This window comes from Indicator indicator, chromosome Z (genome assembly GCF_027791375.1).
Source record: "Indicator indicator isolate 239-I01 chromosome Z, UM_Iind_1.1, whole genome shotgun sequence".
NCBI lineage: Eukaryota > Metazoa > Chordata > Aves > Piciformes > Indicatoridae > Indicator > Indicator indicator.
Genome location: NC_072053.1, coordinates 22,104,615 through 22,161,690, shown reverse-complemented (window position 1 = coordinate 22,161,690; position 57,076 = coordinate 22,104,615). Strand labels below are relative to the sequence as shown.

General features: G+C 40.7%; 1 protein-coding gene across 1 annotated transcript; it reads left to right on the top strand.

The window, feature by feature from the left end:
- The first annotated feature begins 476 nt into the window (after positions 1-476).
- FYB1 (FYN binding protein 1) lies at positions 477-47,162 on the top strand. Its single transcript, XM_054397534.1, is given in 21 exon segments — positions 477-502; positions 2,374-2,437; positions 2,904-3,005; positions 3,909-4,281; positions 4,284-4,637; positions 14,803-14,983; positions 16,135-16,184; positions 17,200-17,219; positions 18,683-18,729; positions 20,316-20,433; positions 22,046-22,202; positions 24,047-24,188; positions 30,276-30,304; positions 31,439-31,508; positions 32,834-32,865; positions 33,886-33,955; positions 40,746-40,833; positions 41,140-41,302; positions 45,910-45,943; positions 46,996-47,027; positions 47,140-47,162. Coding segments are annotated over 21 exon segments (2,175 nt in total).
- Positions 47,163-57,076: the final 9,914 nt, after the last annotated feature.

Here is a 57,076-nt window from a genome sequence, read left to right as displayed (position 1 = left end):
GCCCAGAACTGGGCACAGTACTCAAAAGTTGTAGCCTAACCAGTGCTGAGTCCAGGTGCAGAATGACTTCCCTAGTCTTGCTGGCCACACTATTCCTGATGCAGACCAGGATGCCATTGGCCTTCTTGGCCACCTGGGCACACTATTGGCTCATGTTCAGCCTACTGTCAACCAGTACCCCCAGGTCCCTTTCTGACTGGCTGCTCTCCAGCCACTCTGACCCCAGCCTGTAGTGCTTCATGGGGTTGTTGTTGTCAAATCTATAACGGGAGAGTGTTAGACACACAGAAGTCAGTTACTGGGACAGCCTAGAGAGGCTGCAGATTGCCCATCCTTGCGTATAGTAAAAATCCAGTTAAAGAATGTCCTAAGCAATCTGAGGGACGTTGGCCTTGTGCTGAGCTGATAATCGAACGACTCCGGGAGGTTGGTCCTTTACCTACATTACGCTGAGGGTATGACTTGCAAGGGGCGCGATGCGTCCACTAGATGTCGCTGTTGCGTAAGCATCCGCCAACGACGCCACAGTATTTGTGAGGGGAAAGTGCTGCGTTAGGAGTTCTCCTCGGGTTGGTAGCTGAAAGGCGAGATTCGTCGGGAAGAAGGAACACACGGCCCACTTGTCTCTCAAAGCTTCCGAAATAGCACATTCCAAATATGGGATAAAAGGGGGAAAATGGAAGTTAGCAGCAGAGACAGGAGTTCCATAAGAAGACAGGAGAGCAGGAAGAAAGAAGTTTTCTTTTTGAAAGAACGAATTCTATGAGTGCAAGGCTTCAGAATGTGGAGTTTGTGTGCACTAAGCTGGCTTCACCAAGAAGTGATCCTGCCTTTCTGCTGTCATGGTCAAAGGCACACAGGAATTCATTTTTATTTAACCTAACTTTAAATTTATTTTGTTTATGGGTCTATATCGTAAGTTAAGCAGTCACTTTAAAGCCAGCAGGCTTTGTGACCAACCTGCTGTCACCTGTTGAGGATCAGGGATCAAAATTTATTGATCATCAAAATAAACCTCTCTAAAAAATGACCATGCCATAGAAAGGATGTTAGGTTACAAATCCCAGGCAGAAGGTCTTAGGAAAAATTTTGTTGAAAAAGTTATAAATATGCTCAAATTAAACTGATTTTTTATTTTTAAATTTCATTGTCCTTGAATGGGAACATTTCTGAAGTTTCTGTTTTGAAATATTTATGCTGTGGGAGCATGCTTGAGGTCCCTTCCAACCTCTGATATACTGTGATACTGTGATGCTTTTTATGGTTATTTAGGCCACATCATTGTCTTTGTTACTGATGTCAGGGTTTCTAGTGAACTTAAGAAATCATATAAAGGGCTGCATTTATTTTTAATTAAACATTAACATTCTGGACTGGATGTCTAGATTCCTGATTTCCTGCTTGAGAATCCTTTAAAATGTGTTGCTCACAGAAGAAAATTCACACTAGAGAATTTGAGACTGCCTGCTTGAAAGTGATTCTAAGGTTTGACAATTTCTGCAATTGGTCAGATGATCTAGGAAGAAAGTGTAAAAAAAGAACAAAAGGGAAAGTTAAGTTGCGGAAGTCACAGGTAAAACTACTCCAAAGTAACAAGCAGTACAAGTAATGTGATGCAATCAAATGGAAGGCAAAAGAAGGAAACTCCCGATTTAGAAGCTGTTGTTAACAAAGTAAAAAATTAATGAATGCTCACTGTAGTGCACTGAGTGAAGAAAGAGTCCATTCTTCAACCTCTACATTTTTTTTCAGTCTCCTATTTATTATGCTTTGTAGTGATACTCTCCTTTGTTTCCAAACAAATCAGTCAGAGCGATTGCTAGTTATTGCAGCTCTGCTTTATGCCATGTGCCTGACATTTTAATTTCCACATATGAAACATGTGGTGCTTGGGGATATGCTTTAGGGGTTATTGGTTGGACTTGCTGATCCTGAGGGTCTTTTCCAACCTGAATATTTCTGTGATTCTGTGATTCTGTTCTCACTTTAACAAACTGAGAATGTGAGCAGCTTGTGCAGCCTGCCCTAGGTGATCTTGCTTTGGCAGGGGGGTTAGCCTTAATGATCTTTGGAGGTCCCTTCCAACCTCTGACATTCTGTGATTCTCTGAATCAAACATGCCAGTGTATCTGCTGTAGCTGCACCCTAGCAGCCAGTGATGGCTGGAAAGGACTCTCTGCTGCAGAGGGCTCCTGGGACCCAAAGGTGTCCCTAGCCCAGTGCTGTGGAAGCAATTCTCTCCCCTTTGACCCCATCCTTCACCGTGCTGTGTTTTAACTGTAATTAATTCAAATGTCTTTGGCAGCATATTGATTGCAATTTTTTTTTCTATTTTGCTCCACATATTTTCATTTTCCATCCGTCCATGCACAGGTTTTTCAGATTAAAAAATGTGAAAGAGAAAAAAGAACAAAGAAAAGGCACAGGGAGCATAAAGGTATAAAATTACTGAGAACAGGAAAAAAACCCTGACATGCACACACTAAATCAGACATTTTTATTTTCACGAAGAAACTTACTGTTCTTCATGCAGTTGGCAGGAAGAATGCTGGCCTGGTCCATCATACAGGATCTAGTACAGCCTACACTTCTCACTACAGGACACATATTTTTTAGGGATACACTTTAAAGTCTGAAGTAATAAATAGAAACTATGTATACCCAAAAGGAGCTTCATGACCACTCTCTACAGGCAGTATCTGCACTGAAAATTTTAGTGTAAAAACTACAGCAAAGATGTAACAAACAGCTCAGCTTCATCTAACCCTACAGGAAGATGCACTACAGTATCACCACAGTCAATCAGCAGTACTACAAGCCTCAGACCAGGAAACTCTTTAAAGTACAGTATGTGTGAACATTGAAATAGGAACTTTCTCATTGCTCCCTTCTTTTGCTTATAGGATGACCAGCCACCTGCAAAGGATCTTGTGAAGATATTTGAAAAGGGTAACAGCTCCTTCAGAAACACAGGGGATGTTTCTGATAACAGTCACAGTATCACAGTATATTAGAGGTTGAAAGGGACCTCAAGAAATCATTGGGTCCAGCCACCCCTGCCAAAGCAGGATCACTTAGGGTAGTCTACACAGGAATGCATCCAGGTGGGTTTTGAAAGTCTCCAGAGAAGAAGAATCCACAACCTCCCTGGGCAGCCTGTTCCAGTGCTCTGTCACCCCCTCTGTAAAGAAGTTTCTCCTCTATGTCCAAGTTTTAACCTATTATTACTTGTCTTATTACTGTGCAGCTTGGGCCCCTCTACTTGACACCTACCCGACAGGTATTTATACACATTGATGAGATCCCCTCTCAGTCTTCTCAAGAATAAACAGCCCCAGGGATCTCAAGTCTCTCTCCACAGGAGAGATGCTCAAGTCCCCTAATCATCCTCATGGCTCTTCCTTGGATTCTCTCCAGCAGTTCATTGTCGTTCTTGAACTAGGGAGCCCAAAACTGGATGCAGTATTCCAGGTGTGGTCTCACCAGGGCAGAGTAGAGAGTTAGAAGAACCTCCCTAGACCTGCTGGACACACCTTTCTTGATGCATCCCAGGATACCATTGGCTTTCTTGGCCACAAGAGCACATTGTTGTTCCATGGAGAACTTGACTTGTTTAAGTCAAGCCTTCAAAGTCCCAGGGCAACCTAACTGTACAGAAGGAAAAAGCAGCACCTGGGAAATTGGCAAATCACGGAACTGCAACTCTTTCTTCAGTACCCAGTACCTGTCATAAATCATTTCTTTCTAAACCTCCTCTCAATGACAAGCTTTCAGATGATGCTGAAGCAAAAACTTAAATGAAACCCTTATTTTTGTAATTAGTAGCAGAAAAGTTTGGGGTTGTACTTCAGTCAACTACAACAGAAAAGCTGGATACAGTAATCTCTCTATTACATCCAGTGAATTAGTTGATAAAAGAAGATCAAAAGACTCTGAATGTGAAACTGACAGGGAGCAAGTTCCTTAGCTCTGCTCCTCAACAGAAAGAAAAAAATACTCTAAAAACAAATTTAGATTTTGTACTGCAGGAGAGTAAGGCAAAACCAGGTAAGGAAGTTCACATCTGCAGTGCAAACATAAGCTCAAGCCTCCTATCATTAAACTACCTCTTGCAAAGAAGTTCTCTAAGTCGTGAGACCAACAGCAACAATGACACTTCAAATAAAAATGTTTTTCTGAAAAGAAGACTACCAGACTCTAGACCAAACCCACAGTTATTTAAAGTGGCAGAGGAAACGGATGAAGATGCTGAGTGTGCTGCAGAAGGTTCAGGCAGTCATTTTTTAACAACACTCTGAAGCCTACTGGCCATTGTTCCAGCTCATCTCAGTCACCTCCAAAAAGCTGAAGAAAAAGACTGAAAGAAGAAATGAGTACTACTAAGAACATCTTTCTCAAAAAAAACACTCAGGAAGAATTAGGTTCTTACTCTGGTATGTTCCATCAGATTAATGCAGAGCTTGCTGCAGGAAGATCATCAGCTAGATCACAAAAGAAAGAGGATGGAGGCAACAGCTCAATAATCATCAAGCGTAAAGTCTTGGCCCCACTGTGCAGGCTGGGCCAGCCTCCACAAAAGCCCAGAAGACCCTCCAACATATCGCTGGCAAAGTTCCAGAAGAGAAGCCCAACAGACTGTGAGTCCTGTCTGTTCTTTCTTTCTTGAGTATTGACTTTTTAATGTATTTACTATTTGATTCATAACTTGTGACAGCGAGTTTAAGTGTTTTTGTCAACAGGTGTTAAAGTTCTGGCATCCTATAAATGAGATGTGGATGTTGTGTGTTCTGTTCTTCACAACAGCTTCCTGAGCACAGCCTGAAGACCACCAAAATGATATACTACAACCTGTAGTAACCTTGGGTTTTGCTGTTGGTTGGAATTTTTTACAGCATTGCTGTATTTTAAAGTTTGTTTAGAACAATGAAGTCTATCCAAAATTACAGAATCAATTGTTCCCTTATGGAGCTGTGTCGATTTTATACCCAGATGTGAATCTAGACTCCAAAAGCATCTCTTGGATTTAGTGTTTTCTGTTAGGTTTACAAGACTTTAGAAGTGTGTTGGTTAGTAGCATCTGAGACTCTGCCTCACTATTTTTGTGAAGAATCAAGCCTCTGAACTTTCTGGTGGTCTTAATGCAAGCATGAATATTAAGGATTGTCAATAGGTTTCTGTAAAATTTGAGATCAACATGCGTGTGATGAGAGTTTCTGTAAATATGTTTTAAGTATCTGGAAGGACACAAATGCCTAAGAAAAAAAGAGATTGCTCTGATTGCACTCCAGCAAAGTTCTGCTTTAACAGGTTTCTTTCACCACATAAGACAAGTTGCACAAGTTTCTGAGGCACTCAAACTATGCCCTTAAAAATCTCATGTAAAAACATAGTTTCCTAAAGTTAGACCCACAGTAAGCTCTTTGAAGGAGAGATCAGTCTTTCAAATGTTATGAGTGTCCTTAATTCTACCTTAAATCACTGGTATTTCAACTTTTGAGTTAAGGGTTTTTTCCAAGGCTTTTAGGCACTCTTTGCCAGTTCTAAAATGTTAAAATCAGACAGTTCAGTCGGAATGAGTGATGCCAATTAACATATTTCTGCAATAAGATTTATAGTAGTTGAAGGAGGCTTTCTCTTTTTGTCTTACAGCACCAGGTTCTAGGAACTACAATTACATAAGAAATTCTTATCACATTTTAAAAATGTGTCCAGAGGAAAGCTGCTCTTGATCTTAGTGCATGAGAGAAACAAGGGCAGAAATAGGAATGTATCACTGTGCTTAATTTTTGTGTTTGTGGTTTGCATTTTGGTTTGGTTTGGTTTTGTTTATTTCTTTTTTTCAATTGCTTTTCTCAGTGCTCATTTTGCTCAGGAAGCAAAAACTGTATTCAATCTTCATACGTATTTTTTGGCTTAAGAAATTTCAAATCATTGTATCCTGCAACTAATTGTGCCAGGTGATACAGCTAAGCAAGTTCTGATAATGAGGGGCATTTAATCTACACCAGTTTGCCTTACACATCTCTCTTAGATTTGATTAAATAGATCAGACTGAGGACTCTTAAATATTCAGAGAACTCAGTGGGAAAGGGAGATGTCCAATGGTGTGATTCAGAGTGTTAGATGCCAAACGTAGCTGACAACATATGCTCTGAATCACAGAATCATAGAAATTTGGGGTTTGGAAAAGACCTTTAAAATCATCAATTACAATTAGGAATCTTTTAAACACCTCCAGGGATGGCATGTGCAGTACCTCAGGTACATTCACTTAATTTAATCGATACAGGATTTGTCCTTGTGCCTTCCATACTTAGAATACCGTATGACTTGAGCTTTGGTGGGTGCAACTATATATCCTGTTATTATTAATTCTGCTAAAAAATAAAGAGCATATTTGTAACACAAAATGTACTTTCTTGCCAGCTGCTATATTCTGATTTTCCTGTGTTACCCTACAGTTATGGAAATATTCTCAAAAATCCATGGTCAAGACCATATCCTTAAAAGGTGCAAATTTATGTATCACTTTCATAGAAATATGAACAGTCAGACAACAGTCTGAGCAGCTGCCCCTTCTCTATAAAGCACTGTTCAGCATGACTGGCTTTGCTTGAGTGCCCAGCACAGTCTCAAAATGGAAAGGCAGCGTTTTCAGCAAACACCACCAGCAAATGTTTTGATTAAACAAAATAAGAGCTTTGCTAGCTAGAGTTTTGAGAAGTCCTGACAAAGGCTGGAAATACCCCAACTGCAAGTTGTTGGGTTGTTCGTTGTTGTTTGTCTGGGGTTCTTTAAGTTTATTTTCAAGTAATTAGTAGAGGAATGGTTTTATTTGCTTGTTGATTGTTTCTTCAATTATTTTTTCCTGGTTCCTGTGCAGTTATAGACACAAAATATTATCTCGTCCTCTTTTTAAAATTGAAGGTTAGAAGTATTTATCCTATGCATTTAAAATCAATACTGCAAATAAGGCTGCAATGATAATTCCAGAACTTTTGCTGGAAAGCAAGTCTCCAGTTGTCACTAACCAGCACCAGTGCAGCCACTGGCCTGGATAAGGCACACTCAAAATATGAGTTCAGGATGGAACTATCTAATGTGGTGCCACAGGCTATTCCCCAAACATACTGCAAAATACGCACTCACCTAAGCAGAACTGAAGTGTCAGACATGCTCTTCTCTGATTAACAGTCTTTGGGTCAGGGCAAGACTGAAAGATTTAGAAACCACATCAATACAAAGCTTTTCATAGAGGCCCTGAACTTCATCCCTCCTCTCTAGGGCTGGTCTGTAGACATTGATGTCCTGTTTGGCTTTAATTAATGTAGCTCATTTCCTTGTGGCCAGAACTCTCCATAGATTAGTTCTGGTGGCCAGAGTGAATCCTCAACTAACTCATTTTTAGCTCAACAAAGTTATTTGTTGATGCTGAGTTTCTTGGAACATTAAATGTGAATGAAAAAACCTACATGATTCAGAAAGGCACTTAAACTGAATTGTTTTCTTACTCTCTAAACTCATATCAAGAATCAAAGTCATTTCAGGAAGATGCCACCCCCACAGCATGAATTCTTCTTGCTTATTACTTTGTCCTGATGAAGAGCAGCTTGCATAGTTGCTTAATTTGCTGTTGTGATTCAAGGGCTGAAAAAAGAAGAATGAGCAAATGGAAATGGTTTTCCTGTCCAACAAAGCCTTCTGAGATGAAACCTTTGGGGATTTTTATCTGTGCTAGGGCAAAAGTTAGGCTTTGTGTTGTCCTTTGAGAAGAGAAAAGCTCCATCCATAAAAGCTGTTACAGCTGCAACAGGGCACATGCCTGGGTTGCAGAAAAACTTGTGTTGCCCAATTTAAATGAATCAGCTTTCTCAGGAATATCAGTTCACCTCTTTTTTGTTTGGCTGATATCCTTTCCCATGAAAGCTGCTCTACTGTTTTTTCATAAATATTCACTGGGCATGGAATAACTTTAACCTTTAGAGGTTGAAGGGCTTTCCTCAGATGCAGCTTAGTCTTACGTGGGAGAAAGATTAAGTGTATACCATGCCTGTGTGCATACTGAGAGGTGCTGGTTTGGTGCTGGCCTTGCTTTGGATTACAGGTTTTCACCTGATCCTGAAAAACCTTTCTTTGTAGAAGTCCTGCAGATAACAAATGTCTTGCTGAGGAAACTCTGACTATTGATGCATTAGTATTCTCCACTGAAGGCAGGCTTTAACAAACTCCTGTCTGGTCCTCTGAATCCATGGCAGTCTGGTAAATTCCTGTGCTACATCCCATTATAGCAGTTTGCCCTGAGAGTAAATCAAGATTACGCCAGCTCAGAATCAGTGAGATGCATATGTTTTCTAGATTCAGAAAATAATACTAATGATACTCTTTTATCATAAACACCCAAAGTGCAAACAGGGCTCTGTTAGAAAAAAAGGACAGAGGTAAAATCATTTTGCTGACAGCTTTCCATGAGGCCACAATCATAGCATTGCTTTCAGAGAACTGCACCTGGGCTGACCGCACTGTGATCGTGTATGTACAGAAGGGCACCCACAAAAAGTCATTTGAAGGTTCAGAGGCCCTAGCACTCCAAACACCTCTGAGCACCTTGTGAATGATCAGTACTGGGTGTGATGGTTTGAAACTGTCTTTTTAATTTTTCCTTGCAAAGTTCAGAACAGAGAAAGTGAAAGAGTATAAGTAAGTCACTATTGGGTGTAAGAACGCAAAATACTGATTGTTCTAAACACTTCCATTGGATAGATAGAAATGTTTAAGAACTATTACCCAAAACAAAGTGGGCACTCTGCACATTCTGCGTTCGGCAGTGGGGGCAGTTGCTGGGCTGTCTGGCTGCTGTTTCTTCTTCTCTTCTGGCTGAAGATAACACACACTGACCTTGGCAGCTAAGTTAACAACTTTCTGCTTAACTAACTCTGCTTCTCTGTCCAGGGGGGTCTGGGGGGGAAGCTCCTGGGAAAGGGAGGCCCCCTTTGGGAGGGTCCCCTTGGGGGGAAGCAAAGGGAGATGGGTTGTGCTTTTCTGTTGATTGTATATATTTGTGAATGTTGTGAATTTTGTATATTTGTACATATTCATTGCATTTCATTGTAGATTTTAGACTCTGCTTGTAAATACAGCCTTCATTTGCTTCCAGACTGAGCTAGCCTGGTTATTGTCGGTGGGGGGGGAATTTCAGCTCACACCGACACACTGGGGTGCAGCTAGGGAGAATGTTTTGAACTGTTTTGGGAGAAGCAAAAAGTAACTGCTGAATCTAGGAGAAAATAAGAAATATAAGAAAACTCTCACCATTTCTACTTTGGCTTATGGTTGTTTCTGCAGTCCTTGTGAGGTTGTATTCCATGGCAGATTTTGTACCCACAGTGACACAGCTATTTGTTAAAGAGAAAGGAGAAATTTAAAATTGCGGGTACATTGCCAAAGTTACCACAACATTCAGTGAGTAAAGCAGTTAACAGTCAAGCACCACTCCCAGTGACAGTAGATGTCTTAACTATCTTTGTAAAGCCCCTTAGAACTAGTCAGTTGTTGCTCTTAGTTTATGGCAAGATGAAACAGCAGCCTTCAAAGTTATGAAGAACAGGATATTTCTTTTTATCACAGGATGTCACAGCTGTTTACTGCAAAATCTAGACTTCAGAGGTCAATGTAGATTTTCTTATTTTTTCCTCAGTGCTAGATTGGATAACATTGTGCAACAGCTCAGTATTAAGGTGTAAGGGGATAAAATGGATTGTAACTAAAGCCAAATAACCTGTTTCTAAAACAGAGGATACTGAAAGATGATGATAACAGGTTCAGGGTGGAATGGGGGTAGCTGTATGTAAGGATATGATACCTCAGTTTGCACTGGTGAACTATAGCACACTATAAAACCCTATACAGGTTGAAGAAGGGTCAAGATTGTAATTTCAGAACAATACGATAATAATGTGCAACATAATGCCAGAACTTTGATATACATAGCTAAAATGCTGAATTTTGAACAACAGCAAAAATGTGTTAAAGTGAGACTATTTGTGGGACTTTGAAGACCTTCAAGGCTTTTTACTCAGTCTTTTACTAGCTTTTGTCATATTGAAGTCTGTTATTATTGATCCCTCATATATTTTCCTAAAAATTGAAATTATGATCACACATATTTGTCAAGAACTTAGTTTCGTGGGATCTGCTTGAAAGCAACTACAAAATATGGACAGGTATGTCTATAGTGGTTTTAGTGGAAACAAATGTAAAAGATCTTCACCCTTCTTCTAAGGACATTCCTCTTTCTCCTTCCCTCTTCCTATGTATTAGAAACCATTGTCCACTCTTCAGCAGTGTCAGCGCTCAATGGATTTAAAAGAATGTCTTTAGGATTACAGCACATACATGAAAGGAGTCTTTCTGAAGGAGTGCCAACAACAAAAGAGAAGAGGGAGGAAATGTTTCCTTTTTTTTAGTTTTTGACATATTTTTATTTCCTACATTATTTTGATTAACATAAAGAAATATTTTTGATGAACCTTTATCATTTGCTTGCATTAGGTGTGTCACAGTTCACAGTAGCTCTGTTATACCTAAGATGCAGTTATTGTGAAACTTGTCTATATCTCCCAAAATAATATGAATACAAATTACATTGATAATTTTATCTTAGAGCTCGATCAGAATGATACAAACTGGCTGAAAGTTTCCAATTCTCTAAGTTAATATATATTACGAAAAATCTACTGTGCAACTAATTGTAACTGTAAGTAGTAACAGGACAGATAAGGAGAATAAAAGAAAACACAAGGAAGAAAAGTTTGTAATAATCAAAGTAATTTAAAAATTAATAATAATTCTGTGGTCTTTGTTTTAAAGGTGTGAGCAGTGCCTCCAGTAATCTTTGTGTGTCTGCTGTCTAACAGCAATCACTGTTCAAAAGCACTGAGCTTCATTAATGTTAGGATGATAGGTTGGACTTGATCTCTGAGGTCTTTTCCAACCTGGTTGATTCTGTGATTCTCTTATGTTTACCTGCTTACTTTGACCACTACAAAGAAACAATTCTGAAACTTGAAACAGTAGCCTGCATCTAAATAAACATGCAGGTTAGGGAAGTGGAGCAAAACAAAAAAGCTCTCTGCAGATCATGAATAAAGTAGGAAGTGGATGATCAGCTGCTGCAGATGTTTCTCATGCTTGCCTGTGACAAACATTGGGGCAGCTCACCAGAGGCAGAGGGATGGAGTGCTAGCAAGGGCTCTCAACTTGTTGCCCTGAGGCAAGCCAAGGATGCAGCACTGGGACACCCCAAGGGAATCAAGGGGGATTCACCTAAGAGGGTGACACAGCCAGCCCAGCTGAAGTGCCTGTAGGCAAATTGCTTGGGCAATAGAGAGGATGAATTAAAGGCCACTGTGCTGCTGGAATGCCATGACATCGTGGCTACTCCTGAAACTTGGTGGGATGATTCCCATGACTGGAATGCAGGGATAGATGGGTACAAGCTCTTTAGGAAGGACAGGCAGGGTAGGAGGGGGAAGGTGTTGCTCTCTGTATCAGTGAGCAGCTGGAATCAGTGGAGTTCCATTTGGGGAAGGATGGTGAGCTGGTTGAGAGCATATGTGTGAAGATTAAAGGGAAGACAGGGGAAGGTGATGTTACTGTAGGGGTCTGCTACAGGCCACCTGACCAGCAGAACCGAGCAGATGAGGCCCTCCACAGGCAAACAGAAGTGGCTTCATGTGCACAAGCCCTGATCCTCATAGGGGATTTCAACCACCCTGACATCTGCTGGAGGGACAACACAGCTAGGTACCAGCATTCCAAGATGTTCCTGGAATGCATAGATGACAACTTCCTCCTCCAAATGGTATAGGAACCAATGAGAAAAGGTGCTGTGCTGGACCTTGTTCTCACCAATAGGGAAGGGCTGATGACCAATGTGAGGCTCAGGGATAACCCTAGCTGCAGTGACCATGAAGCAATAGAATTTAAGACCCTCAGGGCAACCAGGAGGACATATCCCAAGCTTACAACCCTGGACTTTAGGCATGCAGACTTCGATTGCTTCAGGGCTCTGCTGGCCAAGGTATCATGGGACAAAGCCCTAGAGGGAAGAGGAGGACACAGGACAGCTGGTCAGTGTTCAAAGATCACCTTCTCCAGGTCCAGGAGCAAAGTATACCCACAAAGCAGAAAGCAGGAAAGAATGCTAGGAGGCCTGCCTGGATGAACAAGGAGCTCCTGGACACACTGTCACACAAAAAGAAACTCTATAAGAAGTGGAAGAAAGGACAGCTAGAATGGGGGACAATTAAGGAAGCTGCCCAAGCAGCAAGAGACCTGGTTAGGAAAGATAAAGCTCAGTTAGAATTAAATCTAGCCAGGGAGATCAAGGGGAGCAGTAAAAATTTCTATAGGTATATTAATGGTAAAAAGAAGGCTAGGAAAGGTGTGGATCCCCTCAGAAAGGAAACAGGGGAGCTGGTGACAAGTGACATGGAGAAGGCTGAGGTTCTCAATGACTTCTTTACCTCAGTCTTCACTGGCAAGGGCTCCAGCCACACCCCCAGGATCACAGGAGATAATGGCAAGGACTGGAAGAAGGAACTGCCCATTGTGAGTGAAGATCAGATTTGTGATCATCTGAGGAACCTGAAAGTGTTCAAGTCCATGGGACCTGATGAGATACACCCACAGGTGCTGAGGGAACTGGTGGATGAGGTTGCTAAACCACTCTCTATTATATTCCAAAAGTCATGGCAGTCAGGGGAGGTCCCCACTGACTGGAAAAGGGGAAACATAACTCCCATTTTCAAAAAGGGAAAGAAGGATGACCCAGGGAGCTATAGACCAGTCAGTCTCACCTCTGTGCCCAGTAAGATCATGGAGCAGATCCTCCTGGAGGCACTGACGAGACAGAAGAATAATGAAGAGGTGATTTGGTACAATCAGCATGGGTTCACCAAGGGCAAATCCTGCCTGACAAACCTGGTGGCCTTCTATGACAAGGTCACAACATTAATAGATGAAGGCTGAGCAACTGGACCTGAGCAAAGCCTTTGACACTGTCCCACACCACATTCTGGTCTCCAAGTTGATGCAGTCTGGGTTTGATAGATGGACCATTCAGTGGAGAAAGAACTGGTTTGATGGCTGCACCCAAAGAGTGGCTGTCAATGGGTCCATATCCCAGTGGAGGCCAGTGACAAGTGGAGTCCCTCAGGGATCAGTGCTGGCACCAGTCTTGTTCAGCATCTTTGTTGGTGACATGGACAGTGGCACTGAGCGCACCCTCAGCAAGTTTGCTGATGACACCAAGCTGTGTGGTGCAGCAGACATGCTGGAGGGAAGGGATGGCATCCAGAGGCACCTTGACAGGCTGGAGAGGTGGGCACAAGCCAACCTCATGATGTTCAACAAGACCAAGTGCAGGGTCCTGCATCTGGGTCAAGGCAATCCCAAGCACAAATCCAGGCTGGGCAGTGACTGGCTGGAGAGCAGCCCTGAGGAGAGGGACTTGGGGGTGCTGGTAGACAAGAAGTTCAACATGTGTAACTGCCTGAAAAATCCTAAAGTCCCTTTTTATAAAAACTGAATAAATCAATCAGAACAAACCTAGAATGGAAGGTAATGTGGTATTGGCTGGTCCCTTTTCCTTTGGGTTTGTATCACATTATCCAAAGATCGGATTACAAAACCTGCAGTTCTGGAGCCTGCTGCCAAAGAGAGACCTAGGGACCATCTCCAAATTCCTGCTCTGTCCTCATGAGTAAAAGTGACATTCTCAGCTTTCCCTAGGGTCCTGGCTTGCCTCTGGTTTTATAAGTGGGGTGAAGCTATTTTGTGGCTTAGCCTTTTCCATTTTCTGAATTCTCTAAATTGTACTAAAGATGCCCATAAGCATCCTGGTAGAATTTGTGACCGAATAGATCCGGTAGATAAGTTTAATCAGTTTTTCACATAATTTTGGGGTGGGTTTTTGGGGAAAAATGAAGATAACTATATTTTTATAATTCCCGCCTCATTAATTTAATCCCAATCAAAACAGGTATGCATTGTTGTTCAGGTCCAGTTTCTTTTAGCATGCAACCTTGGACTAGAAATTTCTGGGCTGACACAGTGGATGGCCTAGATGCCACAGCCCGATAGCTAAAACATAATTGAGAGTTAAATCTTTTCTGTTAAGTCTAGACTGTATAAAGACTGCAGCCCAGGCTAATGCATTTGCAAGACAGCTGATAAGATGCAATACAGCTGTTCTGAGTTAACTGGAATTTTGAAAGCAGATGTACATTGCTTCTGCAGTCCAGCCAAGGTGTGAGATAATTACGAATAGCTGAAGCTGGATCACCCTCTGCCTTTTTACGTCTTATGTTACAAACATATTTGAACCCATACAGAGGCCTGCCCACCTTGTAATCAGTGCCAAAACACCTTTTCATCTCTCATCCCTTCCCTTTCACTGCATCATGTGAAACTCTGCAGATGGTCTTTTCAAATTGTAGAAGTCAACGATAACTTAGTTTTAATGCACAAGACCTTATATACTCGGTGAGCTGATTTTTGTGTGTGTGTGTCTTGGCAAAGATATTTTTTAAGGCCTTCTGTAGACAGTACATTCTTCTATGCAGAGCCTCTCTAATCTTGTAAGGTAAGACACCAAATGTATCTAAAAAGCAGGTTCAATACTACATATTTGCTCTATGGTATGTTCAGTACTGATACTTTATCCTAATACTTCATGTAAACAGTGAGGTTCCTTCCTCAGCTGCTTGCTTGATACATTCAGTTTGTTCCACTTTTTTTCAGGTGACAAAATTAAAGGTTTGAAAAATACATCACTTTCCTCAGCAGCACTCACCCAAGCTATGCCTGCATCACTCTCTGCTAGAGAGCTGCAACCTGCTTCCTCAGCCTCTCACCTCTCCCTGCCGTCCCTAGAAGCTCCTAGCCTGCCTCTCAGAAACATCAAGCCCAGCTCTGAAACAATGTAAGTGAACATAACCCCCAGGTTCTTTATTTTCTTATCCTTTTTCTGTCTATTGCTTTGCTCATGCAGCAGCAGATTAAAGCTCTAGGTGTCCTAGGTTTTTCGGGGAGTGAGGTCTCACACCACTTTCCTTGTCCTCCCATGTCCCATGCTTGTTTGGAATTAGCACAAAAGAGGAATTTCCCAGTGACAAAGAGTTAAAGCAGTTTGGTCAGCTGTCAAAACTGAACCTGAAAAAAGGGCTGCTCTCTGGCCAGCAACTACCACAAAGAGCAGCAAATGGGAAAATATTCTTGGCATTAGAGAGGTGTGTGTCAGCACTCATAGTGCATTTCACTACACATGGTGTCGTATCAATACAGCGCTGTTCCTCCTATGCTCAGGGATGTGGGAAATGCCTGCCTAGCCCTGCTGGGCTAGCCTCAGGAGCTGCAATCACCACTCAATCCGGTGGCAGGGATCTGAGAAATTTACCTCTACATTGTCCTTCTGATGTCCCATTCCTGCATGCTCTCTGGGCTCCAGCCTCTGCTGAAAATGTGTGTCTCAGTGCTGACACCGTTTCTTTCATCCTGTTTTGGGACTTTCATCATCAAGCCGATTTTAATACTTCACATTTTACTTTCAAATCCTTTCTTTAACTATGCTTCTTAGATGGTGACTGTCAGCCCTAGCTTTCTGTTGTCAGAGACCCTTTACCTGGCCTAACCTTCCACTACTGTTTCTCACCTGTTGCTTGGACTTTAAGCCTCCTAAGTGAATGAGCAAGTCTTAGAGTTACATTTAACATTGGGCAGAAGTCTGGTTTTCTGCTTGTGCATTGTGTAAGAAGCACACACGTGGAAAGATGGTTAAAAATTCCAACAGATTCTTTTTGTTTAATCATCCCATATACCTATTATATTTTTCATACTATATGCATGTCCATAGTATCTCAGTACCTTTGGTTTATTTTCTGTGGAAAACCAAGTCGTAGTCAGGAACAACATAGAAATTCTTGTGGGTACTTAAGCAGCATATAGGACTCCATAGACTGTACAGCCATTGTATGAAATAGCTGGTAAAACCACCAGAACAATGATGACCACCAGAAAATGCAATCATAAAACTATCTTCATAGGTTTCACATGTCCACTTTTTCATATTTACAGAACTTCAGACAACCAAGAAAATTATGATGATGTTGAATTTGTTTCACTGGGTAAGATGCATACATTTTAATCAATGGCAGCCATGAGACACAGTAAGAATATTGTATTTATAACGATAAGCAAAAGCACATTGTATTCAATGGTAACTTGTGTAACTTATTATACTACTTCTGCAGTATTATGGGTGAGGATGTTTGTCTTGTAACACTAACTGCTTTGTGATTAATATGACAGACTCAGTAACAGCTTTAAATATCTCCCCTCTGTTCCCCTTCTTTTGGTTAGAAATATGTTGGGACCATAAATCACCATAATTTCAGATCTGAACCAACATCAAAGCTGCTCTTTCTGAGTTGAAATTTTGTGCTCTAGTGAAGCGAGCATTGTTTTATACTTGATTAAATAAAGTAATTGTTGACTGTGCTTTTAATGTCACTTTGTGGTCTGACTTCAATACGAGGCAGTGTGCCACTGTATTGTACCAGGAGCAGCTAGAGAAGCAGATTGTGGCAGGAAGAATTTCAATCTGTCTTCATATCTCTCCCTGGGAGGACTTGACCTGTACCAGGCACAATATGCATTGTATAGAGTGCTAGCCATCCATGCCATACAGCAACCTGGACTATGTAGCTGAATCTGAATTTTTCTCCTGCAGCCCAAGGTAGAGGCTTAGCAAAAGAGCCTTTGGCCTCCATATTCAGCTGTTGGACTAGTGCAAGCAAGTTCTCTGAGGTCTGTTTAGATTTGTAACCTCTTTAATTATTATTTATTTTGAACAAATAGCATAGGTAAGTTCATCAATGTCACCAAAGAAACTTTAAAATTAATTTTCTACTTTTAACAATGCATACTGAAATATGCTGGTTGTACATGCTTCTGATTTACAGGGTAGTACAGTAATGTGGAAAAACTCTGGGTGTTGCATTCATACTCTCATTAAAAACCTGAAGCCTGCACATATTTCCAGTTAATATCACTGATATTATTAGCAGTTTGTAAGTATTTCATGCTAGAATGTTTCTGTACAGAAAAAAAAAATACTCTGTTTTCTGTTTTGTCATATAGGTCATGGAGATACAGAGAGGGTAAGTGTTATCTTCCATAATCCCAGAATGGTAGGGGTTGGAAGGGACCTCTAGAGATCGTGTAGTCCAACTCCTCTCCTAAAGCAGGTTCACCCAGAGCAGATTGCACAGGATTGTGTCTGGATGGGTTTTGAAAGTCTCTAGAGACAAAAACAACACGACTTATCTGAGCAGCCTGTTCCAGGGATCTGTCACCCTCAAAGTAAAGCAATTTTCCTTATGTTAAGTAGAACTTCCCGTGTTCTCTTGCCCCTTGTCTGGGTACCACTGAAAAGAGTCTGGTCCCATCCTCATGACACATGCCCTTTAGATATTGCTAAGCATTAATAAGATCCACTCTCAGTCATATCTTCTCCAGATTAAACAGCCCCAGGTGTCTCAGCCTCTCCTCATAATAGAGATGCTCCAGTTCCGTCAGTGTCTTTGTAGCCCTCCATTGGACTCTCCAGTAGATTCTTGTTATTCCTGAACTGGGGAGCCAGAACTGGACATAGTACTCCAGATGTGGCCCCACTAGGGCAAAGTAGAGGCGGGGGGGAACCTCCTTAAACCTGCTGGCCACACTTTTTATAATGCACCCCAGGATATTATGATTTCCAGATTTCATTCCAAGAGTGCTTTCATCTTTGCATCACTACATAACTCTGGCAGTGTTCCTATATTCCTTCCAAGTGGTCAATCGCTTTTTCCACATACATTTCCTTTTCCATTTTTTCCAGAAGCTCCTTTCTTATCAATGCAGTCTGCTTTTTCCTTTGCTTACAAATGTAGTAAAATCTCTTCAACACATTGGAAAAGTAATTGCAGAATGAATACAGTACATTGACAGTAAATTGTAGAAGCACTTACTCATTGTGAAGGACAGAAACAACTCAAAGTCAGCAGAGCAAACTGGAAATAACTATCCAAGATGGATGAACACCAAAAATTGATTTAAAAAAAAAACAAGCTCACCTCTTCTATTTAACTGACATTTCACTGAAATTTTCCAGAAAAAAGGAGTTTTTTTCTATTCTAGTAATAAAGCACTTGTTTCAGTTAAGCACAGGTTTATATCAATGTCTTTAGATACACAGCTGTGTTGTAACTAAAACAGTCTGTCTCTAAGTCCCATTTAGATCCCTAGCATTCCAGATTAACCCTGGAACCTTCAGCATGGCAGTGCAATGATCCATACAGATGAAGACTTTTCAGAATTAAAATTGCAATTAAAACATCTACTTTGGATTAATCAAGTGTGTTACTGTGACTATAACAATTCAGGACTTTGTAACTGTGGTATTGTGAAAACAAATTCTGGGGGAAAAGTAAATAGCAGGTTTGATTAATGTGGTAACTTGGCTTAGGAAAATGAAATTAATTTGTATTCACATTTTGCTGTAAATGTTTTTAGATACCTGGTCCAGTTTCTTCATGTCTTTCAAAATGTATCTAGGCCATTAAAAACTGATTTTTTTCTACAGAACCAAGAAAGTGATGTGGAGATGTATGAAGACATCAGTGCAATCAGGTAGTAACCTATATCGTCTTTAATACTGCAATTGAGATAACAGAAACCTGATTTCTGATCTAAGCAACATGTCTGAATCACTGTTTGGAATTACGACCTAAAAAGAAAAGTAAACTCAGTCCCTAGGCTATCATCCTTTTTATTGTAGCTATAGAACCATAGAATTATCAGGGTTGGAAGGGACCTCAAAGATCATCTAGTTCCAACCCCCCTGCCATAGGCAGGGACACCTCACACTAGAGCAGGTTGCTTAGAGCCACATTCAGCCTTGCCTTAAAAATCTCCAGGGATGGGGCTTCTGCCACCTCCCTGGGCAACCTCTTCCAGTGTCTCACTAGCCTCATGGTGAAGAACTTCTTCCTTATATCCAGTCTGAATCTACCCACTTCCAATTTTGCTCCATTCCTCCTAGTCCTATCACTACCTGACATCCTAAAAAGTCCCTCCCCAGCTTTCTTGTAGGCCCCCTTCAGATATTGGAAGGCCACAATAAAGTCTCCTTGGAGCCTTCTCCTCTCCAAACTGAATATCCCCAGCTCTTTCAGTCTGTATCCATAGAAGAGGTGCTCCAGCCCTCTGATCATCCTTGTAGCTCTTCTTTGGACACATTCCAGCACATTGTGTTTCTTGCTTTCCAGATAAATGTACTTAGAACTCCTGTGAGAAACTAGGTTTACAGTTCTTATTGCCTGAGTCCCCTAGCACAGCTACAGCGACAACATAAGAACTCTGCTTATTCTTCTGCCATTTAGCCATTTAAGGAGAGTCTTGCCCGGCTCATGTCTAGATTTATGAGATTTGCTGTATGACGATAGCCAAAGAAAAGTACTAGTTCCCTCAAAATAAGTAACAGTCTAATGCTACTACATAAAAATACTTTGTTTCAGATGCAGAATGACTAAATGATCTTCAGCCTTTTTTCCCCCAATATTATTTGAGCATATCAGCTTATCAAATGTACCCAAAAAGAAGGAAGAGGGAGCCTCAATCAATCTGTTCCACAGAGTTTGTAATGCATAGCTCTTCTAGCTAAACTGTTGGCAGCAAATGGCAGAGCTTTGGTTATAGTTTTAATTGCATCCCAGGGCCCAGATCTCTTTATGATGCAATGTTGAAGACTGACTGTCATCTGCATAGACTGCAGGAATAGGTTGCAATTAGGCTTAAAACTACAGTCCAGTGGTAGCTCAGGCTTCCTTTCAGGCTGCATTAACCACCAATGGCTAGGTAAATATTTAACAGCTGCAGCCAGTGCCATAACACTTAGACTACTACCAGTTTCCAAACTTGTTTGCTGCATTAGCTGTGATGTTTGGCCTCGCACATGTAAAGTCAGTCTCTTACCTCCAGATAACATTTTCTGGCATACTGTTCAGTTGAGGAGAGCCACAAATTAAATATGTAATATAAGAGCTAGGGTTGCTAACTCTATCTGTTGCAGCCATAATAGAGTATAGAATCTGCATCTTTGATTTCACTGGGAGAAGCCTTTTTCCTCCACATGTAGTTCTTTATTAACATTGGGTAGGTAAGCTCTGATGAGATTTGCTTCACTGCTACATTCAGACCTGGCAATGCACTTTCAGATCACCAAGGGAAAAAGTGAAAAAGAGAGAGGAGAAACAAAAGCGAAGAATGGACCAAGAGAAGAAACAACAAAAGGAAAAAGAAAAGAAAGAGCAGGAAATAAGGAAGAAGTTCAATGTAAGCTTTTTGTTTTGTAATCTGGCCAAAGACCTGTAAGAATCATTACTTAGCATTGTCAGGTTCAAAATACACTCTTCAACTGGCTTCAAAACTATTTCTTGTAGGCAGTTCAAGCACCTGGATAAATTCTGAGTAAAGGTTTAAGCTATCCTTTTGTGTCTTGTATATGCCTGACTTCAGGCAAAGACCTTTTTGCAGTGCTTGTATAGTTTTCAGTAAATTCTCTTCTCACATTCTTTCAATATAAAAACCACTTACAATCATTTCCTTTCACTTTTCTGTTTAAAAAGCATTTATATTATTAGAATAGCATCAAAAATCCTTCATAAAAATTAGAATGGGAGCCTATGGTGTTTTTTTGCTTCACTGGAGTCCAGCCCTTGAGAGATTTCAACATTATATTTCAATGCATTGCCCTTGCCTCCCTTTAAAGGGGCCTAAAGGGAATTATAATCTAAATGGGGGGGAAAGGAATAGAATATGTGTAGGAAACCTACAGTCACTGTCAAAGTATATAGGCTAAATGATAAGGCAGTTCTTTCTGACTTTGTGTGTATATATCTATATATCTATATATCTATATATCTAGATATCTAGATATAAATGAGCCAGTCATTTTCTGTTAATTAATGCCTCGTTCTTTCAGTGTCATTGCATGTAGCAGGCAGCTTTATGCTCTTTTTAGTTGGCTATTACACTCTGTGCACAGTAAAGCCATGGTGATTCTCTTACATCACAGCCTTGGTCTGCTGTGGAGAGACTGACATTAGCTGAGGAGCAAATATTAAAGGAAAATATTAATAGTTCATAATAGTGGGTTAGCTGGCATTTGTCAGGCCCAAGTGTATTTCTCACTCATGTGAAGTTTAGACATAAGAGCACTGAATGCTTCCAGGCTGCAAAATGCTCTCTGGTGGCCAGTGAAGTATGTTACTATTCTTAAATGCAAGCAATATATTTTACTGCATATTTTCTTTCTTATTTCTTCACCATCTACACAGTTTGGTATTTCTGATCTAGTCCATAACTGTCAAAAGCCACAAGCCTCTGCACAATCACATGTATCTTAAAGCCACAAATACTAAAATCCAAAGTGGCTTCTTCATAACATAATAAAGATTTCACAAAGAGAATCCTGAATTCCCATAGCCATCTCTTGTGAGTACTTGCACAATCATTTATAGAGTAGAACTGTAAACACAGAACATTACGTGGTAGACGTATTTCTGTAAATGACCATTTATTCATGTGAGTAGTTCTCCTGGAACTACATGGAGCTTCCTGCTGGAATTTAAAATCTCTGTTTTGTGAACCTGTGAAGATCTCCGTAGGTTAGACTGTTGGTTTTAGACTTTGTATTTCTATGATTGTTCAAGTCATTGCTTCAGCTGCTCTGATGCTATGCTGTTGACCTCTCTTTTCATTCTTGATTATTATTTACACTGGGTAGTTGAGGACAGGAGTGATGCCATACGGTTTATTTGCCTAGACTATTTTAATTGTCAACATAATCAATAATCATCATTACAGTTATTTTCTCCTCTTTAAGAATATTTGGGAAATAAGTCAGTTTTTACATATCTGTGATTTATTTGTTTCTTCTCTGGAGTTAAAAGGACCAATCCAAGCCCTTCATCAGGCATGGGTTTCTGTTGACCACAAGGGAGGGAAGAATGAGCTGACTGTCAAACAGGGAGATCAGATTGAAATCATTCGTCTTACAGACAACCCAGAAGGAAAGTGGCTTGGCAGGACCAAAAGTTGTTGTGAGTTCTTTTTTTTTTTTTCACTGTGCTCCTGAATGGTCTCAGTAGATGACAGTAAACATGTAAGCATTACACAAAGGAGTAGCCTTACAAAGGCTGAATCATTGGTCATCAGAGTAAATAATTACCACAAGTTACTCTCCTGTCCTTAGCTGGCATAGGAGGCTTAGTTCATAGTAGGAAGTTATTGTGCAACATAATGTAACAGCTACAGGCAACAGAATAAGCTAGGAACAATACACTGGGATCTTCAGAAGAGGCAATTCCATGTCAGCCTTCAAACATCAGCAGAACTTGGCTCTATGCAAGTAACAAGGATCACATTTTTGTAATTTCTTTGTATTAAAAATATCACTGGTGTTCCTAAAATTAGAAGCAGATAATGAAATGTCCTATTTTAAGTATTTGTTTTCTTTCTATTCCTATGGAAATTTTCTAACTGATTGCAAGATTTTGTCTGAAATCCAAGATGTTGCTCAAATTGTATAAATAACATCAGTGGATCTGTTGAATGGAATGCTCAGAGGGGATTTTATAATTTTCCATAAATATCTGATGGAAAGATGTAAAGAAAATGGAGCCAGGATCTTGCCAGTGGTGCCCAGTGCCAGTGCAAGAGGCAATAGGCACATATAAATTTTTTTTTTCTGTACATCAATAAATACTTTTCCTGTAAGGATGACCAAGTAAAGGAACAGGATGCCCAAAGATGTGGTGCAGTCTCCAACCATGGAGATCATCAAAACCTGAAGGACATGGTCCTGGGCAACCTGCTCCAGTGGATCTTGCTTGGGTAAGGGGTTGGCCAAGATGATCACAAGGGATAGGGTCCAATATCAGCTTTTCTGTGATGCTTTGTTTTGTAAACAGTCTTCTGCAGAGATCATTTTGAACATAGAAAGACAAATCTTGGTGAGGGTTAGAGAAGAGTATTTTCTTGAACATGTGATGTCATTTAATTGATTTATCTTTAATTAATGTACTTTGCACAAACCAATTCTTGCCTCAGCAAAACTTTAAACTGTACAAGGCTTCTCAGTGACAAATGTCAACAGTACAGCCCAATTTGTTTCACCAGTGCTTCATGTTTCAATGTTCATAACCCAGTAAAGCTCTGTAAGGAAGCCCAAACAACAGAGGAAAATCAGTTCTGATCATTAAAAAAAAAAAAAAAGGCAAAATATTCAATATGTTATGGATCTGAGGAGAAGCACACCTGGGTTTTGTCAGAATCAAAGGGATTTTCATAAGCAGTACACCTCTATAAAATTCCCTTCAGCAGAGACACAGTTCCCAATCTGTGCTCCGCTGAAATTTCTCCTGAGTCATTGTACCCAAGCACATAACCAGGTCTTTTTAGCTAAGATCCAGAGACAAGAGGATAGCAATGCAGTTTCAGTGTGTCTACCAACCTGAAGAAAAATCAATGAAAAGAAAATGTCTCTCCCTCCTCATGACCAGAAGCTTTATGTCAGGGACTGTCTTAAAATATGCCACAAGATGGCAGTGGTCCTAAGGTTTGCTGAGAAAGGAAGCTTGTCTTCTGATTTCTGGAGCCTGCATAGAAAATTCTTTTGCTTTACAACAGAAGCAAATAAAGGTGAAGTTAATTCACATGAACTGAGAAGGATTTTAGGAGACATCTGAAACAGATCTGAGATTTGTAGTTGCATACACACATGGAAACTCAAGTTAAGGCTGCTTGGAATGAGGCATTTCTTTGAAAGTTTTCAAGGATCATACAAAACAGTTCAGCCACTGATTCTGAATCTTCTATTAAACTCATCCTTTTACCATGAGCTTTAAAACTATCTCTGCCTAATTACATGGATTCGTTCATTTAGATGGCTATATTAAAACAGCCCTGGTGGAGATTGATTATGATTCTTTAAAAAGAATGCAACAACTATCTACTAGTGCTGCTGTGAAATATCTGGATGTAGACCAAGAAAAGAATGATGTTGAAGAGCACGACAGCATTAGCAGGTATGCATAAGGAACACATGACAGTGAACCCATGAATCGCCCCAGTCAGCCTAGACAGAAGAATCATAGAATCATAGAATGGTTTGGGTTAGAAGGGACCTCTGAAGGTCATCTAGTCAAACCCTGCTACAGTGAGCAGGGACATCCTCCAGATCAGGTCACTCAGAGCCTTGTGAAGACTGACCTTGAATATCTCCAGGGATGGGGCCTCAAATACCTCCCTGGGCAATCTGTTCCAGTGTTGGACTACCCTAGTTTTAAAAACCTTGTTCCTAACATCCTTTCTAAATCTACTCTTCTCTAATTTCAAACCATTGTGCCAGGGTTGTTTAGCCTGGAGAAGAGGAGGCTCAGGGGAGACCTCATTGCTGTCTACAACTACCTGAAGGGAGGCTGTAGCCAGGTGGGGATTGGTCTCTTCTCCCAGGCAACCAGTGACAGAACGAGAGAACACAGTCTCAAGCTGCACCAGGGGAGGTTTGGGCTGGATGTTAGGAAGAAATTCTTCACAGAAAGAGTGATTGGCCATTGGAATGGGCTGCCCAGGGAGGTGGTGGAGTCACCGTCCCTGGCAGTGTTTAAAATAAGACTGGATGAGGCACTTAGTGCCATGGTTTAGTTGATTAGGTGGTGTTGGGTGATAGGTTAGACTTGATGATCTCTCAGGTCTTTTCCAACTTGATTAATTCTGTGATTCTGTGATGCCGTGATTCATCCTGCCACTACAGACCTTTGTAAAAAGGCCCTCTCCAGCCTTCACTCTCCTCCCTTCAGGTACTAGGAGGCCACTATTAAGTCTCCCTGGAGCCTTCTCTTCTCTAGGCTGTACAACCTCAGCTCCCTCAGCCTGTCCTCATAGGGGAGGTGGTTCAACCCCCTGATCATCTTCATGGCCCTCCTCTGGACCCACTCCATCAGTCCATTTCTTTCCTGTGATGAGGGCTCCAGAGCTTGATGCTTCTTTTTATGCAGCCCAGGAGGCAATTGGCCTTCTGGGCTGCAAATGCACACTGCTGGCTCATATGCAGCTTCTCATCTACCAGAACTCCCAAGTCCTTTTCCACAGTGTCTCTTTGTACTGTGAATTCCACCAGTGCATGATTGCTGCAGCCCAGCCTGCCTTCAGTCTTGACGTCACTGATGAACTTGTCTGCACTGGTGACCAACAGACCCAGTATTGCATACCCTTGGGTAGGGGTGTCTGTTTCTGTCTCAAGAAGTTACCATCAAGGCACTCCAGGAGCCTGTGAGCATGATGCCTCCTGTAGCTGGAGTAGGAATGCTTCATCAATAGGCTCCTCTCAATTGGGGCCTGTAGTAGACTCTGACCACAAGGTTCCCCCTTGTTGCCTTCATCTCTAATTCCTACGCATACGCTTTTGACTTGCTCTTGGCTAGTCTTTAGGGACATTTCTTCACACTCTGTCCATTTCTTAACATAGAGGGTAACACCTCTGCCCCTTCCTTCCCCTCCTGTGCCTTCTGAAGAGCTTGTAGCCATCTGTAGCCACACTCCAGTCACAGGATTTGTCCCACTAAGTTTCAGTAATTGCAGTCTTCCAGCAGCAAGGTAGCTTCCAACTCCTCCTGTTTGTTGCCCATGCTGCGTGCATTCCTGTAGAGGGACTTCAGCAGGGCAGTCAGCCATGTCCCTTCTCAAAAGAAACATCCCTTAATTCCCTTAAAGTGTTTCCCTAATGTTTCCCTGTTTGCTGCTACTACCTCAGGAGGCCCTGGCTCATCTCCATGAGACTCAGGGCATGCTGCTGTATCCCCAGCATGCTTCAGGGCAATGGGATGAAGGCCCTTACTAGCCCCTCATCTCACCAACCTTGGTGTGTCATCCCACACTGAGTCACATAAAAAGACCAATGATATTATCCCCCTCCCCCTTCACACCTATTTCAAAGCTCTGACAATCATCCCTGCAATCTCCTGAGTGATGAGCCTCTTCCGCTTTTGAGAAAGGTGTCTCCTGTTTGATGTCAACAACCCCAGTGTTGTGTAGGCCATACTATGGTTGAAGAACTTAAATTTGTGCTGGTGACATCAGCCATGGAGCCATCTATTAATGAATTGGGTTACTCCAGTTTCACTGCCCATGACTGGAAGAACAGAAGAGAAGATGACCTGTGCCCCAGAATCTTTCATCACTTGTCCCAAGGCCCTAAAGTCTCTTTTAATTGCTCTTGGGCTAACAGTCCTCTCCACCTATGTGAAAGATTACTAATGAGGACTGCACCAGCCTAGGAAATTTCCTAGCGATGTCCCTCACGCAGAGTCCAGGGATACAGAATACCTCCCTATAACAAGGGTCTGCCCAACATAGTGGATCCTCCTTTCCCCTCAGAAGGGAGTCACCTATGATTATAACCCTTCTTTTTCTTTTGGATGATGATGTGATAGGGATGGTAGACTTTTCTGAGTGTGGGCATACCTCTGGGGTATGTTGTCCATCATCCATGTCTTCATTTGGCTGGTCTTGTCCAACCAGAACTTCATACTTGTTTTGCAGTGGCACCTGGCAGGGTGAGATGGGCAAGGAAGGAGGTTGTCTACTGCCTTGACCGTGAACTAGCCTCCATTTATTCTCCTCATCCAGGATACTGCTTCTGGTCTGACAGGGGCAGGATACAGCGGCCCTCTGATCCTGAATACTATCAGATGGATGTTTCTGTTTCAGGGAGGGTAAAGCCTGGCTTCACCAGTTTGTCTCCTGGTCAGCCTCTCTGATACTTCTCAACCATTCAGCCTCCTTTCACAGCTCTGCTCACAATGGACACAGCAATTCTCCTAACTGCTACTTGTTGCTAGTGCAGCAAGGCTCTGGCACTCCTTGCAGCCTGTGACCCGGACAGATGCATGTTTGCAGGGGACCCCTCTGTCTGGGTTGCCACATTTCTTTTCACAAGTTTTCACTCGGGTAGCAACTACAGCTGGTCCTGCCTGTGTGGCCTGCTGCACAAACTGCCACAGTATGACCAGATGATTCACAACACCCCTTACCTCGCCCTTGCTCGGTGCACAGGGATCCTGGGGCATTTGAACAGTCTGCTGTGGCTGCAGCTCTGCCCACACCTCAGCTGCCTCTTTCGTGAGATTGGCCACCTTGGTGAGGGGTGTTGCTCTGCTCTGTGTAACCCAGCCTCAGACTAAAAAAAGACCCCATATGCCCATCTCTGCCACTCTGCCAAACTGCCCTGTGGCAGTTCAGCCCCAGAAGCTGATCTCAGAGGCTGATCTCTGTGGCCAGTTTTACAACAACAAAGCAGACTCTTGCCACAACAGAACAGCCATTTATATTAGAAACTTATAACTGAGTTATTCAAACTGAAATAGTCAGAGAACGGATTCTGGAATCCAGCACCCATAAGCACTCATACTAGCACACAATCCATACTATTGCAGTGTTGCAGTCCAGAGGAGAACAAAAATGCAAAACATGCAGGATTTCAAATCACCTGCAGGAAGTGCAAGGCTCTTCCCTCCCTGTCTTTTCTTATACTGTATTTTGAAGTCACATGCTGCTTTTTCTAACATGCAAGAATTAAAGACCCTAAAAGCAATGGGAATACTCACTGCACTAGGCAACTCCTGACTACCCTCATTGCTCTCAGGAGTCTTACTGTGAGTCCGAGTCTTACTGCCTCTTTCCTTTTGAAGAGACAGACTTCTGGAAGCATGACTAGGATAAGTCTTCAGAAAAGAGTGTGGCTAATGTATTTAGTCCTGAAAATAAGGCTTCTAAAACCCCGTGAGATGGGTTTGAGTTATACTTTCTTGATTTCATCTGTAGCTTCACCTCTACAGCACAGTCTCACATGCAGTGCTACATTGCAGACTCTCTACTTCATTGTGCCATATTTGTCATATTAAATAGATCTGCAGCTAGAGAAGCGCCACCTCCATCTGTATATCAAACTTGCTGGCAGGGAAATATCCTCGTGATCTTGTGGCAACAGTATCACATGATCCAACAAGATGGTGGTACCTCTGTTACCACCACAATCAAAGGTCTGCCTCTGTCATGTGATGCAACAAACTGGCTCCCATTCTTCACTGTATATTCTGATATGCAGAAACATGTATCCCAGGATTCAGATAGCGATCTGCAAATGGATGTAGGGGATTGCAATGTGTAGGAGAACAATCTTGAAACACTCAGTTTTTACACCTGCTTTTACTGTATCCCAGTACCTTAACTTAGAGGCCTGTCTGGAATGAAGAGACCACAGCTGGCTGGCTGCTGGAACATCACCACAAGCTCCAGAAACAGCATTTAGAAAGATCTGTCTCCAGGCTGGCATTCTTTCAGCAACCAATATAGTTTTGCATCTGCTATTTTTCCAGGTTGCTCAATATCAGTTTTCCTTCCTGCACATTGGTATCATACCATCATAACCTAGCCAGAAGAGTTGCTTTAGTTGTTCTAGGTGTTTTAGGTGACCTGAGCATGAGGGATTTCATTGCAGAGGTATCTTTGTCCAGTCCTTTTCACTACAGCAAGCATTACAATTAGCCACCTCAATGCACAAACATGGAAAATGTATTGAATTCAAAAGCAAGCAAGAATGCTAATACTGTTGCATACTAAAATAACAGTGTGAGGAACTTGGAAGGATGAATTGATTTATCCAATCCTTTAAGCTGTATTTTGACATTTTTATCTTCCCTAGTGATTTAACAGCATTCTCTTCAGTTCAGGAGCATAAATTGTTGTTAGGTCTGATATACATCACAATGTTGTTGAAAACACTGTAAGAATCCCATACTAAAAAAAAAGCCTCCTGACCAAACAGTATTCTCTCATTATCAGTAGTTTGACTACATGACCTCATGAAATTCCTTACAACATGAATTATCCTAAGTCATTTGTACTTTACTTTTAAGGTATTGACATGGAATATGTTCTAAATATAATAAATCATAGTTATAGACATAAATTTGCAATTCCTTGAAAAGTTGCACTTTATAGAAAATTGCTAACAATTACTAACAATGTGGACTATTTGTCCCAGGTTTGGCTAGGATAGGTTTAATTTTCTTCACAAGCAGTTGGGAGAGGCCACACAGGATAGCCAGCAGAAGCAGATAGTGGGGTATTTGATAGCATAAAGGTCATGCCCCTATATATAAGTGTGGGAGGTGGGAGGAGCTGGGGAGTGGAGTAGGAACAGGCTTGCTGGTGAGTGAAGTGTCAGTGGTTTTCATGTGTGGCAGGAGTTTTGGTTTCCAGACATCGAGAGAGGGCATCACATTTTATACGACTTGTTTTTATGTATTACTTTACTGTTGTTGTTACTCCTGTTGCTCATTCTTTGTGTCCTTCTATTAAACTCCCCTTACTTCAGCCCACCCACAGCATTTTGCATTTTGCTCCCAATGTTTCTTTCCCTGGGGGTCAGGGGGAAGGCAGGTGGGCGTTGGGGCAGTTGTGTGAACAGCTGCACAAAGCTCAGCTGCTGCTGGGCTTAAAACCACTACAGTGTTCTATGAAAATATGCACCTTCTTTGGCTTGAAATATCTGTATTGACTTATACAGAATTTGCCTCACACCTTTACTTATAAAATATTGTAATTTTTGTTTACATTAACTGAAGATGGTATTGATGACCTTGTGTGAAAGCCATTTTAAAACGTTCTTTTCTGATTTGTAAGGCGGGCAGGGGAAACAAAACAAAACAACAGAATAAACTCACAAACAAGTATTTTTTTTCCAGTTTACCTGACTCTACAACAAATTAATCTTCCTCATCTTGAAACCCGTTCACTTATGAATCAGACAACACATTTTCTTTAGAATTACTGGGAACGCAACTACTATTTGACTCTAAGAAACTAGTGTGAGTGTGGTGAAAGCTGAGATCAAAAAAAGAACTGGTACATTTAGTTGTTGTCCATATACAACACACAAGAATGTGCCTGAGATTCCAAGGCAGAATTTGTAGTGCTCGTTTGGCAATGTAGACAGGTGCCAAAGACAAAAGGCTTAGAATAAGTAACTACAAAACTGATAGGTGATTGTGGTGTTTTCTTTTTCGAAGGGATGACTGTTTTTCTCTAAAATTACTCGTTTCTCTTTCCAGTCAGTCTGGTGGTCAAAGTGGAGTTGGAAGTAAGTACTACATAGACTTTTGGGGGGAAGTTTTTACTGTGTATTGTTTACCTTAAAATCCAGACCTCTGCAGCTTCCAAATATTATAGCAATTATTCATAAGCATGGTAAATGTTAGCTAAAAAGCAACAAAGAAAGAAGTAGAGTGGCCAAATTAACTTTCTTCCCACCTATGGGAAACTGGGCAAGACAGAAGATTTGTCTGGAAATACTGTGAATCAGAAGCATGCCAGAAGATGACTTCTAAATTTCTCTCTGTGTGTGAAGGTAAATCATCTCAAAAACAGTGCAGATATAATTGGCAAAATATTAGCATGAACAAGAGGTTTTGTGCAGGAAAAACCCAGTTCTGAAATAGCCAGTAATACTTCTAATTAAAGCTGCATATTTCAGACAGTTAAGGGGATGCTGGAGTCCTAACCAATGTGGCTGCAGTAGTATCACACTGTCAAGAATACACATTCAAAGCCAGTTTCCCCTTTGGTAGCACATATTTTTACATAGCATTCTCTGTTGATCACAAGAGCACAGCTCATCTTTCTCAGAGTTTAGATACTAGTCATGGCACAAGCATCCCCTGGCAACGCCAGATGAAGCTGCTGCCAGCTAAATACAGATTTCAGTGATTACTCTGATCAGTGGGTAGAATTGGACATGGAAACTGAGCTCACACTGGGCTGAAGGAGGTGGGACTCAAAGGTCAGCTAAGACCAAATTTGGGTTCTTACATGCACTTTCTTCTGGCTTCCCTGGATTAGCACAAGATGTCATTTGCTGAGAGTGTTGGCTTGACATCTTCAATCATCACTTGAGTCACACACAGAAATTTAAAAGTGATCATAATGATTAGGCCAAAATCAGACATTTAGAACTTAATGTAAATACACTTGTTTTCAGAATTTGTGTTCTTGTGATTGGCAGTGCCAAGACTGAATACTGTGCATAGCATTCCCAATTGTGATGTCTAAATCAATGTTTCAATAAATAGGCTGTACTGGTTTACAGAAAGATTCTATTTACCAGGATATTGCACAAACTGCACACACATCTGACATGCTCAAGAGGCCAGTAATGAATACTCTGTTCAGTCGCATTAAATATGAATGCATTAATTCACTGTTTGGTCTGTTAAAGACACTTTCCCACCTCCTCCTTCTGATCAAGAAATTTATCATGGGATTCATGATGAAGATACCATAGCTAGGTATGTTTTTATATAATTTAAATATTTTTCTTTAACAGTGTCTTCCTTTAAACTGTTATTATTTTTAAATTAGGTATAATAATGAGCAAGTATTAGAATAGTCAGCAAGCGGGTACACATCGGGATGGATTTGTGAAACTAAATAAAAGTGGTCTTTGGTCTTTTGGACAAGTTTTATTCTGCATTTAATTTTGGTAAGTCATCAAAAGCAGCTGCAGTCCTGAAAATCCCCAAATCCAAAACTAGCTCCGAAATGAAAACAACAAACTAAAATGCTAGCTTGATGAGTAACATGAAAACAGTAAATGAGCAGATTAATATCTGTATCTACAGATGTATCTCAGTAGCTACAAAAGACTTTACAAAACATACACATTTCTAGGTTAGCATTTAGGAAAGTGTCCTCACCTTGTGGCATATGCATTGTTGGCATTAATGAGTATTACGTGCATCAACAGACAATTTGAACTAGACCTTTTAGAAAGAATGTTACAGTTTACATTCCATGTGTACTCCAAAGGTCTGTATCACAGAATGAAGAATGATATCTGGTCCTGAGGACTCGAAGAGGATAAAGGTCAAAGATGTCAAAAGAAAAGTGTATGAGAAAAAAACAACCAAAGCCAACGTGGCAGAAGATAATGGAAATTAATTGTAAGCGTCTGTCAGGAAATCACAGTGCACATTAACTAATTCTAGAAAAGCAATGATCACATGCTACTAACGTGTTCTCACAGCAGCGTTAAGGAATTGTGTATCAAATTGCAGCTCAGGATGGTATTTTTCTGCAGAAACACTGACCTCCTTTCTTTTCACCTGCATAATATAATTATTCTTTTAAGAAGCTGCACTTCTTGCATAAGTAATTAAAAATGTACCCAAAAAAAAGTGTTGACAAAAAGCATCAAAATAATGAACCATTTTTGTGCCGCTTTGGTGATGTAAGTTTGCAGTATCCTTAGTTAAGATGTACTTTGCTTACAAGTACAATGCAGCTGAGATAAACTGGTAAATCTAGTCCCATTAATCCAAATTTTTATAATAGTATGCCGAACAGAAAAATGCAAAGGCTCTCCTTCTTGTCTAGAGATTAGATCAGCAGCTGATGTTTTTACCCTCACCTTCTCTCATACAGTCCAGAACCAGTTTAGTTTGATTCAGTGGTAAAAACATATTTAGTCCATGAGTATTGCTGGTGTCAGTGGGGCTTCACAATGTCTGCAGGTTACTTGGAGCCCATGTGCTACAAGCTTTTAAAGTTATTTAAACTATGCAAAAGCATATTAATGCGATGTAAGTATTTAATAAGCTTTTTCTTTTATCAGCAGGTCTCCTTCAACAGAAGAGTTTGGAAAAGGTAATGAACAGCCTATTGCTCAGTTTCCATATTGATTCAGGGATCTTTTTTTTCTTTTCCTGTGTGCATAACTGTATCATATTACTCACAAAAATACATTCAAGGAAGGAAACAGGATTTCCCATTACTTACCCAGTTCCAGGAAACAAATTTCAAATATTGTGCCTGATTTGGTTAGAGACTGCATTGCAATCTTTCTAGAAAGTATTTTTTGAGAAGATGTGATTTTTCTGTGTGAGATTTCCACTAGTTCATTTTATTCAACATTAATTATGAACACATAGACTTGGAAAGAAGTACTTAGTGCAAGACTTCAGAAATAAAAAGAGATTCTTAGTAGTTATTATTACTGCTTGCAGTGTTTTTGTAAGATAACATAGACTCATAAATATCAGTTCAGCCATGGAATAAAAAATACATTCTTATAATTTTTAAGGCTGTTGCATGAACTGAACTTGTAACATTTTATCTCCTACTAGTCACTGATTTGATGAGTTGAACAATTGCTTCCTCTCTACAAAAATGCTGAACGTGATGCAATGTTATTGGGATAACAATTCTTTTTACTGCTTTGGCATTGCAAGTTAATCTAAAAACTAACACACATATGATTCACACCCACTGAATCGATCAGAGTGCTATAGAAGTGCCTAAGTGTACATCAAAATCAAACCCCAAAAATATACACAGTGGGAAATGCACTAATTAAAATGAAGATTAAAGGCTATCGCATTAGCCAACATGTGCTAAAACTTGCTTCTGCTTAAGAAGATTAAAACATCAGTGAATACCTCTTATTATTAATAAAGAGTCTTATTCTGAAAAAGTTGGCTGGTGTTTGTTTTACACAGTAGATTGTGCAAACTACAGAACCCACAGTTATTGTAGACAGTAAACAGCTACAGTACTTGCCATAATTTCTCGTTAGTTTAGTTACACTACTGTAGATTACAACACAATGTAGTCAATACTCAAGGATCACATAATAATTTCCCCTTCTTTTAAACACTATTGTTTCAGATCAAGGAGACAATGATGTTTATGATGACATAGGTTCTTCAGACTTCCCTCCTCCACCACCTGAGCTTGAGTAAGTGCAAATGGGAATTACTCCCCTGATTAGAAAACTGTAATATACTGTGAAACATTTTCCAAGTATTAACTAGAGGCAGTTATTTGGTGGAGTCAGGCTTTGTAGTTCTTGTAATCCTGCTGTTGACAATGGCAGCTGAGTGCTCCTGCCTTCATTTCAGAATGAAATAATGATTTGACTACAGAATCACAGAACCACAGAAACATTCAGGTTTGAAAAGACCATGAGGATCACCAAGTCCAGCCAATAACCCTACTCTACAAGGTTCACCCCTAAACCATAATCACAAGCACCACATCCAAATGACCTTTAAGCACATCCAGGGCTGGCAACTCAACCACCTCCCTGGGCAGCACATTCCAATACCTGATCACTCTTTATGTTAAACATTTTTTTCTAATGTGCTGTCTAGACCTATCCAGTCACAGCTTGAGGCCATTTCCTTTTGTTTTATCACTAATTTCCTGTGAGAAGAGACCACCACCAGCCTTTCCACAATGTCCTTTCAGGAAGTTGTAGAGAGCAATGAGGTCTCCCCTCAGCCTCCTCTTTTCCAAACTAAACAGCCCCAGCTCCTTCAGTCGCTCTTCATAAGATCTATTCTCCAGGCCCTTCATCAGCTTCATTGCCCTCCTCTGCATTCACTCCAGCACCTCCACATCTCTCCTGTACTGAGGTGCCCAAAACTGAACACAGTACTTGAGGTGTGGCCTCACCAGAGCTGAGTACAAAGGGACAATCACCTCCCTACTCCTGCTGGACACAGCATTTCTGATACAAGCCAGGATGCCATTGGCTTTCTTGGCCACCTGGGCACACTGCTTGCTCATATTCAGCTGCTTGTCGATTAGACCCTCCAGGTCCCTTTCTGCAAGACAGCTTTCCAGCCACACTTTCCCAAGCCTGTATCATTGTTTGGGATTGTTGTGACCCAAGTGCAGGACCTGGCATTTGGTGTAGTTGAAGCTCATGCCATTAATGTTGGTTCATTGATCCAATTTATCCAGGTCCTTCTGTAGAGCCTCCCTACCCTCATGCAGATCAACACTTCCACTAACTTGGTGTCATCTGCAAACTTGCTGATGACACATGCTATGTCTTCATCAAGATCATCAATAAATATGTTAAACAGAAGTGGTCCCAACACTGAGCCCTGAGGAACACCACTTGTGACTGGGCACCAGCTGGCTTTAACTCCATTGACCACCACTCTTTGGGTTCCTATTCAGCAAGGCCTGATGCCTTCCCCAATGACTCATTTTTCAGCACACAGGGACAACCTGCTCCTGAGCCTTTAAGAATTCCCTCTTGAAGTATATCCAACCTTCCTGGACTCCTGTATCTTTCAAGGTGGCCTCCCAAGGGACTTTGTCAATCAGCATGCTTTGAATTTCAACCTCTTTCTGATGGACAAGAGGTAGAGATACATGGCCTAAAGGTGTTCAATTGTACAGTCTCTGCATGAAGTCCTCTTCCTCTTGAAATTTGGAGCCATTTTGGTTGGTGAGCTGATCAGGATCGACACCGGGTCTGCTGTGCCTGCTTTGGGTTCTCTCTCTTTTCGTTTCTTTTCGGGGTTTGATGGCGGAAGGACCCTGGCAGAGAGCGACAACCAGCGGTCGTCCTCTCGCGTGCCTGCTCGGGATTGTGACGTCAGCCACGGGAATGTTTAAAACCCGGCGGGGCTGAGCGCGCGACGCCATTTTGGCTGGTGAGCTATAGGCTTCTTGCCTGCTTGCACGTGCCAGGTCAGCTGACAGGGTACAGGGGGAAAAAAACAAACAACCAACCAAACAAAACAACCTCTCAATAAAATCTCTGATCTCAAGATCTCTTGCCAGCAGGTACCTACCATGGTAACAACTCGGACAAAGGGTGTTAAACATGCAGTACGTTCCCAGACTGAGTCTCTCTACAAGCATGCTGGTGTTCAGGCTTCTAGCTGCAGTGAGTGTTTGAGCCTGGCACGTGGTGTGGAGGGTGAAGGAGACACCTGTGTCAGGTGTGACCAGGTGAATTTTCTCATAAATTTGGTAGCTGAGCTGAAGGATGAAGTGGCTGAGCTGAAAGCAGAAGTAGCAAGGCTCAGGACCATACGAGAATGTGAAAGGGAGTTGGATATGTGGGAACAGGCTTTGAAACCCTCTCCAGTTGAGGGGAGCAGTGGAGGATGGATACAGGTCCCTGTCAGGGGAAGCAAAGGGAATGCACCCCGACCCTCTTCCCCTCCCCCGCTGCCCTTGAGCAATAACTATGAGACTCTGCAGGCTGAGGGCAATGTGGATGAGAGTATTGTAGAGGAACCGATCAAGGAGATACCAAAGACGAAGCAGCCCCCCCAAACCTTAAGGACCAGTGTTACAATGAAAAAGAGAAAGGCTATAGTTATTGGAGACTCTCTCTTGAGGGGAACAGAGGGACCCATATGCCGTCCTGACCCATCCCATAGGGAGGGGTGCTGCCTACCTGGGGCCCGGGTGAAGGACATCACCCAGAAGTTACCTAAACTAATCCAGCCCTCTGACTATTACCCATTGCTGGTAATCCAGACTGGAAGTGAAGAAATTGAAAGGAGCAGCACCAGGAAGATTAAAAAGGAAATTAAGGCCCTTGGGAAATCAATTGACAGGGCAGGAGCTCAAGTGGTGTTCTGCTCAGTTCCCTCAGCTGCTGTGTTGTACACTGAGAGGAACAGGAAAACCAACACCATCAACAGTTGGCTTAGGAGATGGTGCCAGCAGCGGAATTTTGGCTTCTTTGATCACGGGGCAACTCTTACTGCACCTGACCTGCTGGACCAAGTTGGGTTGAATTTATCTAGAAAGGGTAAGAGGGTGCTGGCACTGGGCTTGGCAGGACTCATTGGGAGGGCTTTAAACTAGGTCTGAAGGGGGTGGGTGTGGAAACCAGTCTCCCTGGAAAGGAGGGAGGACCACACAAACTGGTGAAATCAGCAGCCCAGCTGAAGTGCATGTACACCAATGCACACAGTATGGGCAACAAACAAGAGGAACTGGAACTCTTGGTTCACCAGGAGAACTATGATGTAGTTGCCATCACAGAAACATGGTGGGACGATTCTCACAATTGGAGTACTGCACTGGGGGGTTATAAGCTCTTTAGGAGAGACAGGCAAGGGAGAAGAGGAGGAGGGGTGGCCCTGTATATTAGGGAATCTTTTGATGCCTCAGAACTCGAGGTTGCAGATGAAAGGATTGAATGCTTATGGGTTAAAATCAGAGCGAGGACACAGAAAACTGACATCCTGGTTGGAGTCTGTTATAGACCACCCAACCAGGATGAGGAGGCCGATGAGATATTCTATAAGCAGATGGAAGCTGTCTCAAGATCATCAGACCTTGTCCTTGTGGGGGACTTTAACCTACCAGACATCTGCTGGGAACTTAATTCAGCAGAGACGAGACAGTCCAGAAGGTTCCTAGAGTGCATGGATGACAACTTCCTGATGCAGCTCTTAGGTGAACCTACCAGGGGTAAGGCTCTGCTTGATCTGCTGTTCTCAAATAGAGAAGGGCTGGTGGGAGATGTGATGGTTGGAGGCTGTCTAGGGTGCAGCGACCATGAGATAGTGGAGTTTTCAATATGCAGGGAAATAGGGAGGGGCAGTAACAGAACCCTCACTTTGGACTTTCGGAGGGCAAACTTCAGGTTGTTCAGGCAACTTATTCAGAAAGTTCCCTGGGTAACAGCCCTTAAGAACAAAGGGGTCCAGGATGGTTGGACCTACTTCAAACAGGAGCTCTTAAAGGCACAGGAACTGGCAGTTCCCACATGCCATAAGACGAGCCGGTGGGGAAGACGACCGGCCTGGATGAGCAAGGAGCTCCTGAAAGATTTAAGGGAAAAAAAGAGGGTTTATCGCCTTTGGAAAGGGGGGGAGGCAACTAGTGATATGTTTAAGGATGTTGTTAGATCATGTAGAAGAAAAATTAGAGAGGCAAAAGCACAGTTAGAAATTAAACTGGCTGCTTCTGTGAAAGACAACAAAAAGCATTTTTATAAATATATTAATGCTAAAAAGAGGGGCAAGAGGAGCCTCCACTCTTTATTGGACGTGGAGGGTAACATTGTAACTGAGAATGAGGAGAAGGTTGAGATTCTAAATACCTTCTTTGCCTCCATTTTCAACAGTAAGGCAGGAGGACTTCAGGATAACTGGCCTCCTGAACTGGTCGATGGGGTCAAGGAGCAGTGTTGTACTCCTGAAATCCGTGTGGAATTAGTTCGAGACTTGTTGAGTCACTTGGATATTCACAAGTCCATGGGACCTGATGGGATTCATCGTAGGGTGCTGAAAGAGCTGGCAGATGAGCTGGCCAAGCCTCTCTCCATCATTTTCCACCAGTCCTGGCTCACTGGAGAGGTCCCAGAAGACTGGAAACTGGCCAATGTGACGCCCATCCACAAGAAGGGACGGACAGAAGAACCTGGGAACTACAGGCCTGTCAGCCTGACCTCAGTGCCAGGGAAAATCATGGAGCAGATTGTCTTGGGGGCAATCACTGCATACCTGAAGGATAGCCAAGGAATCAGGCCCAGCCAACATGGATTTAGGAAGGGCAGGTCCTGCCTCACCAACCTGATCTCCTTCTATGATCAGGTGACCAGCCTGGTGGACGTGGGAAAGGCTGTGGATGTAGTCTACCTGGACTTCAGCAAGGCCTTTGACACTGTCCCCCACAGCAAACTCTTGGCCAAACTGGCAGCTTGTGGCTTGGACAGCAGCACTCTGCGCTGGGTTAGGAACTGGCTGGAGGGCCGAGCCCAGAGAGTGGTGGTGAATGGTGCCACATCCAGCTGGCAGCCTGTCACTAGTGGTGTCCCCCAGGGATCAGTGCTGGGCCCCATCCTGTTCAATATCTTTATTGATGATCTGGATGAGGGGATTGAGTCCATCATCAGTAAATTTGCAGATGACACCAAGCTGGGAGCAGGTGTTGATCTGTTAGAAGGTAGAAGGGCTCTGCAGAGGGACCTTGACAGGCTGGACAGATGGGCAGAGTCCAACAGGATGGCATTCAACAAATCCAAGTGCCGGGTGCTGCACTTCGGCCACAACAACCCCATGCAGAGCTACAGGCTGGGGTCAGAGTGGCTGGAGAGCAGCCAGGTGGAAAGGGACCTGGGGGTATTGGTTGACAGGCGCCTGAACATGAGCCAGCAGTGTGCCCAGGTGGCCAAGAGAGCCAATGGCATCCTAGCCGGCATCAGGCATAGTTTGGCCAGCAGGAGCAGGGAGGTCATTGTACCCCTGTACACAGCACTGGTTAGGCCACACCTTGAGTACTGTGTCCAGTTCTGGGCCCCTCTAGTTTAGGAAAGATGTTGAATTGCTGGAGCATGTCCAGAGAAGGGCAACGAGGCTGGGGAGAGGCCTTGAGCACAAGCCCTATGAGGAGAGGCTGAGGAAGCTGGGACTGTTTAGCCTGGATAAGAGGAGGCTCAGGGGTGACCTCATTGCTGTCTACAACTACCTGAAGGGAGGTTGTAGCCAGGAGGGGGTTGGTCTCTTCTCCCAGGCAACCAGCACCAGAACAAGAGGACACAGTCTCAAGCTGCGCCAGGGGAGGTTTAGGCTGGAGGTGAGGAGAAAGTTCTTCACAGAGAGAGTGGTTGGCCATTGGAATGTGCTGCCCAGGGAGGTGGTGGAGTCACCATCCCTGGAGGTGTTCAAGAGGGGATTGGACGTGGCACTTGGTGCCATGGTTTAGATAGGCATGAGGTGTAGGGTGACAGGTTGGACTCGATGATCCTTGAGGTCTCTTCCAACCTTCTTGATTCTATTCTATTCTATTCTAAGGATTTGATCTCAGCTGCTGCCGTATTTTAAGAGAAAAAGAGATAGCGCTCTGTGTTATAAGCATGAAATACATCTGTAGGTGTAAAGTTCAACCCGGAAAAACTTTCATCCTTGGATCAGGAAGTTATGGCCTTCTTGAGCACAAGTGTGTCTGTGAAGATGCTTACATATCACATTCTGTTGTCACTAAGTCCACTCAGGTGGATCTAGAGAGTCCACTACAATAACCTAGTCTGGAGGTGTTTAAACAGGGAGAGCTCCTTGGACTGTGTATCCAGAGGAAATGACATGTCCCTCCTAACCTAAATCTGGGTTACCATACATACTCACATAACATTTATCATCAGTGAAATTGTCCTCTGCAACTCCTAGAGCGATCAGTAAGGACTGAAAACTAGAGTCAGACTTTACTTCCCAGGTACAGCATGAAGAAGCACAGTTAGGGAATGAAATGCATGCTCATTAGCACAAGTTAACAACATCAGGGATGTGGAATAAAACAGAATTTGAAATGGATCTTTCAATGCAAGGTCTTCTGTGGGTACACAGGACTAAAACACTGTATGAAAAAGATATTCCAGCTTCCTCCACGCTGGGACATGTAGTGTCCAAAGATACAGAGACTTCACAAAAGTTGCTCCTTGCCTATAGACTCCAATGTGATGGTTATCATTTACCTAAAGTATTTTTGTTCTCATAGCTGTAGCAGATAGATACTTCAAAAATTTTTTCTTGTTCACCTATGTTACAGATACATTAACATCAGAATAAAAGTAGGAAAGATAACCCCAAATTTTTATTTATTTTTATATCAAATCTGTATTGTATTATCTATATTAGTTTTGCAGAGCAAGCAAAGCATAGTAAATACATACGAAGGCAAATGCCATTTCCCTAAAATTATCAGAAAAGTTTTAAATACCTCAATGTGTTGCTAATTTTTTTATCTATAACCTCTTGTTTTAGATCATCAAAATCAGCAAGCCTTGGAAAATACAAACAAAAATCTAAACATATAGGAAAAGAAGAGACAGAGGTCAGAAAAAAAATTGAAGTAAGTTTTGCTTATATAAAATATAAAGAATAAAATATCTGTTCAGTGATCTCTCATCTGCAATCTCTAACTTGTAAATTATCCATTAATCTGTCTTTAAAGTACTACTTCTTGTAAAAACAGTTATTCAAGTAGTCCAAAGGACAAGCATGGGCACATATAGGTAGCATAAACATTTGCCTAATTTAGAAACAAACAAAAAAAAAATAGTAATAAATTTGAATATACTGGTCTAAAAAAAATGTGTTATCATAAGATTTACCTTGGTGGTATTTAACCAGCATCTATTTATTTTATTTTTTTCAGTTTGGAGGTGAAATGAAAGTTCCTCACTCTACCAGCACAGTATGTGACTTGTCCCAGAGAACTTTGGGATTTAAAGACTTAGAAGTTAAACCAGGGAAGTCTCTTGAAATTATAGAAAATAAGGAGCATACCAAGGTTCTCTGCAGGAATAAAGAACGAAAGTGTAAGTTGTTTTTTTTTTTTTTAATCAAATTAGTACAAATCATCAGGGAATGATTAAGTCAGGATGTGTAAAAGCCCTTTTCACTGCCATAATAATGCAGAGGCTAGTACTTGTCTTTTTCCTTACCTGGAGACTGACAACAGGTAGATTGTTTTTATTTCATTATTGTATTTTAAGAGAGGCTTGCCTTAAAAAAACCTAAAACTCCAGAAGACAAGACATACCAAATGCGAGGAAAAGGACAACTTACTTATATATATATATATATATCTTCCTTTGCATCAGCTAAGATTATCAGATATTTTTCTTGCTTCTATTTGACAAAAAAAAAAGTATAGCTATGGTACATCACAGCGTCTAGTAAAATTAAAATCCTTGCTGGACCTCTGGGAAGCTCTTCCTATTGATTGTGACCAAGGGAAAATCAATAAAGAGATTCTTACTTTAGATTGCCAGAGACGGAGTTCAATCTTTCCAGCAAGCTGGTGGGGAAACTACTTAGGAGCCTTCCCTCCAGCATTTGTCCTCATTGCCAGGCCTACTTGTTCTGGGAGCAGTGCAAAGCCTTTCTGTGTTTTTTTGAAACCCATGGACAGAGTGAGCATTGTCAGAATTTTTTGCATTTTTGGAAAGGTCTACTGATGGTTCAAATTTCTTAATGTGCTTCTGTTACAATACTTTACAAATCTCTTAATGAAAACTCCTCTGTGTAGAAACAAACCACATTCAAAGTAGCAGCATCCTTCTACTCACGTTTACTTTCTTACCTCTGACCTATGCAGAAGACAGTCCAATGCCATAAACCTATGAAGTGGAGTCATTCATTTCTATTTTTTTCTTCTCTGTACTCAAATATTACAGTTTGGAGTATAGCCTTCTTCCTGGCAGGCCTGCAGGTCAGGAAGAATTTCTTGCATAACAACACATATGTTTTTCAAAATATGGATTGCACTAGCATAGCCACTTTCCAAAGAGCAGCTTTCAACGCTGCATTCTTTTTAATCAAGCTAATAACAAAGTAGAAAGTAGTTCATGTCGGCTGTCTTCCTCACATAGTCTTCAAAGCCTTTCAAAAACGACAGGAGCTACTACTTTGCTATGCATAAAAGAGCAAAACAAATAAAAATATCCTTCCTGAAAACCTCTGAATAGATCTCTGTCAATTTTCACAATTAATTAGTGAAATTTGAATCCTACTTTAGTTAAGTGACAGGTTTTTTAGCTATGTGCTCTAGCAGCTGCTCTAGTTCTTATATCCTAAAGCTCTGATTTAACCTTTTGAAAGACAGATAGACTGTAAATCAAAAATTCCAGATGTTTTTGTTGCTTCCTTGCACGTGAATTCTTCAATTTGATCATTAAACTATGAAGCACTTCCAGAGCTTCATGTCCCTACTGGCAATTAAACAAAGTTACAAAATATATTATAATGTCTTCACACCCTTTTAAGCAAGGTCTAATGATCTTAGGAATGTATTCTCCTATTATCTGTACCACTTGATTTCTATACTACTTGAAACTTCAACAGTGCAGCAAGGAACCAATTGTCCTTTACCTTCTCAAATTCCTTCATTTTTTTGCTATGGTCTGACCCACATGCCTTTTTCATTTTCATAGATTTTGCTTAAACATAGGCTATAAATTGACTTTAGTGCCTGAAAATCAAGTTGTGTCCTCTCCAAGTTTCTTTTACACTGTTAGAGAACTGCTGGCCTGATGTGTCATGGCTTTCTGTGGTGCTGAATAACCATGATGGAGTGTACCAACCTGCTGCCTTGTTCCCTGTTACAGAAGCCACATAAATACGAACACTTTAGTCAGAAACCTAAACATTGGATGTAAAATTTTGGATTAGTAAATTTGAAAGAGTGTGAGGCCAGCAGATGTATATTTCCCACATCTTCAGGGGTAAGAAACCATCAGAAGAATATGGATCATGCTTTGTAGTGGTAGGAGGATTGTCACATACACATCTGGTTTGCAGGTACATTGTGTTTGTATACCATAGCTGTAAGCCAAGAAATTTTACTTCCACGTATTTCACATGAGAAAATTATAAAAAGCAAAGATTAGATTAGTCAAATGATGTAAAATTATTCCAAGGAGACTTCGGGAGTCCTGTAAATCATTGGATTCTGCTTAAAAAGAATTCTAAAAAGATGAGATCATTAAAAAAAAAATCCTCCTCCAAAAAACCAACCAACCAAACCCCAAACAAGCAAACAAACAAACAAAAAAACCCCAAACCAACACAACTTTCCATTCCTTTATCCTATGAGAAAAGGCAACCAGGCTAAAAATACCCTAAGCAGACAGAGCCTTCCCTATATGTGTACCAAGTTGCAAACAGTTTGAGAGAATATACAAGTGACAACACATCTGCAGCACTGGGTTCTTTGACCATTGAAGATTATCTACAGCTTAACATTTTTAGTAGGTAAACGTTATAGGAGAATTTATGAAAGCATCAGATCTTTATGACTCTGAAGATTAATACAGGGAAATTAAGCAAATTTTACCTGCATAGCTGCAATCAAATTTTAAAAACAAGGAACTATTTTTTCATTCCTGTAACTGTTAGGTCTTAAACAGAAACTAAAGCAGATTAGTGCCAAATAAAATACTATTGCATGAAATTATGTATCTTTAGGTAACCTTCAGCACTAGAATCAGACAGAAGTATTATTTAAAAATGCAGTGGTTTTAATCTTTCATGCCCTTCACAGAGCAAATAACTGATCTACTTTCTATATGGCATATTGTGGATAAAAAAACCTTATTCACAGTTTAGATATGCAGCATATTTATTTGTACTTATTTTAAAATGGAAATACTCCCAAATTATAAAGAAAAGCTGTATATAAATTACTTATTGCTATTTGCAGGATGATTTGGAATATTGTTCTTGTCAGATAACTTTTCTAATACTACATACAGGAATCATAGGACATTTTTATATATCAAAATTTTGGCCAGTTGAAGATTGTAATAACTTAGCAGCTTTTCGAACCATATTAGCTCACTGTGTCTTATGCTTGGATGTAAAAAAGGCTTAATATAAGATTCTTCAGCTGGACATTACTGTGTCTTAAAAAAAAAAAAAAATTATGTCTTATGTGGTTGTGTTTGTAATTGTGTTGTAGTTTGTGTCATATGTATTTGGAAATAATTCCTTGAGTTAAACAGTAAGATCTGGGGATTTAGCTAGACTAATCTGAAGGATCACCACCAGAAATACGAGCAGAAGAGTGATACTTCTTTCTGTACTGCATAATGGTTCCACTAAGTACCCATAGCAGTAGTACCTCCAGGAATTTAAGGAACTTTACAAGTCAAGCTAGTAAATTTATTCTAAAACCTATGAATTTTGTATGAATTACTGAAAACCTGTCATTTCAGTGTGACTATTTAAGCCTTATAATGAATAAAAGGAAACTTGTACAGTAATTTCAAATATAGCACAAGATCACATTTCTGCTTTAGAACTGTCCTAATTTTGTACCAACATACTAATATCTACCTGAAAATGCATAGTAACTGTTGTGGCTTCTCCTCATATGCATTATGCCAATTGACAAGTATTTCATTAGATATCTTTTGCCAAAGACAGCAAGCAACTTTTTCAAGAGATTAAATATGTTGAAGAAGAATATGTTTAGGTTTATCTGATTTCACCACTAATGTAGCAAAGCAGCAGAATAATTCACAAAGAGCTTTTCTACAGTATTTCCATTATCTATGTAAACAGTTTTTGTCAATATGATTTGTTTTTCATTAAACATCATGTTAATTAATTGCTCTATACATGTTGAAAGACACTTTTGTCCCTGGAGGAAACAATACATATTTTTGTGATCTATTGTTATTAGAGATATTATTATGTGGTTGTTATTATTATACCACATATTTTGTGCTGTGGTTGGTGAACTGTATTTTGTATTGCTAGCTATTGTTTCACACTCCTCTCATGCAACGAGGAAAATAAAACATAAAATACAAACTTAATCTTGCTTAATCTATAGTACTATTTTTTTCTCTCTGCATCAGTTTTGTACACAGTGGAACCTACTGCAATGAAACAAGAGAAACTGCATTTTTTCCAAGTATGTAGCACAGTAGATATCTCAAACCTGCTGTAGAATTCTGATTCCTTAACTAAGGCACAATGTTATACTAATAAGCAACTAAGAATACTTAAAACTAAAATAGGACATAGCAAAATTTCCCTCCAGTACATATCCATTGAACATTGTTATCCATCCATTATCTTCTCCATCTAAGGTATATCTTAAAGAGAAAAAAAAAAATCACAGAATGACAGAATTAACTAGATCTTTGAGATCATCAAGTCCAACCTATTACCTGACACCATCCAATCAACTAAAGCATGGCACTAAGCGCCACATCCAGTCTTTTTTTAAACACTTCCAGGGACAGTGACTCAGTGACTCCACCACCTCCCTGGGCAGCCCATTCCAATGGCAAATCATTCTTTCTGTGAAGAATTTTTTTCCTAACATCCAGCCTAAATTCATTTCACTAATGCTAGTAACAGAAGAAACAGCATGAATATTTATATTAAATATATCTATATATTAATTTTACAGATGGCTATGTTTTACGAAGAAACTTAGTCCAGGAGTAAGTACAAAATTATCTTCTTGAGAAATTTCCAAAGTGTTTGTTAAAAGTTAAATGCAATTATTTTTAGTATGTCATTCAAGTCCTGCAAATTGAGATATTTTTTATGGAGTATAGATTTCTCAAGAACTAGTCTATATACATCCATGCTGGAAATTTTCCAGAGCCACAAACTCTGATTTACACCATGAAAAATTACATAAATTAAGCATTATTTGTACTAGAATCTATTACTGAACGGCACATTAGTGTGATTAAGTGTATTGATGCCATTTTCAAATGTTTAACTAAAATGGACCAATTTTTCTTCAGCTTTATTTTTATTTCAATTTCCAAATTGCATTTTGTTTAGCATTTAGGTTCTAATCCAAAACCTTTGTCACACAAAGCATTTCCCTTCCTTTCAATTGGCTTTATGTAGAACTGAAGCCTGCCAACACTTATGGACATGTTTAATTTATAAGTAAAAATAGATTTAGTAGCTTTGATATGCCTGCACATGTACCTAAGTGACATATTTTGAAAAATGCTTATTCATAGAGCATGTATCATTTATAGACATTACCTGAAGTCATTATCTTAAAAGGCGCTTCTCCAAATTCTTTATGGCAGTGCCAAGTATAGAAACAATCAAAAATTTCAAGGCCATACTGATTTTTTTTTTTTACTCATCTTTTCTGGTTTTCATTTGAAAAATCAGTAATTTATCTTTCATGGAAATATCTCTATGAGTTTGTGTGGTGGGTTGGAACCTAAAACCAGCAGAGTTTGTTACAATAGCTACTTAAAAACTAAAATCCCCAGCCTTTTAGTAAAGTAAGCCTTTCACATTAGGAAGAAATGTAGCCAGATCTACCCTTCACTGAAAATCCTTTGACCTTCTTCCTCAACACTGTTCTATTAGGAGGTTACACACTCCTAATTAGCAAATGAAGTATTTGATATCATGTCTGCGCCATACCGCTCCCCTAATTTGTACCTGCATGCAAAGAGTAATACATATCTGATGACTCCATTTTTAAATACATCGTTTTTCTTCTCTTATCTTACAGTGAAGGAGAGATCTATGATGACATTGGTGATGGTATGTTGAACATTTGAAAAAATACAAGTGTATCCAATTACCCCCAAATACTTCATCCTTCAGTCAAAGTACTATACAATACTAATGTTTTTGTGATTTATTTCCATTTCAGATTCCATCTATGATAATGAATAATACAGAATTACAAGCAAGTTAGGGCTTCACTGCAACTCCTATTTTGAAACTCCTGCTTGTGAAAGCCAGAGGCTTCACTAAAGCCCAATATGAAGTTCATTGGTTACAGTCATCTAAATCTAAAAAATCTACAATTAACATTTTTTAGGATTGCAGAGTTTTGTCCTCCCTTGCTTCACATATTGTTTGTATTTTTGTATTTGTACTATCATTTATCTGAACAATTAATATGCAAGAAATTTGATTCAGGTTAAGGTTATCATTTTCCACTTCAGATAGCTATACTAAAACAGTCCTGTTCAGGTCTACAAAGAAAAGAGAGGAAAATAAACCCTAGCAACAGGCTTTTCTCTGGCTCTAGTCTATTATACTAACAATATCTTTTTCTTATAAGTACTATTTTCATTCTAAATCCTTGTAAGTATTATCACACTTGGCTAAATAAGACTATAGAAATTAAACTGTCAGTGAGTTTTGGTCTCAGTGGAGTTGAGATTTCATCTTACACAAGTGCCTTTATTGAGGGTTCAAAATACAGTAAATTAAGGAGGCATGGGCATAAGAAACAAAAAATTAGCTGTAGAGACAACAGCCTAAAAGCTATTTCATTCTGTATTTAAAATCAAGACATACACTGAAAAGCCAGACAACAGAGCTGAGTTTCCTGTTCTTCATTTGCTATCCAACCAGCATCAAGGCATACAGATACCAATTTCACATGTAAACAGCAGCACCCACATTTAAAACCTAACCTTGTATCTAAAGTACAATGATATGTCTGGCTGGTGGTTTATTTATTTCTCAGAGACATTTAACAGGTTATCTGCATCAAATTACTGATATGCCAAAGAACTGAGAGGGAACTTGGACATTTAGAAATAGACATCAACTTATCGGTTAACAGTAGGATTTTCAGGATTAACAGTAAAGATTTTCAGGCTCTTAACAGGTAATTATCTCAAAAAGAGTTTGTGTTAAATTTCAGCATATATGCCTGGCCTCATCCTATTTTTATCTGATAGTAGAACTTTATGTGTTGCAGTGAGACGGACAAAGGAACTTCCCTCTTGAATATCATTTATCTTGCACTAAAGGATTTCAGTAGAGCACAAACTTCCTTTGTCCTCCTTAAAAACAAGTGAATTTTATTCCATGTAAGATTTTGTTGGCCATCGACCTCAAATACCTTTTTCAGGTTTTTAGCCTTGATGTGTACTGTCCTTCCTCACTGATTTTACTGACCAAACTAGTCATATAGTACATTAAATCATAAACCCCCCAAACTTCAACCTAAAAATCTGCATATTGTTTGCACAGATCAAGTATAATGTGATTGTTACAGGAAGTTGAAATGTATTCACAAGGTGCCACACACTGAAAAGTTACTAGTATTGTATGTTTTATATTTGACTGATACCTATTACTGGATGCATTTTCTTCTTTCTTCTGAATAAAACTGTATTTTCTACCAAGAAATGTGGGTACACTTTAATTTTTTTTTCTAAAGTAGGAACAACAGTATCTGAGCAGTAACTTCTGAAAATTACCACTGAGCAGCTGACAGTGAAAATCAACTTTATTATTGCTGCAAAGGCAGCACCACTATAATGTGCCATTTGTTTATCAGTAATTACTATCTAGAAAGTAAAATGTAAGCAGAAAATCTTCCAGAAAAACTCTGTGTAGGCAGTTTAATAAAGTTTTTAGGTTTTCTCACCGGTAATTTATTCTGTTGTTTAGAAGTTACCTATTTTAAAATTCATAGAGGAAATCTGTTCTCCCTCTTGTTATTTTTTCCCTCTCCAAACTCAGTGTATAATCCTGGAGTATTTGGCTGTGCCTGCTAAAATGTTCCGCAGTAAAAACATCAAAATACTGACATAAAACTTAGACTTCATCTGAACACCCCAAGTACTGATTTCCATCTGTGTTATACTTCTCTGCTGTCCCAGTAAACAAGTTAAGCAAAACAAAACTGGGAAAACAAAAAAGACTTCTCTAATTCAAGAGCTTTAAATAACTTTTCCACTGTTACTGCAGGCTCTGGACTGCAGGAATGCAGCTGATCTCCTGTGCATTCCCGTGTAAGAGGTTTATATTCCCAGTCCACATAATTGCAGATCCCTTGACTACCCCTTCTAGGGTAGTAACAAAACCCTCCTCTGTATGCAGTCTTCCTGCATAATCCACCTCAGTTGTGAAGATCACAGTGTTAGTAAAGAGAAGGAAATTCAGTGGAGGAACCTAAATTCACTGTATGAATTGGATCATCACTTTACAACCCTACCACTACGTTATTCCATGACAGATAAAGGTGTAGGCATGTGTCTGTGTAAGCATGTATGTATCTCTGTGTGTGTACTTTATGCCAAATAAGACAACTTCTCAGGAAACTAACAGACCTGTAAAGGGATACTTGTATGACTTCTGCTCAGAGGTCACAGACCACCTTACATGGAAAGGTTTTGGCACGCTAGGAGATGCAAGAAATTAGTTTCTATTTGCACAGCCTCAGTTCTGCCTTCTTGTGTAGATACATCTTTTTGCTGTGCATGCAGTCTATAATTACATGATGGCTCAATATTTTTTTCCACAGGATCCCCACCTCATTTAGTGCATGGGCTGGATGAGGGTAAACAGAAAAGGCAGCTGCTCAGCCAACCCCATTCAGTGTCTGACCGCTCCTTTATTTAGTGTGAATCTTCCCAAGCTTATGCTGCACCCAGAATTATTAGTTTCTCACAGCATTCATCACAATGATATCTCAGATTACTATGAATAGTAATTGATTTGTGAGACAGAAATATTTTATCTCTATTTTTAATGTATCAAAGAGAGGCACAAACAGAGAACAATTTGTGGCATACTTCCATTAATCCTGGATACAAACCCAAGCTGCTAAAGATAAAAGAATTATATTTTTAGCACTTTCCTAGATTAGGACTAATTGTTTCCCTTTTCTTTTTCTCTACTTGTGATTAAACACACCAAAAGAAGAGAAAAAACATCCTGTGTTTAAAAATTGTTAGCACCCAAAATGTTTATTTTAAATTTACTATGTTTATAGTAATAAAAATGGGGCAGATAAGAGATACTGCTTACAATTTATTTTAAATAATAGTTCGGATTATATCTGAAAACTTAATAAAAAATAGGGACAAATTATACAGTGGAATGGTCTAGATTATTACCTCCCCTTACACCACTTGCTGTCACACCAACTCCCATGTCAACAGCAGGTTTGTTGACATGGTTTTAAGTTAAGTCTACGGCTTCTGCCAGATTTAAACCCTTACATGTGTATGGCCTGGCAATATGTAAGGCTGAGACACCCAAACCAGTTTTGAAAGAATTAATGTTTATGAGAAGCCATTCACCCAGGGCAGATAGCAGTGAACCCCTCAAAGCCCTCCACCTCTGTACTTAGCCTGGCTAAGAAACAAGTTAGTAGTGCAGATGAAGGATCATTCTAAGCAGTTTCAAGCATTCTAGCCCATTGGAAGATACCTCTGCCATTCAGGTTAGCCACAGCACTGCAGCACGCCACTGCAACATTTTGGAGTAGCATGGTAGTCCCATGTCCCCTTCTTTACCTTGGTGGAATAAAATGACAACAGTCTCACAAAGCCTTTCTTCTCTGCTGTTCATTCTAGCAATCAGGCTCCTGAACATTTGTAGAATTTGTTAAAATACCTCCATTCGTCTTCTAAAGCACTTGGAGAGAGAGGGTTAAAATGTATAGAGTTTCTTGCTTGAGGGTTTCTACATTGTGGGCTTGGTTGATAAGAATACTGCAAACTGTATTTATTTTTTTTCTTAACACATAGGCACATAGATATTGATTAAACTTAAAAAGTTCACTGTATGGTGGAAAGGAAGTATACAAAAAGTCAACACATACATGAATGAAAAGTGAGTTTGATGTATACCAGTGGTTAAAAAAAAAAAAAAAAGAAAAGCAGTATTGCCAAATTCTACGGCTCAAGAATCATGAGACAAAGAAAAGCAAAATCAGCACTGGCTTTTCCCCCGTGCCTTTTAATTCTTTTTTGGGCTTGATTCCTGATTTTCAAGTTCTTAGCGGGAGAAGCTGGATGATCCTTCACTTGAGTCTGAGCGCACTTCAGGTGGAAAATGTACACAAAACACAGACACAGAACCTGGGGCTCCCGTGCCCTTTTTTTGCTGACAGAAGAGGCATCCTGGCAAGCTCCCTTCACGTCTCCTACATCTCAGCTTCCTTCATGTTCTGTCCTGGACAGTACCATCACATACCTTTCAGTTCACAGAGGTAAGCCCAGTCCTTTCTTCTGTATTGATCCAAAGACATCCTTATTTTTTTGTTGTCATTGCCTCCTTACACCGAGATGAGCTCTTCTACTTGCTTTCTCAATTACTTCCTGTTCCTTATAATTACACTTTTTCTTAATCTTCTGAAAATGATGTTCTGTCCTTTATTTTTCATCCTTTTAAACCATTCCCGTACTTCTGCATTCCTGCCCCTGGTACTTTCACTTCTATTGCATTTTAAAAAGCTGCTCTGTTTAAATGGTCGTTTCTTGAGCAAGATTCCTAACTCTTTCAGTGACACTAGCAGAGGTTTTATGACTCATCAACCACTGAGAAGATTTACAATTCTCGTATTTTGTGTTCTACTCTCTTTAACCCATAGCATTTAAAATCAGGCCAAACATACCTTCATTTTGCCGTCAGTATTTTGGGGAGTTTTGTTCAGTAGTTAAGTTGAAATACTGTATATGTAAGTAAATCTTACGACTGACAATTTAAATTAAAACAAATGTTTTAAAATCCTGTTTTTCTATCCCACTCCTTTTCTGTAAGCTACTTGCTACCAGCCATGTAGGGAGGGTGAAGCCTGTTTCAATGATATTCACTGACTGCCAAGCATCTATCAAAAATTTTTCAATATGGACACCATGATGTATAACAGCATTGCTATTAAAATGTTAGCCAGCCTTTATCAGCCAGTGTCCAAAGAAAATGTTAATGGGTCTCTCCAGTTTGTTGTTGTTTTTTTAATAAAATAAAAAGACAACAATAAAACACAAAAAAGTTTCTGCTGCCACATGGATTTTGCATCAGGTGACAGTAAATCACGTTTACATAGAGTTTCAGCATTATTACTGGACTTTACTTGAACTGAAACACTTAAGATCTGTGGTTTTTAAAAGTATTTTTTTACTCAGGTGCAATTAACATGGCAACCATCACCGAATTCAGCAGTTGTTGCTTCTCACGGTTTCAAGAGCATTATGCAGTGCTGAATGATGTGAAAGATCTTACAGAAAGGGGTGCCTAAATGAAAGTTTGTACTAATTAACTAAACCTGCCCAGCTGATCGGGTATCACTTGACATTCTATTATTTTGCAGCTGGTTGTTGTTGCTTTATTATGATAGTTACTGCTACTCCTGCATAATTTTCTGCTATGCACTTTATGTTAATATTTTAATTTCTTCCATTACTGGATACTGAAAAAGTACTAACATTTCTCTCATTTTCAACTTCTACTTCTAGATGGATATAACAGCACTATATTAATGAATTAACTTACATTATGCTGTTTTACAAAATCAAAACAATTCCAGAAAAACATATTCACTGAGCTAAAATTTTTGTTTGGAATTGTTTCTTCTTTAGTCAAATCATATTGATTTTGTGAACTGTATTACTGATACTTAAAATATTATTTATAAACCCTCTTTTTGCATAACAAAAGATAGATTTTATTTGAAGAGGCTAGCATAGAAATATATTAAGGATATACAACATGAGCCAGGACAGCAATCACACTCCAAAAAGCAAATCCAGGGAAATAGCCTCCCTGGGGAAAAAAACTGCAAATTGCCCCTTGTTTTTTTTCCAAGCTGTTGGTGATCACAAGACTAAAAAGGATGAATCTGAAAAAAAAAAACCTAACGTATGGCTCAAAATTCAACAAAATGTATTCAGCATCCACTGAAACCTAGGGGTTACAAACTAGGGTCCTCTTTGTTTGACATTCTCCAGTGTTCCAGTCTGAGCAGGTTGGCATCAGAACCCTTGCCTATAACAAAAAGCAGCCCAGGCACTATAGCTCTATCCAAACTAGTCACTTAGAAGAGTGCCAGGAAACATCCCTGGGCTCTGGACCATGATAGTCTCTGCTGTCACACTGGCCAAACCAGCCAGTTTTGGCTCAGAACCAGTGCAAGGCTGTCCAAAGATCGATCAGCACATATTTACAGTACCTCCATGTCACGATGCTGGATTCCCAAGGGAGCAGATGCATGTGAAACGCAATCTTCACACAGTGTAATGTGACATAGAGGTGTCCTTCCCAATATTCAAAATTCTGCCAGGTTTTCAATCAGACTCTGCTCACATTCCCATTTTTTGAGATCCTCTGACAGGATCCAGAGCAAAGCGACACTGTTCCCAAGAGGTAACTGGTTTTATACGTAACTTTCCTATTTCTGGCCATTGTATTATAGAGACATAGGAATGGCTTATTAAAGGATTTTGACTTACGTACAGTGAGCTGCAACTAGCAGGGTCACGTTTTTCCTGTCATTTCCTTTCCCGCACTCCCTGAAGACTCAGACTTTGTAATCTTGAAGCACAACCCCTGCCTAGCAGATTCTGGCATCTTCTGTTGCACAACAGGCACACAAGCCCTGAGCTGCAACTGCATCCTTTCAGAGAGTGCTAAAAGGATGGAGACACAGCATACAGGCCCTTACTGCTTCACACCTACTGTGTAGCACTTGGTCTGAAAGTGTCACTGTGTGGCTGCCCATGGGCCAGGCATTGTGCTGGTCTGCTCTAGTAAGCTATTATGTCACTTCAGAATGACTGCTAGTAGCACAGAACTGCCAATATTTTAATTTGATACTGTGCATTTGTCCAGCTGCTAAAAGCATACTGATGAGCTGGATTTGATTGCCTCACATACCTGTAGAACTTCTAAAACAAATGCTCCTCAGCATTTATTCTTGACCTGATTCTGAGCTGCTGCTGAGCCAAACATTTTAAGTATCTGAGATTTATGTTATTTCTTTTTTGTAGTTAATTAAGAAAAAACAGGTCAAGTGATTCTTGCAATATAAAGTGTACAAACAAATACCTGGTCATCTTTGGTGCAGAACTGTCTATCATATTTGTCAACTAAACAGCTTCTGACATACTCCATTCAACCAGTGATGGTTTCTTTACACCTTCATTTTTTATACTTCTGTTGCAAATATTTCTTGGATTTAAAAGTAGTTCATGCTTTATTCTTTCCTAAGCAGTGTTTTTCAGTGAAGAAAATTATTAAATAAAAAGAGTGATTCCAAAAATTCTTGCTAACAATATGAAGGCAGCAGATTTTTTTAAAACCTTTTGATCTCATCCACTAGGTTTTCATGGTATCACACTACATTAGAGGTTGGAAGGGACCTCAAGAGATCGTCGGGTCCACCTCCCATGCCAAAGCAGAACCACCTACGGTAGTCCACACAGGAATGCATCCAGACAGGTTTTGAATGTGTCCAGACAAGGATACTCCACAACCTCTCTGGGCAACCTGTTTCAGTGCTCTGTCACCCTCACTGTAAAGAAGTTTCTCCTCATGTTGAGGTGAAATCTTCTATATTCAAGCTTGCACCTGTTGTTGTCTTATTATTGTACACCACCAAAAAGAGATTGGCCCGCTCCCTCAGATTGACACCCACCCCTCAGATATTTATACATGTTGATGAGATCCCCTCTCAGTCTTCTCTTTTCAAGACTAAACAGCCCCAGGTCTCTCAATCTCTCTTCATAGGGAGATGCTCAAGTCCCCTATTCATCCTTGTGGCTCTCCATTGGATTCTCTCCAGCAGGTGCCTGTCTCTCTGGAACTGGGGAGCCCAAAACTGGACACAGTATTCCAGGTGTGGTCTCACCAGGGAAGAGTAGAGGGGGAGAAGAACCTGCTAGACACACTTTTCTTGATGCACCCCAAGATACCATTGGCTCTCTTGGGCACACTGTTGTTCCACAGAGAACTTGCTGCCCACTAGGACTCCAAGGTCTTTCTCTGTGGAGCTGCTTTCCAGCAGGGCAGCCCCTAACCTGTACTGGTGCCTACTGTGATTCCTCCCCAGGTGTCCTTACTGAACTTCATGTGATTTGCCTGCATCCAGCTCTCCAGCCTTTACAGATCTTTTTGGACAGCGGCACAGCCTGATGGGGTGTCAGTCACCCACCCCACCCCACCCCACCCCATCCCCCTCCGAGTTTTGTATCATCAGAGAACTTGCTGAGGGTACTCTCAATCCCCTCATCCAGGTCATTAATAAAGATATTGAACAAAACTGGACCCAGTACTGACCCCTGGGGAACACCTGGGGCCACAGGTCTTCAAGTTGACTCTGTGCCACTGATGACGACCCTCTGAACTCTGTTCTTGAGCCAGTTTTCAATCCACCTCACAGACTAAGTGTCTATGCCGCATTTCTTGAGCTTTTCTATGAGGATGTTATGGGAGACAGCATCAAAAGCCTTACTGAAGTCAAGGTATATTACCTCCACTGCTCCTCTTCCTGTCTGTTCCACCATCACTCAGGCTTTATTATCTACTTGAAGCCAATTTTGTGATATTAATAAATTAAGGAAAAGTATGACAAACACATCTGGATAAGATACAATGCTCAACAAGTCACTGTAGCTTAGTTGAATTCAACAGATTAATTTCTTATCTGCACAGCTTGAGTCAAGTTTATGGCTTTTTCTACTTGCACATGTATATAAAAGGCAGGCTGCAACTGGTGTAAACTGCACATTTTTATTAATTTCTATAGAGTTTAAGCAATTTTTCAATCAGTAAAGGCTCTGCTTGTAGCTTGTTGGTCATACCCATATTTCTTAGAATAGAATGGTCTAGGCCAGAAGGGACCTTCAAAGGTCATCTACTCTGACGTCCCTGCAGTCAGCAGGGACATCCCCAACTAGACCAGGCTGTCCAGGGCCTCATTGAGTCTTACCTTGAATATCTCCAGGGAAGGGGCCTCAACCACCTCCCTGGACAACCTGTTCCAGTGTTCCACTACCCTCATAGTAAAGAACTTGTTCCTAACATCCAATCTAAATCTGCTCTTCTCCAGCTTAAAGCCATTGGCCCTTGGCCTGTCACTGTAGGCCTTTGTAAATAGACTCTCCTCATCCTTCTTGAAGGCCCCCTTCAGGTACTGGAAGGCTACTATGAGGTCTCCCTGGAGCCTCCTCTTCTCCAGGCTGAACAACCCCAGTTCCCTCAGACTGTCCTTGTAGCAGAGGTGCTCCAACTCCTTGATCATTCTTGTGGCCCTCCTCTGGACCCGCTCCATCAGGTCCATGTCCTTCCCATAGTGAGGGCTCCAGACCAGTATCAATGGCTCTCAGCTCTTGTGTGGTTTGTAGGTCTGCGTACACCAAAGGTGGTGTTTAAAAAAAAACATTTGTACTGTATTAAAAGCACACTGACTCACCCTAGTTTATCAACCACTGTACTTCAAAAATCTTAAACAGTTTTCATGAAGAGTTCACTGAGGTTGTTTAGCCTGGAGAAGAGGAGGCTCAGGGGTGATCTCATTGCTGTCTACAACTACCTGAAGGGAGGTTGTAGCCAGGTGGGGGTTGGTCTCTTCTCCCAGGCAACTAGCAGCAGAACAAGGGGACACAGTCTTAAGTTGTGCCAGGGGAGGTTTAGGCTGGATATTAGGAGGAAGTTCTTTACAGAGTGAGTGATTGGCCATTGGAATGGGCTGCCCAGGGAGGTGGTGGAGTCGCCATCACTGGAGACGTTCAGGAGAAGACTGGATGAGGCATTTAGTGCCATGGTCTAGTTGATTGCTTAAGGATGGGTGATCGGTTGGACTGGATGGTCTTGGAGGTCTCTTCCAACCTGGTTGA